Below are 66192 nucleotides of genomic sequence, written 5' to 3'. Positions count from 1 at the left end.
AAGATGCCCCTGAGGAGGAAAAGCCCGATCTGGGTGAGAGTCTGATGGAGGGAGGGGTGGTGTGCCTGTGTGTACCCAAGGTCACGACCCTGCCAGAGCCCAGACATTCCTCAGTAGGGTCAGGGACGGGTGGAGATTGCTCACCCTGTCATTATGCTGCCCACTGACCAGCAGCCACCCTGCTCCGTGGCAGCCACACTGCTGGAGACTGGGGGAGCCCCAGGAATACGCTGGGAGGTCAGGGACATAGGCTCCACATGCCCTGGGAACCTAGTGGTGTTCTGGCTCAGTCTAGGTCCAACCCCCAGCCTCAGGAGAGCTTGGGACCCCTAGCGACCATGTCTCTAGCCTCACCAAGCCTCTGCTTTTGTGGCCCCTCGTGCTCGTTCGGCTGTGACTGAACTTCTCCCAGGACTACCAAGGCCAGTGCTTCATTTTGCTGGCACGGACTGCTTTTGATAGGTTCCACCGTGGTCAGACCACACAACTCCGGATCCATCCATGTCTCCTGTCCCCCCTGCCCAGTTCCTGCCTGCTAAGTCCTGGGTGTTTCCATCTGGGAGGAGCAGGACGAAGGGAAACAGGCGGCCCTCTGCCTCCCCAAGGTCCCTGACTCACACCCAGCTGGGTGGAACTCAGCAGGGGGTGGGGTGGGATGTGGTGGGAAATGTCCAGGGGAGGTCTGTGGCTGTGGGGGGCAGGATGACCTCACCACCCTTCCTTGGTCTCTGTTCCCTCAGGTCTGGAGGCAGGGAGACTGAGGAGGGGCACTGTGCGTGGGACAGAGCAGGACTGCAGACAGAGGATAAGGAAAGAGCCAGGCATGGGAAAGGCCAGGCTTGGAAGGGGAGCCTGTAAAGGAGTAGGGAGGGGCTGTTTCCCACACTCTGCTAAGGAGAAGCTGCCGGTGCACAGGCTGGGCCACTACCTCTGGGGGTTCCGATCATGATTTCGGGGAATGTGGGCCCCCAGGAGGAGTGTGTGCACTTGTAAGCAGAGGAAAGGGCTAGTTCAGGGCAGTAGCCAGCCTTTGTGCAAATTAGCCGGTTCCAAAAAGGCAAACTGATTACAAAGGATGCCCCCAATTAGAAAAATGTGTCCTCTTTTGGATGACAGATGAGGGAAAAGCTCAGCTCCCTTGGCTGATACAGTTCTGAGCCACAGCATATACATATGTGTCAGGCAAAATGGCTGGACTTCAGCCTCCTGAGCCAGGTATCCCAGGGATCCACAGTACTAGGCTTCGTGGGTCCAGGCCCTGCCATGGACCCACAATAGAAGAGGACAGCAGGGCAGGCAGCATCCATGGGTCCTCTGCTCGGGAGCTGGGGCCACCAGAAGCCCACTCTCACCCTTGGTGACTGCCCCAGCAGGGCAGCCCAGTGCAAAGTGAGAGGCCCAAAGAGAACGGCCTACAGAAGGCAGGATTAGGCTGCCCCAGAGGAGGCCAGGCCCCATCTCTCACCTGGAGAACGTGTTCCGGGCATAGTGCATGATACTGTCAAAATCATAGGTCTCCCCTAGGGACTCCACTTCCTGGAGCTCCATCTTCAAGAAGTTATACTCCTGCCCTGCGAAGACCAGGAAAAAGGTGTGGGGGGTGGGAGGGGTGAGTCTGTGTGCCACACAGTGCCACTTTTTCAGGGTGGGGAGTGGGGCCCCTCAGGTACTCGAGAGGTGCCCCCCTACCTGAGGGTCCAGGGAGCAGCCAAGGGAAGTCTGGGGGGGGTAGGGATGGGTCTCTAGAAGAGTCGGTCCAGCAGAGGGGCAGGGTCAACGAGGACTGGCTGGAGGGAAGGCTCAGAGAGTATGGGAAGGAAGCACCCATTTCTAGAACCACAGGGAGATGAAAGCAGGGAAGAGCAGAGGAGGCCTGGGGAGGGAGGAAGGAAGCAGGAAGGGAGGGGAGAGGGGGTAGCCAGGAGAAACAAGAGAAAAAAAAAAAAAAACCCTTAGAGGGGAGAACAGGCAGAGGGCAGAAGACTGGGCAAAAGTGAAGAGAAAGGCTGAGGTGGCATGGGGGATGGGCCAACTCCCCCCCTCCCCCCTCCCCCCAAGGCCAGCTGGGCTCTGGGCTGCTCTGGATGGCCCGCGTGTCCAGGACCAGGACCTCTCCCAGCCCCCCAAACAGCTCCACAACTGATCTTCAGTCTCTGAGCTGCTACTGGCAGGAAGCAGATGCCTCAGGGGCAGGGTCTGGACCAACCTGGGCCCTGGGCAAGGGCTGCCACAACACTGAGCTGACCACAAGCTATGGCTCCAGGAAGCAGCTCCCACCCCTACTAGAGGCCCTGGAGTGGTTGGGGGCGGGGGGGCAGGTGTGGCACACAGCTAGGCACTCAGGCCAAGGTGCGTACCTGGCTGGATGTTTTCACGCACGATAGAGACATGGCGGTCCCGGTCTGGCCGCGTGTGCTCATGCCAGAAGCCAATGACGTGGCCCAGCTCATGGACAACAATGCCGAACTTGTCACAGTTCTTGCCGATGGAGATGGCCTGTGGGCCTCCACCGCGGCGACCCACGTAGGAGCAGCACCTGGAGGGCGGGGCCAGCTCAGGGGGGCGGTCCCGAGCTGGGGGAGTGCATCCACTCAGGGGCCGGGCGAGGCTGCCAGGAGGGTGAGGGAGTGAGGTACAGGGGAGGGGCCTGAGCGTGGGATGCCCAGGCTGTGTTCAGGGGTCATAGCCACACCAGGGGGCAGCTCCTGGGAAGATGCCCGATGGCAGGAGTGGGGACAGATGATGTAGGATCGTGCCCAGATGGGGCAGCAGTAGTGCCCAGAGCAGAATGTGGACTGGGGTGATGGCCGAGGGTGCAGTGCCCAGGGGCCCCTGCTCACCCGCAGGGTCGATAGGTGAATACAATATAGCTGTCCTCATCAGTGCGCTCCAGGAAGGTGACACAGGTATGCTTCTCCCAGTGCCTCATGGCTTGCCGGAAGACTGCCCTCTGACTGCCTGCCAGGATGAAGGGGGCCAGGCTGCCACAGTGTCCAGGTGGGTCAACCTCAACCCACTGCCAGAATGTCAGCCTCTTGTTGGACAGATAGGCAGAGGACACCACTCATACCACTACACATGACAAGGCTGCCCCAAGGCTAGGCCCCGATGCAGGCTGCTCCCTCGGCCCCACAACATCATGCTCACCAGTGAAGTTTCCCCCAATGACAAAGGGGATGACCCCATCAGGCCACACACGCTCTGGTCTGGATGTGGCTGCCCGCCGGCTCCGGGACCTGCCTCTCCATCTCCCACGGTTTCTCCTCTGTGGCTGCCCACTGGTGCTCTGGCAGTTGAGGGTAGAAGAGTTTCCTGGTGTTGGGAGAGGAAGACACTGGTAGCAAGTGAAGGAATAGGAGTACGGGGAAACAAATTATACTCTATCCGCATTTTGGGGGGATTCCATATCTGTCCACTCACTAAAATTTATTTGTAACCCCCAAACCAATAACCTTAGCTCTTTCACGGTCAATCACTGACACGCACAGGACAGTGAAAAACATGAGTCACCCCCATACCCAACAGAGGTTGAACAAGGTGACACTTTGCCTTCTTGATTCAGCTCTCAGAATGTAAATAAGCATCTTTTTCATAGTCTGTTTAGTGCCACATTTGTTTTTGTATGTGGGGACTTTTTATTGGTGGTTTTGCTGTTTAAAATGACCCCCTTCTGCCCTGATAGTACAGAGGCACCAGACCACTGTCCAGCGTTCCTAAGTCCAAAAAGGATCTGATGTGCCCTATGGAGAAAATACACGTGTGTTAAATATGCTTTGTCGAGCCCCTAAGTTACAGTCCTGTTGGCTATAGCTCAAAGTTAATGCATCTACTGTGTGTTAAATAAGGGGTCTTTAAACAGAAACATACGTAAGACAGGGTTACGTACTGATCAGTTGGTGAGAATGTTGTGACAAGAGGCTTGCAGGGACCTAACCCTGTATTTCTCCTAGGAGTGATGACTGACTCAGTATTTGTTAATTCGGTGTTCACAGTGACTTTATAGAACAAGGTTATTCCATAACTCTATTCATAACTACCACAGATAGCAAGAATGGACTAAAACTGAAAAAGAGAACAATGGTGTACTAATTTCCTAGGAACTATAGGGGACTTGAGACCAGGAAATGTTGACTTCTCATCTAATAAAACTTCCTCCTTGTGGAGCATATAGAGCTTGACGTCTTTAAGTGTTCCCAAATATATGTTCTCATTTGACACAGTAGCTCTCTGGGATGCACTGTGCAAGTGTCACTGTGTATTATTTGACAGATAAGGAAACTAAAGCCAAAGATTTGCCCAAAGTCACCTAGTGAGTTAGTGGCAGGCCCACATGCTCCAGTTCCTCCATTTTGCTTGAACCATGTCTGCTGGTCCCCTCTCAGGCCAAGTAAGCCTTGCTAGTCATCAGGCCACTATGTTCCCCTCCAATGCCAGCTCCTCTCTGGGAAGTATGACCTTTACTCCATGGCTGCCCATGCCAAGATCCTCTCTCATGCTGGACAGGACAACCACCAGAGTGTGTGCAGAATGAGCTCTGGATGAGAATCCCTATCCTTTGTCAATGGGAGGGCTCCCTGTGGGCAGCACCATGTTCCTGAGCAGTGACAAAGCTGGACAGAACTAAACCAGCCCAGGCACTCATTCTTCCTATTCTCTTACCCATTCATAAGTGCCAGGTGGGTTGCTAGGTGCTTGGGCCACACCTAGGGATAAGAAGGACCCATCCCTGACCTTGAAGAGCTTTGAGTCCAGCTGGGGAGATAGACATATAAAAAAAATCATTGAAACATGGTTCCATGAGTGAGATACTAATACTGTAAACAGAGAGCAGACAGAGCACAGAAAATGGATGGATAACCATGCCTGGGGGATGATCAGAGAAGATTTCATCAGAGAAGCTCTTGAGATGGGCTTTGAAGGAAGTATAAAAGCTTGCAAAGTGGGAACATGAGGAGAAGCTGGGAGGGATTGGAGTGTTGAGCAAAGAGCATCAGATTTGGAGTGAGAAGGCTTGGGTTCCTGTCCCAGCACTGCCACTGACCAGCTATGTGATCTTGAATGAGTCACGTTATCTCCATGAGTCTTAGTTTCTGGATCTGCAATGCGGGACTTGTCCTACATCTACCTTTGAAGGTGGTTAGGGAAAAGTTAGGTAATGCTGGTGAAAGTACTTTGTAAACTGTAAGCAAAAAGAATGTCAGTTCTTTGCTCCTGGGTATGTCTATACTTGCTGCTCCTCTGGGGAAGGGACAAAGATATCCCAAGGGAAGACAAGCCATTATGCTGGGTTCAAGCTCATAGCCTCTGTCCTGAGAGGGCCTGGTTGGGAAACAGGGAAGTTGCTTGTTTCTCTAATTCTGGAACCCATTTCTGGGACATAGAAGGGCCCGCCTGTACCCAGAGTACCTGTAGTTTTGATGGAAGACCTGTGGGTTGCACGCTGCCTGAGGTCCTCAGCCTGCTGCACCTGGAAGGCCCTCAGGTCCTCCTCATCCAGGGCGATGTCCCCAAGGAAGGCAGCTAGAGAGAAAAGATGAGGCCTGGGAAGTTAATCCTCCTACCCAGCACTGACAGTTCCAACCCCATGGGTACCACCCCTACCCCCATAGCAACATCTGTCTTCAAATGCCTTCTGAGGAAGGGGGTCATAGGGGACTGGATTTGAGGATCCCGGGGGAGACTCGTGCTCACTTCTAAGTTGGGAATTTAGCAAAGCTGATACACGCTCCCTACCAGAGGAAGACATGATCATGTCACTTTTCCCATCGCTCTGTGGCAAATATTTAGTAAGCCAGGTACCACTTGAGTTATTAGCAAGATAGAAGAGGTTCCTGCTTGGAATACCTGGGTGACTCAGTCGGTTAAGCATCTGACTCTTGATTCGGGTCAGGTCGTGACCTCATGATGGTCGTGAGATCGAGCCCCGAACTGACAACAAGGAGCCTGCTTGCGATTCTCTCTTTCTCTCTTTCTGCCCCTCCCCTGCTTGTGTTCTCTCCCTCTCTTCTTCTTCTCTCTCTCTCTTTCTTTCTCTCTCAAAATAAATAAATAAACTTAAAAAAAAAAAGAGGTCTCTGCTCACATAGAGCTAACCTTCAACAATACATAACTAAATAAACACTGAACTCAAGAATTCCAGACAGTGATGAATGCTATGAAGAAAACAGAAGGGGGTGAGATGATAGAGCATCTACTCTGTGGGCCCATAACCTTGGCACTGCTCTGAGCCTATGGTATTCACTCAACAAATGCCGTTTCAATTAAATTGAGGGGAGGCCGTGAACAAAAATTGGAGCAGATAGGCCTATCAGGGAAACCAGGACACTTAATGGGAGCTGCCCAGCTAGAAGGAAAAAGTTTAACGGTTCTCAAGCGATTCCTATTCTGAGTCTCAGGGTCTCCTCTCTGGAGGAAGAAAGGCCTGGGGGAATAGAGCCCCCTGAATAGGCATTTTGATTTCTGGACCTGGGGAGAGATGTTTCTGGAGAGATGAGCTAAACAATCTGCCTGCCTTTCGAGAAGCTGGGAGCAAGAGGAAGCTGAGTACTCTGGAAGGAGCTCAGAGGCGAGCTTCATGCTGAGCTGGGCTGGGGAGGCGGGAGGGTGAGCTGGATGGAGGTGGGGCACAGAGCAGCTTCCCTGAAGCTCCACCCATGGCAACATCTGCTTCTCATCCTGAGTGCTACACAGGCCTGGCGGCAGCATTACACAAATTATTTTAACCTTGAGGCCTTGCACACAGGTTTCTCCTCCCCAGATGGCCCGCTGGGTGGACACACACACACACTTCATCACACAGAGAATCAGCCACATGGGTTAGTGATCCTACAGACATTTGGTGACATCCACAGCCATGCCCTCAAACACAGAGCTATGTGAGTCACAGAGATGCCCCCTCCCCCAGCAGCGCCCACACCACCCTTGTAGGTAGAAGGCACTCCAGAACATTTATTCGAGTGAAGTGTCACATCAGTAGTCTTTAGGCCTGCAAACACATGCCCGTAGATATGTACTCTGATGGGACCTTCACCTGGATCAACAGAACGTGGGAGTCCCTCTAGCAGTTATCTAGGCCAGCCTTCCATTTTACAGATATGAAAACTGAGGCTCAGAAGGGAAATGGTCTCCCACACTGCTAGTCATCGGAGAGGCTGGATTCATAACCCAGGCCTCCTGATTCCTAGTCTGGCATTCATTGCACTCAAGTTCATTACCTCTGTGGAGCCATATACACAAAGATAGACACTCACTCGGACACACACATCCACACACAAAAATACAGTCATAAACCACGTGTTCTAAAAAAACACACACGCACAAGCTCCAACACACACAAACTAACTGCAAGCTCCAAACCCATGAAGCCAGTAATGGTAGCAATAATGACACCTTATGTTAATGTTGAAATCGATGTTGTGCTTCCTAGTTGACAAAGTGCTTTCTCATTAATGGATTCACTTAATCCTGGCCCACTCGGCACGTGCCTGTTAAGCCACACTCCATCTCTGCATTTGCCTGGGCGTGTACAATTACAAATTGCTGGAGAGAGAACTGAGTGGCTAGATTCCAGCCCACCTCCCCGACTTTAGTGATTAGAACACTTGGGCTTAAGAAAGGAAATGAGTTGCCCAAGGTCACCAGCTGGTAACTGGCCCAGAATCTCTTCCACCACACGAGCAATATTCTTTTCTGTAAAATGTCGCCCTTGGTGGCCTTGGCTCAGGAACTGGTGGGACAGCAACAGAAGATATTTCTTAGCTGACATGCAAAGATCATAGGATCAGAGGGACACTCCAAGGAGGCAGTGATGGCTTCCTGCACACCAACATTCAGACAGGTACACTCATGCCACATGAATAACCCCACACCTTTGCACAGACACGAGTACCTCCAAGCTCACGTGCCCGTGGGCATTATCATATACACATGTGGCTGGATATTTAGACTCGTCTCTGCACACAGCAGCAAAAAGCAAAGTCTTTGTAGTTAGACCTGTCTTTGAATCCTAGCTTGGCTAATATTAGCTGACATGTCATATAAGCTCTACTAAACCTCAATTTTCTCCTACATAAAAAGAAGCTAACAATGGAATCTGTCTCCTAGAATTACTGCATGAAATAAGGCATGTAAATAAAGCACCTAGCACAGAGTGTGGAGCACAGTAAGTACCCACTAAATGACTACTGTTAATATTACTCCAATAACAGCCCCATAAGCTCATAATCTGCTCTCTACTTTCCAAGGGCACATTGGTTCACCCACATTGGCCTCCCAGCTGAGGGAAGCCCTGGAGTGCTCAGAAGTAGAACCTCGAATTCCAAGTACAGAGGCCACAGAACTGTGCTGGCCTGTGAAACCAGGACAGTGGGGGAAGGGAGCAGGGAGCAGGGCAAGTGGAAGGCGGGAAGGCCCTAGGCTGGCCGCAGAGCTCTTCTGCAGAGCCGGAGTCCTGTGGTGGGGATGTCATGACTGAAGAATGTGTGGGAACAGAGTGGGGGTGGGGAGACAAAGGGTGGGCAGGAGAGCCTTCTGGCCAGGAGCTGAGCCTGAAGGCCCTGCCCATTTGGGATTCCCTCATGGGGAAGCTAGGGAATCTGGATGCTGGAAAGTCCAGGACACCTCCCCCCTAACCCTTACCAGGAAGGAAGCCCTGAGGTCAGGGTCAGAGTAGTAGTTGTTTTCAACACAGGATCAAAAGTTTGTTTTGTTTTCCGGCTGTAAACCAGCCAGGAGCAATCGTGGCTGCTCCACTGCCAGGCTGGGAGCAGGAGAGGAAAAAGAGTGAGGTGGACTTCATATGCCCATCCTGTAGGTAGGCTTCTTGACTCCAGAGTCTCCTCCCCACAGGGTGTTGCAAGGCATCCCCTTCTGGGGAGAGGGAGAGGACCCTCACTGGTGTGATGGAGCCCCAATGCCATGTGTACCGGGTATACGCATGTCCTATCACATAAATGCAAGCTTCTAGCTGGGGAGAACATACTTAATCACAGCTGTATGCTTAGATACAGGTGAGTATTTGCATGCATCCTTACATGTACTCAGGAGTACCCATATGCACAGTTGAAGAGACTTGCTCATAAAGCAGAGGTGCACCCATAAATGTGCCCAGACACCACCCTTACTACTTTCCTGTGTAAGCCGTAGTGTGTTCAAACATACAAATAATTGCATGTGCACATTCCACAGGCCATACCCCCAAAAGGAGAAGGGTGACCTTAAAAATGGATGGGGGGTGCAGACAGAGAGAAAGAGACAGAGAGATTAACTGATTCCTCTGGATACCCTTAGGAAGTCCTTAGTGGCCTGAGTGACACATTCTACTCTCTCCCTGTCCTCCCCTAATATCTTCTCCCCAGATCTCTAGAGAAACTAAAATTCTTGAGAGCTCCTTCTTCTGGGGAGTCCCATGGTTCCCCTCCATCTGGAGCCCAGGGAGACTGTCTTTTCCTCCTCCCTTGGGGCACCTAAAAGAGAAGGTGACTCAGGGAGCAGGGGCATAGGTGGGTGGGTGACTCATTCAGAGTGTCTGGAGGGGGAATGTGGTCTGGCAAGAGAAGGGATTGCTTCTCAACTTCCGGAGCTTGTGACCTACTCCTCTAAGGCCCCTTGAAGTCCAAATCTGGGCCACAAGGCCCTGGGCTGAGGATAGTGATGAGGGTTGGTAAGCTACCCCCATACCTCACCTCCTAAAAGCAAACCTCTGGGATGCAAGTTGAGGTAAAAGGAAGGTCCTCACTGGTTCAAGGGTAGTCCCCATGTGTTTCTCTGCTTATGGGAGCAACTATGTCCCAATTCCTGCCTCCTGGGTCTCTCCCAGAGTCCTGAGGGTCATGGCCAAGTCTCCTGGGGCACCAAACAGAGCTGGGAATCTCAGGGAAGGACCCCCCCTCCACCTTGATGGTTTGGCATCCTAACATACAAGAAGTCAGGGCTGACTTGCAATCTCCCTGGGCAAGGGGGAGAGAATGAGAGAGACAGAGAGACAGAGTTCATATTTGCATTTGACAGCCTGCACACCAGAGTGCAAGCTTGGTGGGACCAGCAATCAGCACACACATAGACCAATTTGGCTTCCCGCCTATTGTTCTGGTGTTGCCCAGAAGATCCAGGAAACTCTCCAGGGTATCAAGGGTCTTAATTTTTCCTTACTTCCCTCAATTTTGCCCTAAGTCTGACAGTAACTGCAAGAGGTAATCTCAAATGAAGGGGCCTGGTTATCCTGAAAAGATCACAGGTGAGCCAGGGGAGTGAACAGGGCTTTCATTCTTGGTTCTCTGTGTGCGAGGAGAAAAGGAGAGAGATGGAGAGGGTCAAGGGAGAAGAGGGAAGCAGACATATCAGGTGCATCCAAAGGAGGTAAATCCAGGTACACCTACCACCAGAGCTCAGAGAGGGCAAGAGGACACAGCAACATAGAGAAAAGAGCCTAGGGACCTAAGGCTGAGGGTGTCAGTGTGGGGCCTTAGGGAGTCAGGGCAAAGGTACGCAAGGCTGCACTAGTCGCACCCAAGAGGGAAACCTGATCTGACGCTAAATCTTGGCCTTGTCAGGCTTTCGGGCCCTCTCGGCCACCCCCCAGGCCTGGCCCAGCTCCCCACCAGCCTCACTTCACCCTGGTGCAGAGCTTTCTCCAGAGCCCTTGTTTGAAGTTCCAACTCAGCCAGCCCCACCCTAGCATGAAATCCGAGACTGGGGATAGAGCCCTCAGCCTCCTGCTGCCTCTTCCAAAAATCACTCCAATTCCAACCAGGAGTGAAATACATCAGAGTGACTTCCTACCCATTCTTTAAGGCCTTGCCTCCTGCATGAGGACCCCCTCCCCAACCTTCCCAGCCTGCTGTGATCACTGTTTCTCTGCCACCGTCACCACTGGGACTGCAGAGGGACAAGAGGCTCCTTGAGCCTTTAAGTCCTTTCCTTCCAAGGTGGCACATAACGCATTGTGGTTTGTGCTGTTGTTTACACGTCTTATGCGCCTACTGGACTGGAAGCTCACTGAGGGCAAGGGCCATGTCTTACACTTTTCTGTATCTCCCACAACATCAAGCCCAGGGCCAGGCACATATTAGCATTCAGTACATGTAGACCAGTAGAATAAACAAGTAATACAAGGACAGAGACAGGGAGAACACTTCCTTTTCCTGAAAACCAAGCCCATTCCTCAGAAAAAATAATGAAACGAGAGTGTGAGGCACAGAACACAGGGGAGTAGGCAGCAAACATTTATTAAGTGCTTACTGTGTGTTAATCTCTAATAAGTGTTTTATATATGTTCTCATATTTAATCCTTACCACCAACTCTACAGAGAGACGTATTATCAGTTCCATTTTACAGGTGAGAAAAGCCAAGTTCAGAGATGATAATTAACATCCGCCAGCCAGTAGAGCTAATGAGCTGTGGGTCCAGGATTGACAGCTTAGGTCGGCCTGCCTTCAAAGGCCAAGCTCTATCTGCTTAGCCTCATGCCCACCCCAAGCCCAGGGAGAAAGATGATGGCTAATGTCTGGGTCACCCACAATCCAGAGGGGGTGGAGAAGAAGGGCTGAGAGATTTGGCTTCTGCTCCTCCCACTGGAAGAAGGGTCTCCTACTTTGCCGCTTACTGTGATCCATTCACCCAAAGTGGGGAGCCCAGGGTTAGGACTAGAGTGACCCAACCTCTTATGCCACATACAGGCACTCCTAGAACCTTAGGGACTGTGCCACTGCCCCTGGCCCTGGCTATTTGGAGACAGGCTGAAATCAGAGGCAGGAAGTTGAGGACAGGTTCTGACATCTTATGCCCTGTGTGTTCTCTTGTCCCAGGCAGCCTGTTCAGGGTCATCTGATTAGGCAAACGGCCTGTGTGCCTGGCCATCTGGTCACTCCAGGGGCAGGACCCCTCTGGGCCCAGCAGGAGTGAAGGGGTTACTTGGGGTCTTCATGGACAAAGAAAACACACACGCAAACACACACTCCAGGGCCCTGACCTCAGCTAATTAGCCTCCAGTGTCTGTGGACTGAGAGAGCTGATATACAGTATTTGAGTTCTCTGTGTTTTTCTCCTTTCCACCCTAACTTGGCCTTGTTAGGTCTCTCTGGCACATAAGGGCAGAGGTAATTCCCCCTCCCTGGCTGGCTTCTCTAACTTTGACAGCTGTCTCCTCTGTCCCAGAAGGTTGCTGTGTTTGGTGGGGTGACACATGGGATACCCAGGGAGCATGATTTCAGAGGATCCCTTGAAAGACTTTCTTCTTTCTCTTGGCTGGGTGGGGGCCTCAGGAGACTTGCTGCTCAGAGATGCAGGCCTCCCGCACCCCCTGGGCAGACAGATGTGCAGCCTGGGGGCAGCCCAGACTGGCTGGAAAACACCAATGTCCTGAAGCTTGAGATGGGGGAGAAGGGAAAAGTGCACGCGGGCACACACACACACAGACACACACACAGACACACACACACACACACACACACACACACACACACACACACACGGGAGTTTGGCCAGAAAAGTTTCCTGCAGGAGGAAAAGCCTCCTTGGCCGCAGGTTTCTCCCTGGACCCAAAGAGCTTTCCCCAGGAATCCTCTGGGAAGAGGAGGCAGCGGCAGCAGCTTCCACAAATAGCAGCAAAACTTCAGTCCTAAAAGTCCCCCAAACTTCCCCCTCCCTCTCTCCCTCTTTCTTTTGTTCCCCACTGCATTGCCAACCAGGCAGCTCCCGGCTTCCCACACTGGACTGTCCTCCCCCAACCCCAAACCCTAAGCAGCCCGCGCCTCCCCGCCGGGCCTGCTCGCTCCCCGGCCCCGGCGCCCCTGCGGGTCGGCGGGGTGGGGGGCGCCTACCCGCCTTGCAGGGGTCTTTGTAGTTGACGGGCTCCGAGTCCTCCTCCTCCCCCAGGTCATAGGTGTAGTCGGCCAAGTCCAGTGGCCCGCCCGGGCGCGCGAGCAGCAGCAGCCAGAGCAGCAGCGGCAGCGGCAGGCGGGCCACGCCGGGCATGCTGGAGGGCGCGGCGGCGGCGGTGGCGGCGGGTGCGGTGGCGGCGGCGGGTCGCGCCCGGACGCGGGAGCCGGCGAGAGGGGAAGCGGAGGACTGGCGGCGAGGGGAGGGCGCTCCCCTCCGCTCGCCCGCGCGCTCCCTCCCCGCGCTACCCACCCCCCCCCCCTCGCGCGTCTCTACCTCTCCCCCTTCCCTGTCCTCGCCCCCCTCCTTCCTGTCTCCCGCCCCCTCTCCTGCGGGGCTCCTCGGCTCTCTTCCTGAGCCTCCAGCCTTCTCCGCTCCTTTCCCTTCTTTCCCTCTTTCCTTCTCTCCTCCCTCCCTCCCCCTCCCCCCTTTTTAGGGAAATGAGCTCGCTGGAGGGCGGGTTTTCGCCTGGAGCTCGGCCTCCCTCGGGTCCCGGACAGCGCACTGCCAGATCGGGCCGCGCGCCAGCCGGGGGCGGGGACCGCGGAGAGCCGGCCCGCCCCGGGAGGGGGCTCGGCCGCCCGGGGCGCGGGGCGGCGAGGCCGGGGAGGGGGCGCCGGGCCCCGGGGTGCCCGGCCGACGGCCGCTCCCGCGAGGTGCCCTCTAGTGGCGGCTGGTCCCGTGGGCGCCGGGCCCGAGCCCCGTCCCGGGCAGCGGGACACGCTGTCAGGTCTCTCCCGGGCTTCAGCTCGCCTCTGCCCCCTCGGTCTCTGACTGCGTTTCTCCGCCCGCCTCTCTTGGTCTCTGCCTTTTTCCGACCCTAGCTCTCTCCCATCGCGGTCCCTGTCTCTCTAGTTCAGTCTTTCGGTGTCTGGCTGTCTCTGTCTCTCTCCCTCCCTCGGGAGACACCACTGGGGGGCGCCTCAAGCCCGTGGATTGCCTAGTCCCCTCGCCACTGCCCCCCGCCCCCGCATCACTCCTGGACGAAGTGGGAAGGGGAAACCCCCATTGCTTCCCCAAGGTCCTACCCTTCCCCTGACCCACCCACCAAGAGCGGGAGCGAGAGGGTGTGGGAGATAGAAAAGGCTCACCCTTCGTTTTTCAATCGGGTTGCTTTATTCTTTCATGGTAGTAGCCCCCTGGCCCCAGGAGCATCTCCGCTGCCCGTTCCCCCCTCTCCCCACAGCTCCCATTTCTCCAGCACCAGTCCCTGTGGTGTGGGCAGGAGCAGCTTCCTGCGTCTCTGCAAAAGACCCTTTGCTCATGGATCTTTCCTGTCCATTTGGGGTGTCCACAGGCCCTGAGAAGCAAAGAAACACTGTTTATTATGAGAGGGAGAGAGACTGGGGGGAGGTATCTATGAACCTTCCCTCCCCTGAGCTCCCTAGATGACCTGACTTCAGTGGATCCTCCCTGTTGCTTGGTCAGCTGACATGGGGAGGTAGCCCAAGCCTTCCTGGGCCACAGCTGCTCAGTGCCCTGGCAGTCACACCTGCTCACCTGAGGGGTTCTAGATGTAGTAGAGGGGCACCTCGCCACACAGGGTGCTCACAGTGGTGCCCAGGAAGTCCAGGTCCACAGAGGATGCTGAGCCAGCATCACGGACCTCCTCCTGGCCCAGCTTAGAGGTAGACACTGCAGGCTTGACCTGGAAAGAGCACCTGATTTTGAGCCTGGGAACTGAGTTTTTGTTCCACCTGTGACCCTTATTGTGGGACCTCAGGCACGTGAGACCATCTCTCTGAGCCTCCTAAAAGCCTTGGTTTCCTTACCAGTAAAGAGGGGGCTGTGCTGGAGTCAGAAGCCCCCAAGTGGTGAGGCTCAGCTGAGGCCAGCAGCTTGGCATCAGGGCGGGGCTGGGGAATAGGAGGGAAGGTGTGACACAGGTGAGTCTGGAGAGGGGCACTCACCTGGCAGCCCACAAGGAGCAGCGCTCTACAGGTGACAAATAGCTGTCATCTCAAATGCTTCTCGGAGCAGCCCTGGGAGGGGGACAACTTATTCCTCCTCACTCACACACCCACCTGGAAGTTCTGGAACTTTCTGGTGAGAGCCTCAAGACTTGGGATGTTCTCTGGAGCCATCTTCATGATGTAGCAACAGGTTCCTGGGGCTGGCTTATAGGCAATCAGGAGCTGAGGACAGAAACCCCAGGGTTCATTCAGAAAGGCCCTGCCTTACTCACTCCCTAACCCTGATCCTGGGCTATCTCCCTCTAGGTTAGGCACCAAAGGCAGTCATATTGGAATCTGGGGATCAGCCTGGGCAAGCAAAAGAGCTAGGGGCTGCGGAGAGATGGATATGCATGAAATGGCACAGCTGGGTGGGTCTAGCAAAGTCTCGTCATTGGCCCCCCGTCCCCAGCATCAGGCGGTCCAGGTATACCCACCCGCTGGTAGTCATACACTACAATGCCAGTGGAGCCGATGGAGAAGGTGGCAGTGGTACCCACACGCTCACTCAGGGCCAGGCGCTGCTGGGCTTCTGGTCCCCCAATGCTCATCTCTAGGACCTGGGGGAGGGCATAGGATGGACTGACATTTCTCTTTCCCCACTCATCCCTTTGGCACCCATGTCCACTCTCAGCCCGCTTTACTCAAATGCAATCCCTTCTTCCCTGATAGCTCAGAGAGCTTGGAAAGAACAGGCTGCCATACCAGCAACAGGCCTGGTGCAAAAACCCAAGCCCCATTTGCCACCAGGTGCTTCTGTCCTTTATTGAGGCACCCTTGCCTCCTCCCCTCTGGTCCCCTTGGACCATTCATTGTCTACCCAGCCCATTCAGCCACTCTGTTTGGCATGTCCTGTGTCCACTGCCCACTCCATCCCAGGCCTGCTCACCATCTCGGTGTGTTTCTGGCTCATGTGAAGACCCATTAGCAGGGCCCCTACAATCACCACGACCACAAGGACTACCACCACGACGATGATGAGGAGGCGTTTGAGGTTCACAGGGCAGCAGGGGATGCTGAACCGGCCCCGGGGAGCTGCTGAGTAGTCCTGACATGGTGAGGCAGGCAGGGAGATAGGTGTGAGATCATGAAGTTGGCCCTTCTTCTCCCTGCACAAGCTGGATACCCTCCCACAGCTGGACACCAATGCTATGGACATGCAGAAGAGGGTGAGATCAGAGAAGGCTTCTTGGAAGAGGTGGCCTGGATTCCAACAGAAATGCTTAGATGTGAAGTCTACCATGAAGAGACCCAAGAGAGTCTGCTTTGCTAGTCTCATCTGCTGTTTCCTCCAGACCCCTGGCACCCCGGCCATGCCCAGTCCCTCTCTGTTCCCCCAAATAATCCACGATCTCTCACACCTCCCTGCCTTTACACATACTACCCCCTTCTTCCTACAATGTCTGCCTCTTCCACCTAGTGAGCTCCTACCTATTTTTCCAGAGCCAGTTCAAATGTCATTTTCTCTACAAAGCTTCCTGTGACTTCCCAAATAGTGGCTGCTTACACAGCACTCTCTATAGCCCTTTCTACTGACCACTGTGGTGGCTCTCAGCCCCTCACATTGGAATTATTGGCTGCCACATCTGTCTCCCCGAAGGACTGTGCCTTGGTGGTTGGTGTCCCTGCCCTAACTTAGCACAGTCATGGGTTAGTTAAATGAATGAATTTGGATGAGGAAACAGTCCCAGAGAGGTTGGATGAAGCAGGGCCCAGCTCACACACACGTATACACACACGGTCACACTCACCGGCGGGCTCTCAATCAAAACCTCCTTGCTGCCCACATCCATCTTGCTGCAGACGCCTTCCCCTCTCATCCCCTAAGTGTGACTAGCATCTTATATGTGCTAGTAGGGAGAGGGGACAGAGGTGAAGGATCCAAGCCCCTTCTGCCAGCCAAGCCCTTGACCTTGAAGCCTGTTTGTTCCTGGCCCTCCAGAACTGATGTCCGGAGAAGCCAGCTGCAAGAGCGCCTAAGGGCTCTTGGCCGTGGCACATGAGTCCTCTTGGCCCCGGCAAGAGCGAAGCTGGGCACACTGAGCAAATTTGCCCTTGGGTAATCTGCGCCTCTCACTGTGGGTGTCTTCCTGGCATTGGCCGCCTTTCTTGCTGGCACCTGCCCCTGCAGTCTTGTGGCTTTCCCTGTTCTTCTGCCAGCTTGAACCTCTCAGGCAGCCAGGGGTCTAACCCAATGGGGAGTCCACCACATTTCCCAAGAGAATTTCTCTCATGCATAGGGATGAACTCCAGGAACAGGAGTGAGGAGGCAGTGCCTATGGACCCAGAAAGGCAATGCTGAAGGCAGGTTGTGCTTTGGCATCCCTTGTGGGGGTCCATATATGGCCATTTCTCTGAGAACCTCACGTTTTCAATTCAAGTATGCCACCTGCCTGGCCCCTTCCAGCACATCTGCTACCTAACCTCAGACTTGCCCCTGGTCATTCTTTTCCTAATTCTGAAAACTCTGTCCCCTCTGGCTATAAATTCATACCCACTAATGTGTGGTTTCTTCCTTCTTTGCTTTGGGCTTGTTTGTAAACTGAAGGCCATCCCCCCCCCCCCCCCCCACCGCTTTTACTTTCATTTCCATTTATTCTATGCTGAATTTATTCCCCGGTCATATACTGTTGTTTCTCCAGTTTCTTCTGGGATATCTTTCTCATCTGTGCAACCTCATCTGGTTTGGCAACAATCTGCTCTGTTTCAGTAAGGATTATCTCAGTGTGGCAAGGAGAGCTCATGCTGGGATTAATCTCACCATGAACCCTGTAAATTTAGTGGCTCATTTTGGGGGCTTTGTTCACCTGGATGTGCTCGATGACCAGAGAATGTACCTCTAAACCCTTAAGTTCAGCATTATTCTCTACATGTTCAAGCAAGTGCAGTAAAAATCCAGCACTCCTTTTAGGCCACTGACCCTGTGCGCAGCCCCACCATTTGGCCTGGACACACCTATCAGCTCCACCATTATGATGATGGAATGGCACACATTGCTTCTATAAAGTGACATCCTTCAGATACTTGGTGGCTTTTCAGATAGATATGCCCTTAATGACCTGGGAAGTTTCATGAGTGTTCTTAAAATGAATGTGAAGATTTGAACCTCTTGATTTGAATGATTTTGTGGGTTTTCTGCATCAAGTGAATAGTAACCATTTTCAGAGATCAAGTTGAGGGCTTTTGATAGCAGATTCCACACCTGACAGTTCTTTCTTATACCTCAGCAGCCTTGCACAGGGATGGGTGTGGTGACTGATGGGGTCCCAATCCCCTCTTCCTTGAATCTCATCTGCTTGGTGCTGCCTATGACCCTATTCCTCTGTGTTCCTCTTTTTATACCCTCGGATCCTAAATTTGCCTTGGGAATGCTACTCATTCCAGTATAATCCACTTTCTGGACCTTCTATTTCTCCCTTCTGTCCCTTTACCTCCTTCCTCAAAGCCACTTCTTTTGCTTTGTTGTACTAAACCAAATCTACTAATGGCTGCATCCTTTCTCTTGGGTTCCCCTCCACTTGCCAGGCCAAGTGGTCTCTATAGTCAGTGCCTTTACCTTGGAACTTCCATAAGTGTGTAAGTCAGAGCCCCACTCTCACTCCTCTAGGCTTAACTCCCTTGTCCTCCTGACACTTTACCTCCAACACTTCACCCCAGTTCCTGTCCCTGCCCTGGGGGCTCCCTCCACACCTTGGCCCTACCATTCAGTCATGAGCTGACCCCCAGCTCTCCAGCACTGGCAGGTTGCCCTTCCCCACAAGGACCCTCTCTCCAGCTGGAGGGCCTTCAGCCTCCAGGTTGCACAACAGCATGGCATCTGAGCTGAGAGTGCCTGAGAAGCTCAGGGAAGGAGAGAGGGAAGGGAAGGGTGTTTGCTCCCACCATCCTCCAATAGCCCCAACTACCCCTTTAAGTATTTGCCAAAACCTCTCACAGCAAATGTCCTAGGAGGAGTGAAGGAGGGAGGGGTCCAGGAAGGAGGGGGAAGCATCCTCCTCTCAACTGTGTGTAGCCTCGGCTGGCTGTGTGCAGGTGCCAGATGTAGGAGACAGCTGCCTGCAGTGCCCACCCCTGCCCGCCCCTGGTTGTCCAGGCAACGCTGGGATTGATTGGCTGACTCACATGCACTGGGCCTAAGCCAGGTGGGCAGGAGGCCAGCAGGAGAGCCAAGGAGGACTGCAAGCATCTCGGGGTCCCTGTGGGCATCTCAGGGGGCCGCATGGTCCAGCTGTGGAGCTTGTTCTGAGCAGGCGCTGTGTGTAGGGCTTGCCGTCATCAGCTGGTGCGGGGAAAGGAATCTCTGTTGGAAAGAAGCCTCTGCTCTCTCAGGTCCTCAGTCTCCCCTGCAGGCTGCCCTTGGGCTGTAATTCTCACAAGCTTTATGGTCCCCCCCACACACACACACACACACTTGTTTTTGCCTGTTCAGCAATTGGGGAAAGAACGTTGCCCTCAAATTTCATAAGGGGAGTCCAGATGCTAGCACTGAGACTTCTGGAACTGACCCAGTAGAGGTCTTGCGGTCCTCGTCTTCCTTCTCAGGAAGCGAGGAGGGACCTTTAGCTGAGCACGCATAGCTATCACCTCAGCCCCAACAAGAGCCCTCTGTTGTAGACTTCTCATGTCTTGGTCTTTACTGAGGCCATTTTTCTCCCCTGGAAATCCCACCCTTGATGCCTCTCCACCTCTCTGAGAGCCACCCACCCTAAAAGGCCAGACAAGAGCCAATCGCACCTGCTCTGTGACCACACCACTCCAGGCAGTGTCCCATCCCTCCTCCAAAATCTCCCAGTCTCCTGCTGCTCTTTAACCTGCCACTTAGCATCCACTGCTGTGCTCCTCAGCTATGTGGGTGCTTATTGTTGCCCTATGTTCCCTGGGACTGGCCCTGAGACCATGCTCCCCCGAGGATTCTGTGTACCTGTTGCAGGGCAAGGAGCATGCACACAGCCAACATGGAATTATATTCAGTGGTATAGCCAAACACCAAGTGGCTCTTAGCCAACAGTCGATAGTTTGTTCCTTCAGTATGTGGACATTGCAATGCTTCATTGACAGCTCTGGGACCCTGAAAGAGTCATTCTGCCTTTCTAGGCTTTAGTGTGGACAACTGTGAAATGGGACCAGTCTGCCCATTCTGTCTCCCTCTCCAAGCTCTTGTGAGGATCCAATGACATCATCAAGCTGATCATCATGATTATCATCATCTACTTCGCTGACCCACCCCCCCAAGACATCTCTTCTCATTAGCTGACAGTAGGACCCAGACTCCCTCTTTTTGTCTGTCTCCAGGTTAAACCCCTCTGGGAGAACCTTGGGTGATGTAAGCCCTGTGGTAGCCACTCCTTTTATGTGTGCCTCCTCTTTTCTTCCTTCCAGCTCTTCAGCTGCAGGGGTTAGGACAAGATTCACTCTGCCCTTTGTGTGCTGGGCAGAGCAGTGCCAGGGACCAGTGGGGACGGTTGCCCAGCTGCCCCAGCCACGTTCCCCACCCCCCATTGCTTGTATTCCCACAAGCTGGCATGGAAGGGCAGCACGGGCAGCTGGATGGGCATTGGCAAGTGAGCATCAAAGGGAAGGGACATCCCTGGTTGAGAGAATATGGACATAAGCTCCTACCAGAGAGGCCCCCACTGGCAGAGGCTGGGGACAGCTGGGGACACATCTTAAACCCAGTGATCTTGATCTCAGTTTCCTGGCTTGATGTGGAAAGAATACCAGACTGAGAGCCCAGTCAACCTGACCAAGTCTCCCCTTGTCCTGTACCTGTGAACTTTTGGTACAGTCAGTCCCCATGAGGACCCCCAGGGAGGTATAGAGCAGCGGTTCTCAAACATTTTGAGAACATCCTTCTTTTTCTTCTTTTTTTTAAAGTTTATTTGATTTTTGAGAGAGAGAGAGAGAGAGTGAAAGCGTGTGTGTGAGCTGGGGAGGGGCAGAGAGAGAGGGAGACAGAATCCTAAGCAAGATCCTGACAGTGCAGAGCCCTATGCAGATCATGACCTGAGTTGCAATCAAAAGTCAGACACTTAACCAACTGAGCCACCTAGATGCCCTGGACCCCTTAAAATTCTTAAAAAATACTGAGGGCCCCAAAGAGCTTTTGTTTATGTTATTTTTAAATGTTAGTTAATTAATGAAAATTGCGATAAACTCATTCTATGTTTTAACATAAATAACATAATTTTTAAATAAATTTATTTTACAAAGCAAAAGAAATTAGTAGCAAGAATGTCGTTGCCTTGGATTTCTGTAAATCTCTTTATTTTTTTTTAATGTTTATTTATCTTTGAGACAGAGAGAGAGAGAGAGCATGAACAGGGGAGGGTCAGAGAAAGAGGGAGACACAGAATCTGAAACAGGCTCCAGGCTCTGAGCTGTCAGCACAGAGCCAACGCGGGGCTCGAACCCACAGACCACGAGATCATGACCTGAGCTGAAGTCAGACGCTTAACCGACTGAGCCACCCAGGCGCCCCTCTGTAAATCTCTTTAATTTCTGGCTTAAAAAAATTTTTTTAGTGTTTATTATTTTTGAACGAGAGTGAGACAGAGAACAAGCAGGGGCGGGGCAGAGAGAGAGGGAAACACAGAATCTGAAACAGATTCCAGGCTCTGAGCTGTCAGCACAGAGCCCAACATGGGACTCAAACTCATGAGATGTGAGATAATGACCTGAGCTAAAGTTGGATGCTCAATCGACTGAGCCACCCAGGCACCCCTAATTTCTGGCTTAATAGAAGATATATTGTGTAGCCTTTGGAAAATTCCAGGATACTTTTGTGAAAGCATGAAAGTGAAAAGGTAAAATTATGTTCTAACATTATTAGGACAATTGTTTTGACCTCAGCGACTCCCTGGAAGGTTCTCAAGGCCCCCTGGACTCCCTGGACCACACTTTGAAGACTCCTGGTGTAGAAGTATGACTGTGAACTTTGGCATTGGGCACTGTGGGTTGAAATCCTGGTTCTGTCGCTTTCTTCAGGTACTATCAGCCTCACTCCTCTTATCTGTAAAAGGGGGCTTACTATCATCCTCAAAAGGTTGGAAGGATTACATGCCTAGAGGGCACACCACACAGTGGATGTGACATCTACTGTGGAAAGCTTGGCTGCTTTCCTCCAAGTTTGGGCCTCAGTTTCCTCATTTGTGACAAAGAGATGGACTAGAAAACATCCAAAGCTCTTCCCAGCTTCAACAGTCTGTGGTTGGGTAGTGAGATATGTTCCAGAATTCCACACACTCCCAGTCCAACTCAGTGACAAACATTTCCCTTTTCCCACAGAGACACACAGGCACATTCTGTTCACTGGCTCTTGGAAACAAAAGAACACAGATGCACATACATGGCGCTTATGACACACCCATGAACTCTTGTTTAGAGGATGTGTCCCCGAGGATGTGTCCCCTAAGGGCCAGGACAGATATACAGGCACACAGAGCACGTGGACCCACAATGCAGAAATGCCCGCAGCAGGGAGTTTGTGCCCGTTCCCGTGCAGAGGCAGGTGTGTACGCGTGCACAGTCATGCCATCATAGGATGCACATGTATACCTCGCACACCTGCGCTCACGACAGACCCTCTGGGTGCCAGACACACAAGCAGATGGCCCCAGAGACCGCTGGTAGTGCATACAGCGGCCAGAGCTGCAACCACTTCTTTCTTTGGCTACTCCCACCCCGGGACTCCCCGCGCCGTCCCCCCACCCCCCCACCCCCGCTCCCCGCCCCCCTCGGCCTTGCGCGCGCCCCCGCCGCAGTCCGCGCCCGCCCCCGCCGGTCAGCCCTCGCTCGGCTCCGGGCCCGCGCAGCTCTCCCAGCCGGCTCGCGAGAACGAGCAGGGGAGGGGACGGAGCCCGCGGCCGAGGGCTGGAGGACTCGGCTCTCCGCAGCGGGCAGCCGGGCCCCTAGCTGCGGCAGCGGCTGCTGGCGGCGGTGGCCGGGAGGTGCCAGCCCGCGCTGGGTGGCGGAGAGCCGCGGGGCGGGGGCTGCGGCCGGTGACCCGAGGGAGAGCTTGCTTGCAGTCAGCATGGCGGGGCTGCGGGCCAGGCGGGGCTCCGGGCTCCGGCTGCTGGCGCTGTCCACGCTCGGCTTCTGCCTGATGCTGCAAGTCAGTGCCAAGAGGCCCCCCAAGACGCCCCCCTGCCCGCCTAGCTGCTCCTGCACCAGGGACACCGCCTTCTGCGTGGACTCCAAGGCAGTGCCCAGGAACCTGCCCTCCGAGGTCATCTCTCTGTGAGTGCCCTGGCTTCTGAGGTGGGGGAGCGGAGAGAGGGAGGAAGGCAAGAGCTTCTCTGGGAGTGGATGGGAAAACCCTTGCTCCCAGTCTACAAAGCGTGGGGAGCAGGAATACCCCAGGGGTCCTCAGGACTGGAGATTCAAGGCATCCTCCAGGTAGGGAGTTCTGTAGTCATGCAGGCTCAGCAGCCATGGCTGGGGAAAACAGGAGTTTATGGCCAAGAATGAATCATCACCACCGGCAGCATCAATGAGACCTACTGTGTGCAGGGCTCTGAACATGGGGGAGGGGTTGTTTACAAGAGCATGTGGGCTCCTGCCTGTGATGTCACACCAAGGGCAGAAAGGCTTTTTGTGGAGGGAGGGAGGGTGGAATCAGGGGGAGGGATAGAAGTGGGATATACCCACACAGTGCCCTGTCTGGGGACAGACGCCTGCCACTGGTCTCCCATCCACTCTGGCACTGGGCCAGCCAGCCCGTCACTTGCAGTTAAGTGGCCTCAGGGACTAGATGAGCTGTGTGGTCCTTGAAAGCAGGGTGCTAATCCCCACCGCCATCCCAGTGCCCCATCCCTCCACAGCACCCAGCACACTGTGGGTGTTTGGATCATCTTGAGGGTGTGGGTGATGGAACCTTCTTTTGGCTGAAGGGGAAGCTGAGCCTGGGGCCACTGGTGCTGAGGGAGGCAGTAGGGGAGGATAGTGAGACCGAAGGCAATGAGTTTATGAGGAGAAGAGAAAGATAGCCCTAGGTGGGTGGCCCAGGCTGGTGAAATGAGTGGTTTCCAGGGCAAGTGTGCACAGAACAATTGCCCTGTTCACCTTGTGAACCCCGCCCCTCCCACCCCCACCCCCCCAGTCCCTGCAAAGTCCCCACAGTACTGACTCAGGTGTCCCCTGCAGGACGCTGGTGAATGCTGCCTTCTCGGAGATCCAGGATGGAGCGTTTTCCCACCTGCCACTGCTGCAGTTCCTGTATGGACAGGGCCTTGAGGAAGGGCTGGTAGGGGGTGGGGCAGTGGAAGGGGGCAGACCCTGGACTGGGGGGAGGAGAGCAAATGAAGATAGCCATTGGAGATTAAGATGCAGGTGTCCCTTACTTTTACTGGATGGGATAGCCACAAAAGGTGCAGCAGCATAGAGTCAGGAAGGGTGAAGGGAGCCGCAGTGGGGAGAAAGAAGGTGGGGGTTGCATGCAAAAGCCAAGAGTGGATATTTAGGGCCCAATTAGGAATGGACTTGCCTCCTCTGGAGACCCAAAAGAACTGGGGTCAGTAACTTGGGCTGGTGCCATAGGATGGACACTGCAGGGAGAAGGGTCATCATAGAGACCGCTGACACCAGGATTTGAAGGAAGAGTTGGGGGTTGAAAGGGAGGGAGGAGAGGGTGTGGAATTGTAATAGGGAATGTTTCTGTTTGGAGAGTCAATTGCAGGAAAGGGTGCTTATGAGTTACCCCAACTCCTTTTCACTGTGGGTTATCCTCAAACTCACCACCAGTCTGAAAGGGACAGAGTGAGCTGGGGTGAGGGTAGGAGGCAGAGAGTGGTGATGGAGACAGGAATGATGCAGTGGGGAAGGACCCAGCTTGACCGGAGAGATCTGCCCCTGGCTGTTTCTACCCTTGAAGAAGATTCTGGGACTAGAACAGGCTCCTGGCTAGTCTTGCTGCTGGGCTTCTCTGGGGCTCCCGGCTGGGGCTGGGGTCCCAAGGTGGGGTGGCAGGACAGCCAGTCTGTGAGGAATCCCCAGGGTGAGGCAACAGGCTGGGGGCTGGCACAGCGGGCACAGGCTTGGAAGCTCTAATTCTCCCTCTGTCTCTCCAGGTTACTCAACTCCAACAAGTTTACTCTGATTGGAGACAATGCCTTCACAGGACTGTCGCACCTGCAGTACCTGTGTGTGGCAAGGAACTGGGAAATGGAAACTAGAAGGGAGGAGGGAGCTGGGACCTGGGTGGACTGAGAGGGGAGGGTAAATGAGGAAGGCCGGGGGAAGATGGAGGGAGTGGAGAGCCCTTGGATCCTCTGACCGCAGGACCCGAGCAGAGGGTCATTTCATCCATCCCTCTGCCTAAACCATCCTGCCTGGATGCCCTGTCACCACAGGCTTAATGTCTCCAGAATCAGAATGGAAGCCTGGCTTAGGACCATGGGCAGGAATCTAGATGGAGCAGAGGGAAATAGCTGGTTGGGGGTCTGGGATGCTGAGTGGCATCTAAGACAAGTTCTCATTTTCTCCAGCTTCATTGAGAACAATGACATCTGGGCACTATCCAAGTTTACCTTCAGAGGACTCAAGTCTTTGACACACCTGTGAGTACATCATGTACATAAGCACACCAGACCAAAGCCCTTCATCTCCTGTGGCCTATGGCCTTAGCCACAATCTTCAGGTGACTCAGGGTCTCTCTTGCAGATCGCTGGCCAACAATAATCTGCAGACACTGCCTAGAGACATCTTTCGGCCCTTGGACATCCTGAGTGACTTGTAAGGCTGAGCCCTACTTCTTTTCACAATGCCACAGAGGGGCGCATCCCTGGAGGGAGCGGTGTGGGAGCCAGAATTGGGAAGATCATAAGGTCTTGAGAGGCTGGGAGGGCTTGGGTTTGGAGATGCCTCCCGGAAGGCTGTGTTCATGCACACGAGACACCATGTGTATATGTTCTTTTTTTAAGTTTATTTATTTATTTTGAGGGGGGGAGGGGCAGAGAGAGAGGGAGAGAGAAAATCCCAAGTAGGTTCCATGATGTCAGTGGGTCTCAATCCCATGAACCATGAGACCACGACCTGAGCCGAAACCAAGAGTCAGGTGCTTAACCCACTGAGCCATCCACGTGCCCCCAAACACGTGCTTTTTAAATCTATGTTTGATTTGAACCTTCACTGAAGTCCTAGAGCATAGCCACAATCAATCAGTACTTACACAAGAAGAAAACCAACCCAGGATTGTGGAAGGTCTGGAGGAACTGAGATGTAACATAATTGTGCAGGTTCTACACTGCAAAAGGCCCCTGACCTAGGAGGCAAGTAGGGACTAAAACTCAGCTCCCACTCCACTGGCCAAGCATGTCTCCACAGGGGTGTACCTACCCCCAGGGGAACCTTTCTCTAATCTGTGCAAAGATGCCATGTGAAAAGCCAGCAGTGGCCTTGATTATACCTACTTCTAAAAACCTAGAGAGCCTGGGTGGGCAGGACAGCTGGGAGCCTGTTCCTTTCTATATTCCCTCTGTCACCCTCATGATCCAGGGACCTGCGGGGCAACTCACTCAACTGTGACTGCAAAGTGAAGTGGTTGGTGGAGTGGCTGGTGCATACCAACACCACGGTGGCTCCCATCTATTGCGCCAGCCCGCCCCGCTTCCAAGAGCACAAGGTGCAGGATTTGCCGCTGCGGGAGTTCGACTGCATCACCACAGGTAGGAGATGCCCCCAGCAGACCTCCCCAGGGCAGCCCCACAGGCACTGCCAGAACCACCCCCAACATTGGCCTTGCAATCCAGCAACCTTATCACCCAACAAGCTCTTACCCTTCTTCACCCCACCCCTCACTTCTTGACCCTGCAGATTTTGTGCTCTACCAGACCCTGCCCTTCCCAGCAGTATCAGCCGAGCCCTTCCTTTACTCCAGTGACCTCTATTTGGCTCTGGCCCAGCCAGGTGCCAGCGCTTGCACCGTCCTCAAGTGGGACTATGTTGAACGGCAGCTTCGAGATTATGATAGAATACCAGGTACCTGCCCCAGTCTGGCTGTGCTGGCCCCACTTTAAGGGGTTGGGGTGGGGATGGGCTTCATTGTTCCTCTCCAGTGGGTTCCTATAGGTAGAGAGATAGATGAGACATGGTCTCTGCCCATAATAACTTTCCAGTCTTTGGGGGAGAGGCCAACGTATACACAGATAACATTCATGTAATAGATGGGTGTGAGGAGGGAGATATGTACATGATGCTCTGGGACCGCAAAGGAGAGCTGTACCCTGGACAGTCAAGGAAGGCTTCCTAGTGGAGCAGACACCTGAGCTGAGTCTTGAAGGTGAGGGTGAAGGACAAGTCAGAGGTGATGCCTAAGAGCCTGGCTTAAGTAACTGGGTGGGGCCTGTAAACCAAGGAGGAGATGGGAGTGGCTAGTGAGCTCAGTTTGGGATCCACTGAATTTGAGCTGAATCTAGAAGGCTGAGGGATACCTAGCTCAGAGAAAAAATGCAGAAAGTATATTCTGGCAGAGAGAACAACATGAGCAAATTCAAGAAGGAGTGCAACAGCTTAGTGTATGAATGTGTACATGTGTAAACCATAAGCAGCTCATTTGACTGCACCATATGGTTCAAAGTGGAGAGAGGCAGATGAAACCCAAAAGACATGAGGACCAGGTCATGGACAGGTTTTGAGCAGAGTGTGTGAACCAATCCAACCTGTATTTTAGAACACTCTCTCTGTATGCGGCATGGAGAGTGGCTTGGCATGGGCCAAGTCATGTGGGCACACTATTAGAGGGATCTGCTGGAACCTGGACTGGGGCAATAGTAGTGGGGTGGAGAGATAGATTTAGAAAGGAGGAGCGAACTGACACAAGATGAAACAGAAAATTTAAATTGCCCTGTATCTCTAAAAGAACTTAAAGTCCTTATTAAAACAAAAGCAAAACAAAACAAAAACTTCCCCGAAAAGGAGACTCCAGGGCCAGATGGTCTCCCTGATAAATTCTATAACACATTTATGGAAAGAAAATAACAGCAATCCTACACAAACTATATTAGAAAGCAGAAGGGAGGATTGACAGGACTCAGGACTAATTAGTTGTGGGTGAGTGAGAGACAGGGAGGTGTTGGGGATAGCTTTAGGTTTCTGGTGGGGGGGACTGGGTGAAGCCACAAACTGAAGCTGAGAACACAGAGGGAGAAGAGGACCAGGTTTGGGGGCACATATCTGCTCAGTAATGGCCAGCTAGAGTTTGAGGTGCTTTTGGGTGTGTGGGCAGGGAGGGTCTGAGATGCAGCTTGGGTCCTGGGGGAATCATCAGTATCTACACAGGTGCACCAAGGCTGTGGAAGGGATTCGGGGGTGACTGCCAGAGCCTGGGGCTCAGCATGAGCTTTCTTGGGGAGAGAGGAGGGGGGGAGGAGGATGGGTGAAGCAGCACTGGGAAGGAAGAGAGGAGAGGAAAGGAGAAGGGAGGGGAGGGGAGGGGAGAAGGAGAGGGGAGGGGTGGAGAGGAGATGACTGGGGACACCAAGATAGGTAAAGAGTGTGGCCCCATGTGCTTTGGGTGCCTGAGAAGGGGTCAGATCTGTCTGGTTGTTGACAAATACATTTGTGTGGACGTCCTCATACATTAAGGCCCTTTCAAAAGTAGGAGTTCTTAGGAGAATGCATTTTCATACACAACTATCCAAACATCAAGCTGTCATTTTGTATACCTTGGCTCTATCACCAGGCTGTGGATAGGCACAGACTCTTCCTCCTTCCCCTTCCTGGCATCTGGCCAGTCAGGTAGCTTTGGGCAAGTCACTTAGACTCTGAGCCTGCTTCTGGGCAAAATAATAGATTCCACTTCGGAGTGATTAATTGAGGAACTGTGTTCACACTTAGCACAGTGACTTCACACAATAAAAGTTCAATAATGACATTATGGATAAACAACGGGTCAATAGCTAGGGATACCTATTTTGTGCTTAGTGTCAGCTTATATTTAAACTCTGGGAGCAAGGGCGGAGGGAGCATGATGCTGAGACAGATTATTAGCTGTGAAAAGTGGGTGGGCATCAGGGGGAGGGATGCTCTAGGGGAGAGCCTTAGTTCTGGCCCGGGGCTGGAGGGAACTGACCCCCTTTGCCGAGGGCATGGCGTGGGCTGGGGGCCCGCGGCTGCCTGACACTGCCTCCACCCTGCTTCCCTCCACCCTGGCAGCCCCCTCTGCAGTGCACTGCAAGCCAATGGTGGTAGACAGCCAGCTGTATGTGGTTGTGGCCCAGCTGTTCGGTGGATCTTACATTTACCACTGGGACCCCAACACCACACGCTTCACCAAGCTGCAGGATATCGACCCACAGCGTGTGCGCAAGCCCAACGACCTGGAGGCTTTCCGCATTGACGGCGACTGGTACTTTGCCGTGGCCGACAGCTCCAAGGCGGGTGCCACCAGCCTCTACCGCTGGCACCAGAATGGCTTCTACTCCCACCAGGCCCTGCATGCCTGGCACCGTGACACTGACCTGGAGTTTGTAGATGGCGAGGGCAAGCCACGGTTGATTGTGTCTAGTAGCTCCCAGGCACCTGTCATCTATCAGTGGAGCCGCACCCAGAAGCAGTTTGTGGCCCAGGGTGAGGTGACCCAGGTGCCTGATGCCCAGGCTGTGAAACACTTCCGTGCTGGGCGCGACAGCTACCTGTGTCTCAGCCGCTACATCGGTGACTCCAAGATCCTGCGCTGGGAGGGCACCCGTTTCTCTGAAGTGCAGGCCCTGCCCTCCAGGGGCTCGCTGGCCATGCAGCCCTTCCTCGTGGGTGGCCGCCGCTACCTGGCGCTGGGCAGCGACTTCTCCTTCACGCAGATCTACCAGTGGGATGAGGGGCGCCAAAAGTTTGTGCGGTTCCAGGAGCTGGCTGTGCAGGCCCCTCGGGCCTTCTGCTACATGCCTGCTGGGGATGCTCAGCTGCTCCTGGCCCCTAGCTTCAAGGGACAGACGCTCGTGTACCGACACATAGTGGTGGATCTCAGTGCCTAGAGGGGTGCCGAGGCCTCTGTGTTCCTCGGGCAGCCACTCGAGGCTGAACAGAAGTCTCTGTGTGAGCAGCATGTGTGCCCATGTGAAGACACATGTAGCCAACCTGTGTACATGCCCTCACATACACCCTCCGCACCCCCCATGAGCATGGGCCACACTGTGGACTGGCCCAGGAGAGCCACTTGTCATAGTTGTAATCAGCATGAAGACTTGTATATGCACCAGGCAACCCAGCAACCCTGTGCCCTCTCATATGTGGACACTTGTCTGCCCCACACCCTACCTGAAGGCCCCCCCTTGGTCTGCTGCTTTCCCCGTGCTCCGGCCCCAGGGAAGGAGTACGGGAAGGAAGGGCAGGGCCACCCCTCTTGTTTTTCAGCTTATTCTTCCTACTCCCCAGTTTCTCCTGTTGGTGCTCCAGGTGTCTGTTTACCTACTTGTGCTCTGCCCTGCAGCCCACAGCCACATCCTTCACACTGCTGGGCTCACTCACCCATGCTGTACTTCTGCATGCACACGTGGACACACACACACACACCTGCTGACACTCCCATTTCTGTGTGCACACATGCAGGTTCAGTGCTGCCTAAAGAGGCTCTCTTTCATCACCTTGCCTCTCTTCTTGGAGAAGACACACAGTACCCACCCTCCTCTGCTCATCCCTGGTGTGCCCACCCTGTAGCTGATAAGGATGGAATGGTGGTGCCAGCCTCTGGACACCAGCTTGATCTCCTGGGGGCAAAGCCCCTCTGCCCAAAGCAATAACAACAGCAGACCCTGACTTCTTTTTTTTTTTTTTTAAACGTTTATTTATTTTTGAGACAGAGAGAGGCAGAGCATGAACGGGGGAGGGGCTGAGAGAGAGGGAGACACAGAATCGGAAGCAGGTTCCAGGCTCTGAGCCGTCAGCCCAGAGCCCGACGCGGGGCTCGAACTCACGGACCGCGAGATCGTGACCTGAGTTGAAGTCGGACGCTTAACCGACTGAGCCACCCAGGCGCCCCAGACCCCGACTTCTTCTTAGGGCTCTCTGTTCTTACTGGAGTTTCCTGCTCTGATCCTGAATGCTGCTCACCTGTGGACAGGAGACCACCCAGATAAAAGCCTTCCAGCTTTTCTTTACTATAGCTGCCGAAGCCTCAGACCACCCTGTCGTTCAGCCCCACCTTTGGGACTGGACCTTGAGCTGTGTAGGCTCCTTTAGGTGGGTCCAAGAGCTGGCCGAGCCAGGGACTCTGCAAACATGAGCCAACTGGGTGGGTGCCAAGAGTAGAGCAGGGATAGAGAGCATCTTGGGGGATCCTGGGACCTCTCTAGTCCACAGAGACAGGCCCCAGGTGCATTGCCTTCTAAAGCAAGCTGAGTGGTGGAGGGGGTGAGGGTCCTGTGGGAGTAGCACCTGGGAGTCAAGCTTCTGCTGCCCTCTGCTGTATGCTGGGAATAGGTAGTTCTGAGCTGGAGGCCAGTGGAGAAGGCACAGGGTGGGGAAACCTCCCTGTGCCCAAGCTGTGTGAGGGCGTACTGGTGGCAAGATGCCCAGGGGCACTTGGGGGCAATGTTACGACTCACTGCTGCAAATAAAAATTTCCTACCCCATTGCTGGCTCTCAGGTGTCCAGTGGCTTTGGTGGTAGCTGTTTCACTGAGAACAGAGCCAGGGCTGTGCTCTCTGTCCCTGCTATTCACGGAGGTGGGGGGGGGGGCAGCATTAGCGTTCAGACTCCCTTCTTCCATGTTCTCTTTCCTCAGAGGAGCGAGTGGGCACCCCAAGGTCAGCTGGTCCTGGAGTCAGGAGTTCATGGTGATGATACTCAGGTGCAGAGAAAGTGTAACTAGTCTCTACCACCTGTGGGTGACTCATGACCCAGCTGTTTCTTCCTGGAGATCACAGTCTTGGGGCCCACTGAGATTGGAGTCTGTCCCTCTGTTAGGTCAACTCCAACCAACATAGCCAAAGACAAGCTCAGCAGTCCCTCTCCTCTCCTCTCCCCTTCCCCCATTGCTGCCAGCCCTTGCCCTATGTGTGAGATTTCAAGCAAGTTGACTGATTTCCCTGGCCTTTGGTTTCTCCTTCTGTAAAGTAGATAATAAAACGTACACTGTCAGTTCTTGATTCTGCCACTTACTAGCAGGGGTGGCCTCAACCCTGTTACTTAGCCTATTTGTATCTCAGTTTTCTCATCTATGAAAGGTGGATAATCGAGATACATACCTGACAGGGTTAGTGTGAAATGTAAATGCATTAAATATACAATACATTAATATATGAAAGACCCTTGGAATAGTGTGTCTGTCACAGAATTATGATTTGTATTGGTCTTTAGGACCATATGAGATACAGAAGTGGCTCAGAGAAGAGTGCTTGGTGGGAGAGAAGGTTGATCTTTGGGGAGAACTGCCGTCTGTGGCTGAGGGTTCCTTAGCCGTCAGTCTCAGAGCCCCTGTGCCTTATGTCTCACCTGTAGCCTCAGATGCCCAGCCAAGCCTGCCCCTGAAGAGTCCTCAAAGTGGAGTCTCATAGGTGACATGTCTGGGTTTCCACCTCTTCAAACCACATTCATGTGTTCTTGGCTTAGCAGGTGCCCCTCAGGCCCCACAGCCATACTGTCCTGGGAATTCCTGTTCTGCTTTTTCAAATGGGCAATGGACCCTCATATTGTGCCAGGGAGAAGTTGCCAGGGAAAGTGGGTTGAGTCTCTCAGACACGTTGGCACTCTGTTGCCCAGTAGGAAGATAAACATCATTCTGTCACTTCCCCCCAGGACTCCTTCTAGGGGTGGGAGACACTTCTCTCCCCGAATGCCCAGCTTTCTTCTCTCCCCGAATGCCTGCCTGGTCACCTGCCCTGGGGGTTCATCTGTGTGTCCAGAGAGTTGCTCAGCAACCCAGTGTAGCTGGGTGACTGTGTCAACATCTCATGACCAAAGGCCGTGAGAGGCAGAGTCCACTCACTCTGCCAAAGCCAAGAAGGATGATACCTCTCAGCTGCCAGCCACACGCCCCTCCATGCTGAGTCCTGCTCTCAGGAGCAAACCTCTGATGTCCCTTAGATTTCCTAAGCACAGTCATCAGGACCAGGAGTCTCCATGTGAGAGATCTTCCCAGCTGGGTAGCCTTCAAATAGGTACAGGGGAGGTCTTTGCCAGCAAGTAGGGGTAGATGCTGAGGTCAGGTCAGGTGACTCTGGAAGGCAGCTGGGAAGGAGGTGGTTCTGTAGCAGGTACCAAAGGACCCAAGGCACACATGCACACAGTCAGCCTAGTACCCTTTCCTCCAGAGGAATGGGTGTCCCTTCCCTCTTCCGCAACCTCCTTGTTCCTTCTAAGCTGGCCCCCTATTAAGTCAGTCACATCCTTCTGCTCCAAGGACACAAGGATGTGTCTCCTTGATGAACCTCAACTTTCACCTCGATCACAATGTCTGTGCCTAGAGATAGATGGTGGGATCCTAGCCTGTGGTGTCTCTTATTCTTCCAACATAGGGTGGGAGCAAGGCCCAAGGTGAGGGGGTGGTTAGATGGGAAGAGCAGGCCTCAGGGGAGTTTCTCCTGTGGGTCAGTTTCACTGCTAGCTCTCACACCCAGCAACACCAATAAAATTGATGATAGTAATTAAAAGAACATAATTACCACGAGTTTATTTATTCCCAGGAAGCCTCCTTTCCCTGGTCCCAGTCATTACCTATTCCATCCTTTCCATAGGTGGTGGGTGTTAACTATAGTTCCAATAAAAAGTAATAACTGCCAAAGTTGCCCACCTCCATGGATCTGGGGAACTCTGCTGTCTCCTTCACATCAGCCCTATGAAGCAGAGGGGAGGTGGCACAGGGTCTAGGTGGGGGAGGCAAGGTCCCCATTGCCCGAGGGAGGAATGGAGTGCTAGGCAAAAGAGGTACAAGGAGTGCAATCCAATATACAAAGTTCTAGAGGCAACAACTTTTGCCTTCTCTTTTGAGCTCCCACCTTCTTCCCCATATGCACCTCCCCCCAGAGGAACTTCTGAGTTCCCTCTCCCCTTCCAGGTTGGAGCTCAGAAGACTTGATAAGCCAAGCATTATCATCCAGCAATAAATACCACCAGGTGAAGTTACTTTTCATCCCAGAGGGAATGTATTTCCTAAATGGTAAAAAAGGGATCTTTGTAAAGGTCAAGACCCTGCAAACAAAAACTTGCTACAAAGTGGCAATTGTTGATATGATTAAGCTCTTAGGGATATTTGTGTTCTTGACTCCCAGGAATAGGTGGAATTTCAAATTTCTGGTGAAGAAGGCATGGAGAGTACAGCTGCTCAGGGCTCTGCGGAGAATCTCTTAAATCATCATGGTCAGCCCACCCAGATATGTGGGCTCTGGAGAGGTAACTCTGAGAGACATCAACTCCTGAAGCCCACTCTTCAGGGTGAATCTCATGGGGATGTTGAGCCCCTCAGATCCCCTCTCCCTACTTCCTCCCGCTTTCGCTCTAGGTCAACTCAGCGTCTTTGAGGCACTCACGCATCTCCTGGCCCAGTGGTGCAAGACCTGGATTTGTCCAGGCCTAGCCTCCTTCTGAGTGTGCGTGAGCCTGGAAGCGGGGTCCTGCATCCATCCCATGCCCTTTCTCATTTTACAGAAAGGAAAGACAAGGCAAAAGGAGGAAGCCGGTTTTCTGAGAAAACTCTGGAATCCAAATTTCCTTCTTTTCCTCCTCCCCACCTTTTTGTCGCTGTTTCCCACCCTCTAATCTTTGCAATCAGGGCGGCTACTCAACCTATGGACCCCATCCACAAGTAGGAGGTGCATCGCCCCTTTAAGGGGCAGGCCCCTGGCCTCCCTGACCTCGTCCCGCCCCCTCCGGGGCCGCACTGCGCCTGCGCCGAGCGCCGGAGACCTGGGGTTGGGCAGAACCCAGTTCCGTGCAACTTTCAAGTGAGTTGCAAACTCCGCCCCGAGGCCGGAGCCGGTGGCCCAGCGCACTGAGACCTCGGGGACCCGAACGAACGAAGGCCTTGACCGCAACCCGCTGCCTGGGACGCAGCAGCGCCGCGGGGAGAGTCGAACAGCTGGTTCTCCGCAGCAGGAAGTGCGGGTGGGAGCCGTAACTGCTCCGGCAGCGCGGCGAGGCGGCAGAGCGCGCCCGCCCTTACCGGCTCCCTGGTCGGTTTCTCCGAGCCCCGGCCTCCTCGCCTCAGCCCACGGGTCTCCCCATTCTTCAGGCTCCCCGCACTGCAGATTTAGGGGGCGGCCGGCTCCGCCTCTGCCAAGGGGCAGCCGGAGCGCCCCTCTGGTTCTCGCCCTTCCGCTGATTACCCCATCCCAGCCCTGCGTGAGCGTCCCTCTAGGCATCTTGTAGGGGTTCTCCCTTCGTCCTGAGGCTGCGGGATGGTGTCCTGGATGATCTGTCGCCTGGTGGTGTGAGTATGGCCGCTTTCATACCCCCTCTACCTCCAGGTGCCAGGCCGCCCTTGAGGTGGAAGATGGGAACATCTGGTGGGAAAGGGGCTTTTAGTGCCCGCAAGGGTTAACGGACCTTCGGGCCTACCGCGTGGCATCGGGCACCCGTGCTTGTACTCTACCCCCAAAGTCTTCTTGGCTCATGGCGACCGCCCTCTCCCCCGCCCCCCCGCAGTCACATACACTGCAGACAGGAGTGTGGGACAGAGGACCTCACACCAGCCTGCAGCCCCTGTCAAACAAGGTGTTGTGGCACGTTGTGGGCGGAGATTTCAGGTGCCTGCTTCCTTTCTGAGCAGTCACATGACTCACCACCCTGGCCTCAGCCTCCCCACTCTGTCCTACCTTTCAGTACTCCAGCACCTGGCTCCAAGATCCCTGTCTGCGGCCTGGCAGTGCCAGGTCTGGTGGCCCTGATTGCGTGTCCATGGGAGGGGACAGCCTGGCCCTCTCACCAGCTGAGAAGCCTGCTTCCCACCTACCTGCTGTGTGTGCTCCCGCTCAATAATGCATTCATAGGCCACTGGTGCAGGCTTGGGCAGGCTTGGACTGTTTGTAAACAGCAGGGTGGGGAGGTGGCCTCCAGGGCACTGACTCAGGCACAGGTTGTGCAAGCCAAGCAAGAAGAACAGGGTAGGCCCTTGCTACTTCACACCTTTCAGGGAAGTGGCCACCTGGTGGGGGGGGGGGGCATGATGCCCCTCATACTCCCCCTCTGTTTTCTAGGCTGGTGTTTGGGATGCTGTACCCAGCTTATGCTTCCTACAAGGCTGTGAAGACCAAGAACATACGTGAATATGTGAGTGTGGCTGTGGGCAGGAGAGCTTGGTTCAGGTTGGATGGGATGACAGTCAACCTTGGGGGATATGGTAGGCCTTGGCAAGGTGGGGACGGTCTGACCTCGCCTCCCCTTCCTCCAGGAGCATAAGCAGGTGCGTGTAGAGTGGGTGTGGTTGGAGGGCAGGCTATGGGGGTGCCTGTGCAGAATCTTGTGGGTGAAGCTTCTTGGGGGTGGGTACAGGAATGAGTGGCAGTTTCTCAGAGGCACCTCTCTAGGGCCAGCCAGGTGCCAGGAGAATGCAGTAGGACAGGCTCTCTGGAATCTCTGGGTCAGCCTGGGACAGGGGAGTTGGCTCTGCAGGCTCAGCTGTTGGCCTCTGACACCCACCCCCCCCCCACCCCCAGGTGCGGTGGATGATGTACTGGATAGTCTTTGCACTGTTCATGGCAGTGGAAACCTTCACAGACATCTTTATTTCCTGGTATGCATGCAGGGGGTCTGTGGGCTGTGGGGAGATGATGGCCCACTCTTGGCCCAGCTCCCTGGCTGACCTTACTCCCACTGTGCTCTGACAGGTTCCCTTTCTACTATGAGATCAAGATGGCCTTTGTGCTATGGCTGCTCTCACCTTACACCAAAGGGGCCAGCCTGCTTTACCGAAAGTTTGTCCACCCATCCTTATCCCGTCATGAGAAGGTACCTTGGGGGGAGCCAGGGAGGGAAACATAGGGGTGGGTGTGAAGGAAAGAGCCTTGGACTCGGGGTTCAGGACGCTGGGTGAAACCTGGGTTCTAATCTGAGTCCTGCTGCCCTTCAGTTGTGGGACCTTGATAGAACCTAGCCTTCTTCCTCTTCTGTGATAATCAAATGGGGGCACAAGTGAATGAGCATTTGAAGGTGTGAAACACCAGCTGGAAGTTGTGTTGGGGATGGTGGGAGGAGGCTGAGCATGGTCATTCACTGAAGCATGGGAATGTCTGCTCTTGGTGTGGTTGCTAGTGCACTGTAGGCAGGGGTGGGCAGGGAGGCATGGCACGCACTAGCTTCTCTGGGGCTGCAGAGGAGGAGTGACTTCAGTCTTCAGGTGTCCACCTGAGCTCTCTCCCCTTCCCGGCCCCTACAGGAGATTGACACCTGCATCGTGCAGGCCAAGGAGCGCAGCTATGAGACGATGCTCAGCTTTGGGAAACGGGGCCTCAACATTGCTGCTTCAGCTGCTGTACAGGCTGCCACCAAGGTACCTTGGGCCCCAGCCCTCCAGCAGTCCTCCCAACCTCGTGCCTTTTGGGCGAGTCCAGCTCTCTATCAGGGAGCTGAGAGAGAGCAGCTGACCATGCCAGGGAACAGGATGAGAGGTGACAGGTGGGGTGTTGGCAGGAGTGTGGAGCGGGAAGTTGACTTCCTTGGCTGGGACAGTGACTGAGTGGTTGCTCCTGCTCTCTGGGCCTGTTTCCTGTTGGTGCCACAAAGGCACGGGGCTAGAAGGTCACTGGGTTGCTTTTAGTTCTGAGGCCTATGCCCCAGTGATTACCCACCAGTCAGCCCTTGATTTTCCTGAGTAGCTGCCCCGACTCAGACCCCTTCCTACTAGGATCCCCTGCCCCATTCCTCCAGGTGATACAGTGGTTCCCATCATTTGCAGAGTCAGGGTGCACTGGCTGGAAGGCTGCGGAGCTTCTCCATGCAGGACCTGCGCTCCATCCCTGATGCCCCTGCCCCTGCCTACCAGGATCCCCTCTACCTGGAGGACCAGGTACCTCGCCGCAGGCCGCCCATCGGTAAGTGGACAGAGAGATCCAGAGCTGTTCCGGAAGGAATGCCTCTTCCATGCAAACTGTGGCTTCCCTAAGGGTTAGAAGAAGGTCTATCTTGGCCCTGGGCCTTCAGACTATGGAAATGCCCAGCTTTGCCTCCCTGGCCTCCCTCTCCTCTACACAGGGTATAGGGCAGGGGGCCTGCAGGACAGCGACACTGAGGATGAGTGTTGGTCAGATACAGAGGCAGTCTCCCAGCCACCTGCCCGGCCCCGAGAGAAGCCCCTGAGCCGCAGCCAGAGCCTGCGTGTGGTCAAGAGGAAGCCACCCATGCGGGAGGTCAGTGGCAAGGAAGGCACAAGGGAGGTGGGCTGTCCAGGTACTTAGCCTACACCTCTCAGGTTGTGCCTGCCCTCTCCCCGCAGGGCACCTCGCGCTCACTGAAGGTTCGGACAAGGAAAAAGACCATTTCCTCAGACATGAACAGCTAGGGTCTTCAGAGCCTGGCTCAGTTTTACCTCTTGCCTTGTGGAGCACCAGGTGCTATTTGGAGGGGACCTCTGGCTGCATGTCTGACCTACCTGCACCAGCTGCTCAGGCTCTGCCCCCTTGGCTCCTGCTGCTGGCTAAGGGCTGGGTGCTGCCCAGGCCATGCACAGGACTATACCTGTAATGTACCAAAGCAGGCTGGGCCCAGGATTCTATTTATTATCTTTCTCATCCTTCTACCTTCCCGGTGTGTGGGACCAGCGCCCTTCTCAAACCTCTGCAAATGAAACCAAAAGTCCACCCAGCTGTGTTCATTCCTTTCTATCCTTCAAAGTACTTGACAGTCTCCTCCAAGGCCTGTGTGTGTGTGTGTGTGTGTGTGTGTGTGTGTCCTGGTTGTATGTTTTATGTTGGTGAATGAGGTCAGGTTTATGCAAGTTTTGGTAAATAAATACATAAAAGTGGTCTGTTTGTCCTGGTTTGTACTCCTGGTCCTCATAGCACATATTATTAAACAGCCTTCTACAGGCCAGTCCAGGCCTAGGATGGAGGCTCAAGGGACAGACAGACTGCCAGAGGGGCCCAGTCTAATGGGGGAGGTAGCCATTGACATATAGTTGTAATGGGTCAAGTACTGTCACAGGAAATTCTTGGAGACCTCTGAGAACATAGATGGGGGACAGAGGGAGTAGGTGAACAGCCCTAAGAGGGGTCAGAGTCTAAGAAGACTGCAATCAGGAGATGGGGTTAGATCTTGATGGGAAGTAGAAGCCAGTGGGAACAGAGGTGTGGAGGGAGCTTGGGCAGCACAATAATCCCATGGGGACTAGCTGGAGCTGTAAACAGACAAGGCCAGGGGAGGCCAACTTCCTCCATGGGCCTGAGGTGGTCTCTAGGCAGCTCTGGGGACATTGAGTTCCTGTAAACACCCAGGATAATGCAGAGAACATTGCACCTCTTTGGAGTGGCCGTGAGAGGGCAGCAGTTGCCAAGGTCTGGGCTGCCCCTAGCTTCCAGGTCAAGGAGGGCGGGGTTGGGAGGCTGGCCAGAGCCCTGCCCTACAGGGGCCTGGCCGCTGGCTGGCTGGCTGGCTAGCTGGCTGGAGAGACGATGCAGAATTCTGGCCTGGCCTCCAATGGCTCTTTTTGCTGTTCCTTCCTGTTGTTTGTGGTCATTGGTCCTGTCTGCCCCCTTCACGGAGTCTCCCCTGTCCTGAGACCCAGGCTTTTTGCCAGAGCTCGCTCTACTCCATCCCCTCCTCTAATCCCTGGGGCAGTCAGTGCTGGCTTTGCCCTCTCTTGCTCCTGCTCCTAGGTACTGGTCTCACTGCGGTGTCCCAGGGCTGCTCCCCTTGCCCACCCCATGCCTGTTCTTCCTTCCCACTTTTGATTAAGCAAAGAGGTGGGTGGGAAGAAGGGAAATGGTGTGGTAACCCGGAGTGACCTGAGGAGTGTGGATTAACTCTTGGTGTGGGGATTATCCAGGTTTTATTTGGGGAAGGCACTTAATCGGTCGGGGTGGTTTAGCTCCTCACGTATTGGTGTTCAATGACTTCCTATGTAGGCATTCCCTTGCATCATGGTGTTGCCTCATTTCTTCATTTCTTCATTCAGAAAGTCTGTTGAGCATCTATCGGGTACCAGGCGTGTTTCCAAATACTCAGAATGCAGTCTAGGAATGGCTAGCACCTAGAATGTGACTCCCCAGCAGGTGCTGCTCTAAGCCCCTAACACATTCACTTGATCTTCATGACAATCTCCTGAGGTAGGTACTATTATTATGACATCCATTTTACAAATAGGAAAACAAGGCACTGAGAGGGCAAGTGATTTGCCTGAGGTTACACAGCTAATAAGTGGCAGAATTAGGCTTTGAACCAGGCAGTCTGGCTCCAGAGTCAGTCCGCTTAACCACTGTGCAGGACTAAAGTAAATGAGGCAAGAAGAAGGAGGTAAGTGTGTAGCAAACATGTAGCTGTGTGTGTAGTTGTGTGCCTGTCCTTGTGCTGGCCATTTTATAGGGATGATCTCCTTGAATCCTCCTGACGAGCCTGAAGGGAGGGGTTAGATCCATTTCACAGATGAAAAAACAGAGACTTGGAGAAGTGAAGCAACTTGTCCCCAGTCATGGCTGCCTGTGGGTGGTGTCCCTGTTTCCTGAGGCACGCTTGCCCAGAAGTTGCTGTGGTAGACGTGGAATGGCAGGATCCACACTCCCGAACTGGGGGAAGCAAACAGGAATGTGTGGTGAACCGGCAAATGACACAAAAACTCCGAGGAAGGGGAAGGCCTGAAGTTAAAGGGTGTTGAGGGAGCTTTCATGAGAGCTGGAGCTTCACCTGCCCTCATTCCTAGAATGCGCTTTGAGTGGGGAGCAGGGTCTTTTGGGCCCCTAGGCTGAAATGGTGACACTTTCTCAGGCCCAAGATCTCCACCTCCACCCCCCTCCCCGCCAGCCTCTTTGCTAGCCTGGCTGCTCTGCAGCTCCTGCCTTTTCTGACTCCAGAGCACTCAAGTTCATCTGTGCATCCACATCAGCCTCCAGGCCTTTGCTCCAGCTGTATGACTCTCCTGCCATCTGAACAGTCTTTCTTTCCTGGCCCCCCATAGCCTTCCTTAGAGACCTGCTTTCTCCCAGAAGCCTTCCCTGACTTGCCAACTCCTCTTCAAGCTACTAAAGCTCCTGATCTCTGGCTGGCTCACCAGTCTTGGGCTCACAGTGGGCTGCGTGGGTGTGCCAGTCCCCAGCTGGCCTCCCTTAAACCTGATTTGCTTTGTAATCCCCACCTCATCCAACCGGACTGCCTCATACCTCCATGCTGTTCCCCCTGACATGATCTTCCCCCTCTACTCAACTCTCTGTCCTCCTCCTATGTGCCCTGTGAACCTCACTCAGACACCACCTATCCCAGGAAGCCCTCTGTGAGCACGCCCCCCTGCCTCCTTAGAGTTGATTGGCCATCCAGACCACACCATAGCTATTCTTACACGAACCTCTCTGTTTTTGCCTTGAGCACATCCTATTTTCTCCCCCAATTCATTGTGACTTCATAAAGAACAGACTTGCAACTTATTCACTTTTGTATCCAGCCTGGAATAAGTGGTGGTTAAGCCAAAGTGAAATGTCGTCGTATGTGTGTGGCTCAGTGAAGGCCCACTTATTCTCTGACTTGTGAGCTCCAGCATCACTTCCTCCGTGAAGCTTCCCCCCACTTCCCCAGGGTGGGACTAAGAGCACCTCGTACTCATTTGTTAATATGCCGACTCCAACAGTCACCCCACAGTGCCCAGCACAGGGCCTGACATGTAAGAGGCCCCAGTGAATGTTTGCTGGTAAAAGAACAAAGGCACTAAGTGAGTATAAGCTCCTTGAGGGCAGGGATGGCCTATGCTTTCATCTTTGTGCACTGTACCTCCTTGTGCCCATCACAGAACCTTGAAAATGCCAGGGTCTCTACAACACACACATTTGCCAAATCGCTGCTGCTGCAGTTATACGGGTTCCAAGACATCCTGAGGCCAGAGGGGAAGGGGTAAAGAGAATTCCAAGTTCTGGGGCATTTCTGGCCAAGCATACATGTGATCCTGAGACTAGAGCCTTGGGTGTGGGCTGAGCTTCCCTCAGAGCCTGACCTGTCCCTCTGACAATCACTGAGACGTCTGCCTTCTTCAACACTGCCTCCCTCTGCATGGGGGGCCTGGCCCTAGGGCCCCCTAAGCTCTGGCCTGCCCATAGCCCTCAACCTCCTATTATCCACTAGTATGCCCAGGTAGGATCAAGGCTGGACTTCTGCTGCAATTGACTTAGGGCACAGATGTGCTGGGCTCCATGCTGGGCACCCAGTAGGGAGATGAGACAACCTAGGCCAGCCCCCTTGCAAGAACATACCTCTGCTTGGCCCCGGTACTAGTCCCACTCGGTTTGTGCCCAGGGCTTACTCTCCGGCTTCTCAGTCCACCTTGCCTGCTCGAGGGTCTCCTCCATTGCCTCCCAGTTGCCAGGTGCGTGTGGTCCTGAATTCCTGGCCTCCTCTTTCCTGCCTCTGCACTGCCCCACCTTCTTTTGGACCTTAGACGGCTCCCCCTCTCCCTGCCTCTTCAGCCCCTCTCAGCCTGTGGCCCTTTCATGTCCTGGTCCCCCTTCCTGCCTCTGGCCTCCAGGTGCACTTGGCCCCCCTGCTGTAGTCTTACCGCCACTCTTGGGCTGCAGATAGTTAACCTCTTGTTTCAACACGGCCCTGGCCCAAGCTGAGTTGGGGAGTCTGGGCTGGCACTGCCCCACCCATAAGGGGGTTGACAAGAGCACCCAGGCTCTTGCCCCTTGTCCCTGATAAACATCAGGGATAATGGCTGGGTAGGGGGCAGAAATGCCGGCAGGAGGATGATGCCTGCTGCTCAGGAAACCCTGGGGGCCAGAGCCTGGTTGCTAGGCAGAAGGTCTTGAGCCTGGGGCAGAATGAGGTAGCTTTCTCTACTAGGGTGGTTAGATGCAGGGAGGGGAGGGTGGGGGAGGGAGGATGGGGCACTGGGGAGGTGTGGGCTGAGAAGAGGAATTAGGTCAGGGATGTGGGTGGGTGGGCATGAGGGGAGGGGGCATCTACTGTAGAGCTTCCTCCTGGCTCCAAAAGCATTTCCACACTTCCCTTCCTCTCTCCCCCTCACCCCAGGTCCTGGGAGAATTCTCCCCGGTATTCCCCCTCCCCCATGCCCCCCGGTCCAGGCTTTGCCACAAGGGTGGGGGGCAGAGTGGGGGGAGGCCAGCCTCAGCTGTCTGAAGGATGGAGGGGCTGGGGAAGTAGGGCTAGGTGCCCAGACGGCCGCGTGTGTGGGAGGGGATGTCCTCAGATGCCCTCCACCCGGCAGTCCCCGCTCTGACGTGGGTGCCCCCCCCTCTCCCCGCCCGGATTAGTGGCAGCTTGGCCTGACTCTCCGGGGCTCCTTCCCCCGCCCCCGCCTGCTGCCCTCCCCTGGGCAGGGGGCTGTTCCACCCGAGGGGCACTGTGCTTGCCCAGGTAAGGGGCTCTGGGGACAGCGTGAGGGCAGCTGGCTCGTGAGTGCTGCTGTGCTTGTCAGCATGAATGTGTGTATCAGAGTGTGTGTGTGTATGTGTGTGTGTGCTCTTGAGGGCTCTATGTGAGCCTGGGGTGGGCCAGTACGCATCTGGGGGTGCTGGTCAGCTTGCCTTTGTCCACGAATTCAGCATTGTGTCCCCGCGTGTGTGGCTTTCCTTCTGTGTTTGTGTCTTTTGTGTGTCTCCTTAGATCTGCTCCGTCCTCAGGCACAGAATAGCCGGCTATAAGGGCTCTGTGGGCCGGTGGCATGGGCTGTGAAGCAAGATGGGGAGCTGGGTGAGGGTGGAAAGGGCCTTCTCCCCGCACCTCCCTATAACCCCCTCGGCATTTCAGGAACCTATTCTGAGAGTCCTGTTCTAGTCCAGAGACTGTGACCTAACAAGGCAGACAAGGCAACTGGGGGTGAGGTGGGGGGAGTTGTCTGTCATACTCCCCTGGGATAGTCCCCATCTCCTTTGGGATGACAGTGACAGGCCCTCAGCACCCAGGACAACCCAGAGTCCCACCCTGCCCTTCCCAGCCTCTTCTAGGCCCTAAGCTGAAGGGCCCAGACTTCTCCCCCCTAGACTCTCTGACAAGCTTTGGCTGCCAGAGGACACAGATGGGGGACCACAGGCACACCCCAGCCCCCCATCTGCATCATGGAGCCAGCCTGGGGGAGGGTCTGGGGCTTGGGATCTTGGCATTGCAGTCTGCATTAGACCCTCCATGATCATATTCCTGGGCACACTCAGGTCCAGGCCACCCCTCAGGGGAGCTGGGGGAGGAAGGGAGTGTTAATAACTTAGTCATGTAAACAACCCCTACCAGCCTGCCCTGCCACAGAAGCGGCCTCTGGGGGGAGGTGGAGGGGCTGAGTGAATCTATGCCAACATGACCCAAGTCCTGCCCAGTGCCTCTTCAGGACTCCTCTTCTTAGGCCCCCTCCTCTTCTCCCCATCTGGGAAAAGGATTCCTGCCTTTGTCTCTTGGGAGGAAGGCTTGCTCCCAGCTCTTCATGGCTCCCCTCTCCAGGGATGTTAGTGTGACTTCGAACCAGGCTAGAGGCATCTGAGAGCTCATCCCTTGGTTGGGATGGGGGTGGGTGGGGTGGTGCTGCCTCTGTCCTAGGCCGGGTGAAGGCAGGCCAAGGACGGCTTCCATAGGGTGGCAGGGGAGCTGTGGGGTGAGAGGTGGGGGGGCCTGAGGGGAAGGGAAGCGCCCGTTGGGTGTGTGGGTTTCTATGTGTGTCTGAATCTGTCCGTGTGTGTTTGAATCTGTCTGTTTGTGTCTGTGCTCTGGAACCACCCCCGCAGAGGAGCCGGGATGCTTCCTCGGGTGGAGGGTGCCCTGCTTTCCCATTTCCTCTCCTCCTCTCTGCTCCCTCCCAGGAGCCACTCCCATGGGCTGCTCTCCAGTGCTGGGCCTGGAAGCACTAGGAACTGGGATAGGGCAGACCCCCGAACACCAGGCTGGAGCAGGTGTTGGGGCTCATGTGGTCCCACCTCCTCTCTGGACACTTGGTGAAACCTAGGCCCATAGAGCAGGGACAGACCAGAGCCTAGGTCTCCCGGAACTGCTAAGGCAGGACACGGGGCCTGCTACTGGGACTTGGAAGGGGGCTTTAGTCAAGAATGGTGAAGAGCAGCTTGGCCAGGTGAGGATGAGGTAGGGCAGACCTGGGCCGCGGGGGGTGTACCCATGTGCCAGAGCTGAAGGACCACAAGCAAGTGGTCCAGCAGGCACAGGGTCGGCTGGCGTGGGTCAGGAGCCCATCACTGACCCGTGAGAACCCGACTGCCCCTGCCAGCTCTGGCACTGCCCCCTCCCAGCCGCCCCGCCCTAGCACCCCGGGGGGCACCCCGCCCCACCATGGCCTGGTCCGGCCCCTCCCGCCCTTTGCTCCAGTTCCCGGGCTTGGCACCTATAGTGGGGGTGCTGCCCGCCTGCCAGGCTCCGGGGCCGGGCCCACGGGAGGGTGGGGCGGCTGGGAAGCTGGCACGCTGCCCCGGGGGAGCCTCTCTCGGCAGGCGCCCGGGTGCCGCGGGGGGGAGGGGGGAACAAAGGGCTCATTCTCCCCGTGCGCAGCCGGTGGCATCGCCGGGGCGTTGGCGGAAGCCCCCAGGGCCCGGGAGGGGGCAGGCCCAGGCGGGGCCGCCGAATCACGGGCTCCTGTTTCCCGCAGGGTGCTGGAGGAGGAAACCGGCGGAGCAGCTTCCCCACTCTCAGTTGCGCGTCTGGCGATGGCGATGAGAGGTCTTGCTGCGCTGTCCGCCGCGCTCTCCCTCCATTAGCCGCGCTGCGCCGTGCTGCGCCCTCTCTGGTGCCTCTCTCCTGGGACCCGGGATCGGGCCCCCCTTCCAGGCACGACCCCCTCCCCCGGCCCTTCGGCCTTTCCCCTGACTCGGCCGTTTCCGACCCGGGGCGCACGTTCCCCCCGGCCCGGCTCCCACTCTCCCTCCGGGGGCACCCGCTCCCTAGCCCCGGCCCGGCCCTCCCCGCGGCGCAGCACGGAGTCTCGGCGTCCCATGGCGCAACCCACGGCCTCGGCCCAGAAGCTGGTGCGGCCAATCCGCGCCGTGTGCCGCATCCTGCAAATCCCGGAATCCGACCCCTCTAACCTGCGGCCCTAGAGCGCCCCCGCCGCCCCGGGGGAAAGAGAACGCGAGCGCGCTGAGCAGAGAGCGGGAGAACGCGTCCTCGCTCGCCAGCCGGGAGGCCCCGGAGCCGGCCCATGGGGAGCGGGCGCCCGGCGCCGGCCACGACGACCGCCGCCGCCGCCCGCGCCGCGCCCGGCCTGCGAAGCCCAGGTAAGGGCCGAGAGGGGGCGCCAGGGGCGGGCCTTCAGGGGATACTCGTAGCGGGGCATTTCTGAGGCAAGCTTGGGCTGCACGCAGCGAGTGAGTTCCCTGTGCTTCTCCAGTGTGCTTCTCCGGGCTAGGCCACAGATCTAAAAGTTAGGATGCCAGACAGGGCTGGACTGCGACGGAGCGGTGGCCCCAGAAAACCCGAGCGACCTCTGCCAAGGCTCTCTGGGCTCCCTCACCTTTCTCCTGGGGGTTCATCCAGCCGGCAGAGGGGGCCGTGCTGGGAGAGCGCTGCGGCTCTGGTGCCACCTGTCATCCTGGTCCTTTGCATGCACGTTCAATTTTCCCTCCTTTGCCTCTCTCTGGGGCCCAGCCCGCTTTCCCCGCCTCCTTCCCTCCCCCTGCCAGGCTGCAGTTACCAGCGGCCGCCAGCGGCCCTGGCACTGCCTGCTGGACTGGAGCGGCTTGACCCATCCCAGCTGAGTCCTCTTAATCCCCCTCTTCAGTGCTGGCTCACTCCTTCCCTTGGGGGCGGTGGTGAAGATCCCAGCCCCCAGCAGTTGCCCGGGGACTCTGCTTCAGAAGCCAAGAAACTGTACAGAGCTGGGAAGAGACACACTAGGGGCTACCCAAGTGTAGGGAAAGATACCAGCCAGCAGCCCTGCCTGACAGCTCTCCCCAGTGACTCTGGCCTGCCCTGCCTTCACTTCCCACCCCTATAGGCTTGAGTAGGGCTGAGGGGTGGGTAAGCAAACAGTACCCCCAGATCCACAGACTGCAATGTGGGAAGAAGCCTCTGAGACTCCCAATTTCCAAGCCCTATTTTGCACAAGGGCACACTGACGTCCAGAGGAGTGATATGACTTGCCCAAGGTCATGCAGCAGGTGCTGAGTCAGGGGGCCAGGATCTTCTTGTCCCCTTGTGCAGCACCTCCCACCGAGCTCATCTTTTGGGTTCTTCCCCCTTGCCCTTCCCAATGGCTCGTGACCAGGGTCCAGGCTCAGCAATGCAAGGACATGTTATCTTAGAAATGGCAGTCTTTGCTGAGGGGCTCTGGCCCAGGTGGGTTGTCAAGTCCCAGGTATTTGGGCAAAGGGGTGACCTCCCCACACTTGAGCATCCCACCCAGGCAGGTCCTTTGAGTAGCATGTGGGCAGGCAGTGTGGAGTCTAGCTGTGGGTTGGCACTTGCCTTACTGGTTTGAGCTGCCTTGGTGCTGCCAGGGCGGTGCCTGCTCTGTAGCAGGTGGTAGGGTGCTTGGGGCACGTGCCTGAGAAACTCATGCTTTGTCGGTTATGCTCCAGGGATCCCCTCTTGGAGAGCCCCATGAGGGCTGGAGAGTAATGGAGAGTACGCCCAGCTTCCTGAAGGACGCCCCAGCCTGGGAGAAGATAGCCCCTGAGAATGGCATTGTGGGACAGGAGTCGGATACCCTGCCTCGAGATGGCCTGCGTCGTGGGGCACTGTGCCTGGGAGAGTCTGCCCCCTTCTGGAGGGGTGTCCTAAGCACCCCAGACTCTTGGCGTCCCCCTGGCTTTCCCCAGAGCCCCAAGGACACGCTCCCACTGGTGGAGGGAGAAGACCCCCGCAATGGGGAGAGGAAGGCCAGCTGGCTGGGCAGCAAAGAGGGTCTGCACTGGAAGGAGGCAATGCTTAACCACCCACTGGCACTCTGTGGCTCCGCGTGCCCGCCTCGCTATGGCCCCCTGATTCCTGAGCATAATGGTGGCCATCCCAAGAGTGACCCTGTGGCCTTCCGGCCCTTGCACTGCCCCTTCCTGCTGGAGACCAAGATCCTGGAGCAAGCTCCCTTCTGGATGCCCACCTGCTTGCCACCCTACCTAGTGTCCAGCCTGCCCCCAGAGCGTCCGTGTGACTGGCCCCTGGCCCCACACCCCTGGGTGTACTCAGGGGGACAGCCCAAAGTGCCCTCTGCCTTTGGCTTAGGCAGCAAGGTGAGTGATGGAGCAGAGAAGGTACCTGAGGCTCAGGCCACACGAGGTAGCTCAGTGATCCTTGAGCAGCCCTGCCAGGGCCACACAACTCTGCTCTTCCATTCTGATGACAAGATAAGACAGCACCCAAGTAGTCAGCTCAGAGTCAACCCCAAGCAATTCTTCTTCTGAGCAATTCCATCTCACAAAGCCTTCCTTGCCTTTGGGCCATTTCAGGGTTGACTCACCCATTGTCCACCCAGAACAAATCCCTGGGAACTGGGATCTCAGAATGTGTGGTCTCATCCTGGGGTTGTGGGGCAGACGAGGCTGTCTGTCTGGGAGTGGGACATGAGGGTGCCCCATGGCCTGTGTCTACGGCACCTCCCCCTGCCCCAGGCAACCCACCCACATGCCTAGGAATAAGATTTAAAATATTTTAAGACCAGCATGGTACTGGTCATCAAACAATCTCAATAGATTCTGGAGGCCCTTTGGGGGTGGCAAGCACTAACTTTTAGTTGCTGGATTTGTGCGGAGGTCTGAGAAATCCTGGGGGAAGGATCTGGGGTGGCCAGGGCAGTGGGGAGGCACTTAGGGAGCAGTGCCTATAAACCAGGCTTGAGTTCTTCAGTGTTTTCACAACCCTTGAGGCCACACAGGCGCACACCTGCTGGTTGTCGGTTCTGCTCGTCCTTTGAAGCACTGGGGATCAAAGTCAGCACTAGCTCCATCCCTTCTCCTCTCTTTAGGGCTTTTACCACAAGGATCCAAGTGTTCTCAGGCTGGCAAAGGAGCCATTGGCAACTGTGGAACCTGGGTTGCTGGGCTTAGCCCCTGGTGGGCGTCTCCAGAGAACTGGGGAAGTGGAACGTCCTTCATTCCATCAGAGAGACGGAGAGGCAGGAGTCAGCAGGCATCAGAATCTTTGCCCATTTCTCCTGGGACATCCAGATGCTGTTCCCCGGAACCCCTGGCCCACTTGTCCCCCAGGCCTGGTTCATACTCTTGGCAACGTCTGGGCTGTACCAGGGGGTGGGAGCCTTGGGTGCCAGCTGGGGCCATCAGCCACGCTGAGGTGCCCCTCTCCTGGGCTTCCTACCACACAGGTGGGCTGTTGTTCGTCTCACCCACCTGCTAGAGATAGAGATCTTGGCCCTTGTGGGAAGTGCCAGGAGGGCCTGGAGGGGGGCACCATTGGGCCCAGTGAATCCAACGAGGAAGCAAACAAGACCTCTGGTCCCAGGGCCTGCCCACCCAGCCATCATACCAAGCTGAAGAAGACATGGCTCACACGACACTCAGAGCAGTTCAGGTGTCCAGGTGGCTGCCCTGGCGATGAGGAGAACCCATCTGCCCACCTGCAGGCCCTCAAGAGGGCAAGCAGCCCTGAGGTCCAGGGGGCAGGTGGCAGCCCAGCTGCCAAGCGCCCACCCAACCCTTTCCCAGGCAGTGCGGGGCAGGGGGCCAGAGATTGGCAGATGCTCAACTCATCCTTTGGGAACAAAGTGGAGGCAGAACAGCATGATGACCACAGAGGTAAGTGTGCACGGGGCCCTGCTTGGGAGGGGGCAGCTGGGACTGGGGCTTTGTGGGGAAGTGGGGTCATTAGAGGTGTTTATGAGTGGATTGCACAAGTTGTCTGGTTTCCCACCGAAATGTGATAGTTCCCTGGGAGTTCATTAGCATCTACAGGCCAGAGCCTTCTAGAAAGTGGCTTCTTCTTCCCATCTGCCTCCTCCCAAGCTATGATGTGTTGGTGGCAATATAACAACATGGTTCAGAGCATGGGCTCTGGAGTCAGAGTGCCTGGGTCCTGACTTTGCTGACTGGTGCTATGTGACCTTGGGCTAGTTACTGCACCTCTCTGGGCCTCAGTTTGTTCATCTATAAGGTGGGGATAAAGACGGCATCTACCTCATAAAGGCTGCTGCAAAGATGAAATGATATCATTCACATAAAGGGCTTTGAAGAATTCCTGGCACTTTATTGAGTAAGGACTCAGTAAACATTTGTCCTCGTTTTTGTTTTTTTTTTAATTATTTTTTTAATGTTTATTTTGAAAAGAGAGAGAGACAGAGTGTGAACCAGGGAAGGGCAGAGAGAGAGGGAGACACAGAATCCAAAGCAGGCTTCAGGCCCTGAGCTGTCAGCACAGAGCCCAATGCAAGGCTCGAACTCACAAGCCGAAGATCATGGCCTGAGCTTAAGTTGGAGGCTTAACCGACTGAGCCACCCAGGCGCCCTGCTAAACATTTGTCTTTGTGATTACTTGTGCCACTTAACCCTGTCTGGCAGATTATCCCTCCTGAAGGACCCCTTGTCCTGCCCCAGGAATAAACAACTACTCCCTTGGGCAATGGGATCATGGAAACTCAATTTGGACTCTGCCAGTATTAGGACTTTGGGCACATCCTGAACCCCTCTGTCATGCTGTGCTCTTCATGGAGGGAGCCGGCACTGATGGCCCATCACCTCAGTCTTGACCTCCAGGACTGCCGGACCTGGATCCCAACTCTCAATGGCCTTGCCTAAGCACCCCTGCACCTGGCGTGGGTCTGTCCACACTCTTGCAGGCCTCTGCCTGGGCTGGGAAGCAGTTGGCCCCCTCTCCCTTCTTGGGTTACTGCACCTGTGGCCTATGTTGAAACCCTCAGGCCTTCTCACCTTCCGGCGCCCTCCGTCCCATGCCAGGATTGTCTCCTCAGGCTGACACGACGCCAGAGGTATTGCTAAGCCCACGGCGCAGCAATCCAAAAGTCTACACTGACTGAGGGACTCCTGGCTGGCTCAGTCGGTAAAGCACGTGGCTCTTGATCTCAGGGTTGTGAGTTCAAGCCCCACACTGGGGCAGAGCTTACTTTAAAAAAAAAAAGATATAACAAAGTCCACACTGACTGGATCTTGAACTTGGGGCAGGATAATCATCTCACCTGCTCCAACCTTGGGCCCAGCACAGTAGACCCCTCCTCTCAGCCATCTGCCCGTGTCATTCTCAGACTCCCTGCCCAGCCTTTTTTTGTGAAGTTTCTGGCTGCCTGGTTCACTTTCACTAGCTCCAAATCAGGCTTAGTAGACTAGGGCCTAGGGGCTGGGCTGGCTCTGTATGTGGGTGGGCTGAGTGCTAAGGCACGGCCCAGGGTTCACATAAGCCCAGCAAGTCCCTGACCAGCTTCATTGTCTCCTCAGGACCCCAAGATGGTAGGGCCAGCAGCCTCCAGGACCCAGGGCTTCAGGATACACCTTGTTCGGCTCCTCTGGCATGCGTGGCTCAGTGCCAAAGCTGTACCCATGCAGCTGGAGAGGTGGGAGGGCCGGCCTGCCACTCCCGGCAAGTGCTGAGGTGAGCCTGTTGCCCCGGTGTGCCCCCAGCATCTTCCCAGTGGGGGCTCCCTCCTTACCTTCCTGTGCCCTGTCTTCAGATTGCCTCCGGAAGGGGAGCAGCATCAGGAGGAAGACTTAGCAGTCAGCTCTGAGGGAGGAGGGTCTGGCCCTGAGGCCCAGCTCAGCAAGGGCCTTGCCAAGCATCTGCTAAGTGGTTTGGGGGATCGACTATGCCGTCTGCTGCGGAGGGAGCGTGAAGCCCTGGCCTGGGCGCAGCGGGAAGGTGAGCAGGACCCGTGGGGCAGCCAGAAGCCCGAGAGGGCTGGATCCTGCGGTCACTGTGCTTTTACAAGGAGCAGGAGGTCTGCAGAGTGTGGGCCCCTTCCTCCCCTTAATGCTGTCTGTCCTGATAACGGCTCAAGGAGAGCTCCTGCACTGCTTTGCCCTTATTCTTAGCTTAGGCTTCTAGTTAACATGAGTTCTGAAGTTTCTGGCCTGGGTGAGGGATGTTGGGAGGGTGTGAAACCCGGTCCAGTCCAGCTGCCTAAGAGCTTCTGGGTTTGTTAGGGGAACAAGACTGAGAGCCAGGTATATGTATGAACTCTGGAAGGTGAGGGCCCTCCCTGCGTTTCGAGGCTAATGGGCCCTAAGAAAGCTAGTAGGGTCTGGGCTGATGTGAAGAGACCGGTGGGGAGCCAGACATTCCGTGGGTCCCCCTGGCTTCAGGCTCTCCCTCCTGCTCCCTCTCACAACACTGCATGTGCATTTGAAAATGTGTGCACACACCTGCAGCAAGGTCACAAGCTGGCTCCCTCCTGTCCCAGAAAGTTCAGCTCCCTCCCCCTTTCCTCAGCCCATCTAGCCTGCCACTCCCTCAGCCTGGATTCCCAGCACTCCACATCAGCCAGCAGCCTGTCCTCCTCGGCTCACCCCAGCTTGCCCAGCCCCTCAGGCCTTGGCACTTTCTGTTCCTTCTGTCTGGAATGGCCTTCTCCTCCCTTTCTCCCTGATGAATGAACACTTACTCATCACTCTAGGGGCGCATTTTGTGAAGCTGCCCCCACCATCCCTACCCTCGTCTTTCTATCCCTTTCTCCTACTCCAGCGCCCACCCCGTGGTGCCGTGGTCATTGCCCCGTCTATGGGCCCATCTCCCCTCTTGGAATGTGAGCTCTAGGAGGGCATCTCTGAGCCCTGACCAGCTCTGAGTCCCCAGCGCTCAGCCCCACACAGGACAAGGTGTCTGTTGCATGAGTAAATGAGCGTGTGCTCACTGGCGTCCTTCCACCTACTGCGGAGGGCTTAGTCAGAAACCCCAGGCCAGGGAAGGAGTGGCCGCCTAAGGTTTCCTCTTCTGGTGTACAGAGTCTCCTGCAAGAACGCCACGTCCGGAGGGAGGGAGGTGGGTGAAGGAATGTGTTGGAAATGATGTGGATTGGTAATTCAGGACTGATGGGGGAATCCTTGGGGCAGGAATTGGGGAGGTGAGGCCTGCACTCTCCCTGGGAGGGTTTTCTGGAGACGTGCTGTGGGGAATTTCTTTACAGAGGCTGTCGAGTAGGTGGGGTTGTCTGCAAGGGGCCTGTCTCCCTTCCAGGGTGGCCCCACAGTGGAAGCTGCTCCTGCTCTTCTCCATCCCTGCCTGGAGGTCCTCAAAAGGGACCTATGGCTTGAGCCTCCTCTGACCCTGTTCTCTCCCGTGGTAAGCAGGCCAGGGGCCAACCAGGACAGAGGACAACCCAGGCATTCCACTCTGCTGCAGCAGCTGCCATCGTGGACTCTTCAACACCCACTGGAAATGCCCCCACTGCAGCCACCGGCTGTGTGTGGCCTGTGGTCGCATGGCAGGTGCTAGGAGGGCCAGGGACAAAGCAGGTAGGAAAGGAGCTGGGGGCTGAGGGTGGGAGGGCAGAGACGGGGGCCTCCAAGGGCTGCTCTAAGGTGTGTGGCCATTTCTTGGCTGCCTCTCCTCAAGAAAGCCTCCCTCCCCAGCCCCAGCCTCAGCCACCATGGCTCAATGCCCCTTAGAGCAGACTTTTCCCTCTCCCCAGATCAGAGGGCCACGCCTGTGTCCTTGCCCACCCTTAAGAGAAGTCGAGTGCCTACTCTATGCCTCCCAATTTGCTCAGCTTGCATCTTTTTAAACCTTACAACATTGTGAGGTGGGTATTATTGCCTCAACTTTCCAGATAAGAAAAACTCAGAGAGGTTAAGTGACTTGTTCAAGGTCACACAGCTAGTAAGTGTTAGGTCCAGGATGCAGACTCACGTCTTCTAATCCCAAGTCTTACTCTTTTCATGGTTCTCAGCTTTTTCTCCCTTGGCTCCACTCAGTCACCTGAGGACTTAAAATTTCCCAGTGTTCCAATAGAGATAGCCAAAAGGAGGTGCAGGGTCAGAAATGTTTCAGAACACCGTATTCTATGTGATCATCTTGGAGTCTGGCAATGCATATCAGCATTTTAAAGGCTCTGCATTCTGCAAGCAAAGGATCCTATGTCACTCTTGAACCCAAGTTTCCTAGAAAGCCCATGTTTTATGGATTGTCAAGCCCCTTGATTTAGATATCATGCCCTTGTCCTTCTTCCCTGTCTTTAAGCTGTGGTTACTTTGGTTTCCTGACCTGCACCTTCTCTCTTCCTACCCACAGGCTCTCAGGAGCAGTCCACAGAGGAGTGTCCTCAAGAGGCTGGGCACAGTGCCAGTTCCCTGATGCTCACCCAGTTCATCTCCAGCCAAGGTAAGCCATCTTGGAGAAATGGGGTGTGCAGAGGGCGGGTCCTGGGGAGAGCAGCTTTCTGTGTGGATGTGCCTCAGCCTAATCCCATGCCCTCTTGCTTGGTGAGGCCAAGCAGGACAGGGACAGCCTCCTGTCCACACTCACCACCAAACTCTATCTCCCTTCCCCACTCACAGCTCTGGCAGAATTGAGCACCGCCATGCACCAGGTTTGGGTCAAGTTTGACATCCGGGGACACTGCCCCTGCCAAGCTGATGCCCGGGTGTGGGCCGCTGGGGATGAGGGCCAGCAGGTAAGAAGCAGGGCATGGGACAGGTGCCAGCACTAGCTGGTTGGTCCCAGGATTGGGCAGTGTGTTTGGAAGTTACTGACCTTGGCAGGGTTTGGCCCGTATCTTTTGATGGGACTGAAGGATATGGAAGCTGGGTAAAATCAAGCTACTTCTCACCTTCCTCTGGGGATTGGGATCCATGGATTGAGCTCTAGCACCTGTCCCACCTCCCTCGCTCCTGCTCAGAGCTCCTATCCACCTTGTGCGTGTTACAGCTTAGCGTTTGCTGGCGGGTCCTGTCTCTCCACTCAGCAGGCATGGACTCCTGAAGGTGGAGTTTGGACCTACTTTCCCTGTGTGCCTTGCGCTTAACACATAGCAGGCACTCAGTATGCATTTTACAAAATTTTATAAAGTTCATGCTTTTATTATAAAAATCATTCATTCAAGAAATGGCTTATTGAATGCATTTCGTGTGCCAGACAGTGTTACATACCCATGATGAAAACTACAAGCAAGTAATAGGAAGAAAACAACAGTAGCCCTATAATGCCACCCTTATCATTGTGACATATTTCTTTCCAGGCACTTGCCTGTATATTCAGTCTGTTTTTGTGTATCTTAGATCAGACTGTGTGTGGCATTCCGTAAGCAACTGTTTCCCACCTAATGTTATATCACATAATACTTTGCTCCTTGTAAACACAGTTTTAGGATTTATAAGAGTCTGTTGTTAATACTTGTGGGTTGGGTTGGACTGAGCTGTGTTTGCCATTTTTAAATCTCTGGTTGGATTGGGGGGGTTGGTGGATGGGTTTAACAGAAGGAGCCGACAGAGAAAACTCCCCCAATTCCACAATCTTCTTGCAACGGGGATACTGACAGGACCAAGGACATCAAGGAAGGTGAGCAGCCCCCCTGGCCCTCGCTCACACTGTGCATGGGGAGGCTGGGCCAGGGCTGGCATCCCCAGGACAGATCGGAATTGCTTTAGCCAGCGCACCCCTCCCCCCCGCCCTGCCCCCAATAATCTTCCTCACTTTTCTCAAGTCATTCCAGATGAAATAAATCTAAATACAATCTAGGACAAGTCTCCCCACCCCTGTCCAGTCAGAACCCCACTGTGAGCCCCTCCTTTGGAGAGGCAGCGGGAGACAGACTTGGCCAAGAGATGAGGGCAGACCCTATGGGCAGTGGAGCCTCGAAGGGAAGGGGAAGCCTCTCACCATTTTCCTCCCTGCCAGAGACCCCCGACTCCACGGAGACCCCAGCAGAGGACCGTGCCAGCCGAGGGCCCCTGCCTTGTCCCTCTCTCTGTGAACTGCTGGCTTCCACTGCTGTCAAACTCTGCCTGGGGCACGAGAGGATACACATGGCCTTTGCCCCAGTCACTCCTGCCCTGCCCAGCGTGAGCGAGGGCACAGAGGGAGGCCTGGGGGCCCGGGGACAGAGGCTGGGCTGGCCCTCCCTGTGGGGTAAGGCAGGTCCTGAGCTGTTCTGCTCCTCCATCCCTCCCTTCACACAGGACGACCGCATCACCAACATCCTGGACAGCATCATCGCACAGGTGGTAGAACGGAAGATCCAGGAGAAAGCCCTGGGGCCGGGGCTGCGGGCTGGGCCAGGCCTGCGCAAAGGCCTGGGCCTACCCCTCTCGCCAGTGCGGCCACGGCTGCCTCCTCCCGGACCTTTGCTGTGGCTGCAGGAGCCCAGACCTCAGCGAGGCTTCCACCTCTTCCAGGAGCACTGGAGGCAGGGCCAGGTGAGGCTCCTCACCTCCCAGATCCCCATTCTCATGGCCTTGGTCACCCTCAGGGCCTCAGGGTCACCATCAGGTAGACCTGGTCCATCACACAGAAGGGGCAGCGGGGTTGGTCCCCACACTGGTCTGGTATCCCTCACAACATGCTCTGGCCTGGCCAAGTTGGGTGCCTGTCCATTCTCCCTACATCCCTCTTCCTTTCCTCCCTACAGCCCGTGTTGGTGTCAGGGATTCAGAGGACACTGCAAGGCAACCTGTGGGAGACGGAAGCTCTTGGAGCACTTGGAGGCCAAGTGCAGGCACTGACCCCCCTTGGACCTCCCCAGCCCATAAGCCTCCACAGTGCAACGTTCTGGGAGGGATTCTCCAGGCCTGAAAGTAAGTGTCCCTGATGTGGGGTATGGGGAGCTGGGAGACTGAGCCAGGGGGCAGCGAAGTCCCATGGTGACCCTGGGGGGCAGCTGGAAGCAGAGCCCAGGGCAGAAACTAGACTGTCTTGCTGCCAGGGGGCCGGGGTCCTCTGGACAAGGAGGTTCCTCCCCCGGCAAATGGCATGTCTCCTCCTCTAGTTCGCCCAAAGTCAGATGAGGGCTCCGTCCTCCTGCTGCACAGAGCTCTGGGGGACGAGGACACCAGCAGGTGTGTATAGTACCAAGGGCTGGCCCCACTTGCCGAGGCTCTGCCCAGCCCCTTGCTGTCACTTCTCCTTCTTCACCCCCCACCTCAGTGTTCCCTGCTTGCCTCTGGGAGTGACCCCACTAGTGGTGGGCTTTGAGGGGATCTGGGTGCCTGGGTTGAACCTGCTGGGTATGACCCTGCCCCCTTCAGGATGGAGAACCTGGCTGCCAGCCTGCCACTCCCAGAGTACTGTGCCCACCATGGGAAACTCAACCTGGCTTCCTACCTCCCACCTGGTCCTGCCCTGCGTCCACTGGAGCCCCAGCTGTGGGCAGCATATGGTGAGTGCTACTCCACCCTGCCCAGCCCCTGAGCCCATTCCTGTTACCTCTGGGCCCATGTGTGTCTGTGCCAAAGTCCTGGAGCCCGTGCCCAGCTGTCCCTTTTCTGCCTCCATCAGGTGTGAGCCCACACCGTGGGCACCTGGGAACCAAGAACCTCTGTGTGGAGGTGGCTGACCTGGTCAGTGTCCTGGTACGTGCTGAGGCCCCACTGCCTACCTGGCACCGGGCACAGAAAGGTGGGTCCTGGGCCAGAAGCAGGGGTGGGGACAATCTGCAGATTTCAGCGTGCTGTTTCTGCCTACCCTGGGCCCTCCTGAGCTGTTTTTCTTCCACAGACTTCCTCTCAGGCCTGGACGGGGAGGGGCTCTGGTCTCCAGGCAGCCAGGTCAGCACCGTGTGGCACGTGTTCCGGGCACAGGATGCCCAACGCATCCGCCGCTTTCTCCAGATGGTGAGGAAGGAGCTGGGAGCCCTCCTCTTCCCCTGCGCTGCCCTCATGCTCCCTGGGAGTGGGGGTTCCCAGCCCAGGAAGCCCTCCCTGTTGTGTGTGTCCCATGTGCTCACTCTCCCTGCCCCCTAGGTGAGCTGGACAGCCTTGACTCCCCCAGACAGGTACAGAGAAGGCAAACTGGGACCTTATGAGTTGTGTGCTGGGGCACGCAGAGAGCAGGGGCTGAGGAAGGACCTTATGATGAAATGAGAGCAGGAGCCATCACAGGCTAGGCACTGTGTAAGAGCCTTGGGTACATTATCTCGGTTAGTCGTCATAACCACTCTGTGTGGCAGGCACTGCTGCTTTCCCATTTTGCAGATGAGGAAACTGAGGCTGAGTGGTAGAGTAGAGACCTGAGCTTATGGCTATTCCCACCTCAGGTCACTACACTGCTCCTCCTGGGAGCAGGCAGCATCCCCTGCATAGGCTGGGGGTGGAGGGGAGCCTGGCAGAGGGCAAAGGGAAGCCCATCTGAGATGTCCTCCTGCTTCTCCCCTGTCCATTATCTACACCTTATGAGGAGGTGCTCTTTGGGGTGCTAGCACTTGAAGGCTGAGGGAGACAGCATGGTAGGTAGAGGGACAGACTGGACAGGATGAGGAGCAGTGAAGGAGAAAATGAGCAGGGGGCAGGAAGCTCCAGGGGGTGGAAGGCGGTGGAAGGCTAGTGTTAAGGGTAGGACAGGCACAGCAGTTCCAAAGGCCAGCTGAACTCTGATTGTCCTGGGAAAAAGACGTCCACCAAGTGTCACCCCTGCTAAGGCACACACATACTTATACACAGACATGCAGGTGTTAAACTTGCTGTCCACCACCACCCTCCTGCCCACAGGCATATGTATCTGCAGACACATCGACAAACACACACAGATCTGTAGATGTACACACAGATGCTAGAACACACAGAGGGAGCAGACAGAAGCACACCTTCATACATAGACAGCCTCATCTAGTCTGGGTGTGGTGCCTCTAGGCAGTCTCATATGGCCAAACCTGATGATTCATGGAGAAGGTTTGAGGGGCATATTCTCACTGGGTGGCCTGGGAAACACTGATCAAACTCCAGGATGCACTCAGAGGGCAAAAGAGCCTGGGCACCTGCCTGGGGCTACCTAGGGTCCAGCCTAACACACCAGCCTCCCCTTTCCCCATGGCCCAGTCTTGGAAGCCTGAGTCCTAAGTCCAGGGACAATTGCTGAGGTCCTACTGAAGGGGTGGATTTGTCCAGCAGCCAGTTGGGGCACGATGCTGGCATTTACCCCTACGGCTATTCCCTGGGCATCTACTTCTCTGTCCCCCGTGAATCCCTGTTTGCCCAAGGAGTTCCCCACTCTGGTTGGGTTGATGAAGGCCTACCCTCCCCATAGCCATGCCTGCTCCAGAGGCCTCAGCCCAGCAGGCAAGACTGTACTTCCACTGGGCATCAGAACTTCTGTGTGGCCTTTGTTGCATCTAGGATCTTAGAAGAATCTGATAAATGCTTTAGATCATCTCATCTCAAGGATATACAGCTATCTAGTCACCTACAACTTAGCACACAATTCAGGACGTTCACAGGACTCCAAGTCAAGATCTCCTCATGTAGACAGTTTATGAGCTGGGATTATGCAGGGTATCTTTCTGGGTTTTCGAGAAAGGGGCCCAGGACCAGGGACACAGAGGCTACTGAAGGCATCTAGCCCCACGAAAGGTGGGGGTTTAGACTCCCAGCCTCAGAGCCTTAAACCTTTCCTCTAAGCTGTTTCCAGCCAAATCTCTGTTCTGCCAACCTAAGCAGCCCTAGCTTCTCACCACCCAGCCCCTTCTCTCACTCCTATGACCTCCCCTCCTTGCCCCGCAAGACTTGACCCCTTCAGCTCTTGGCCTTTGCGCCCTGACCTTTGGGAAGTCTGTGCCCCATCTGGCAGCCCTGTCCTTGTTTCCCCACCTTCCTCATTCTGCCTTCTCTTTGAGGTGTGCCCGGCCGGAGCAGGCAACCTGGAGCCTGGCACCCCAGGCAGCTGCTACCTGGACGCAGGCCTGCGGCGGCGCCTACGGGAGGAGTGGGGCGTGAGCTGCTGGACCCTGCTGCAGGCCCCTGGAGAGGCCGTGCTGGTGCCTGCGGGGGCTCCCCACCAGGTGCTTCCCCAGCAAGCCAGGGGCTCTGCAGAGAGCTCACACTATGCGAAGCGCCAAGAGCAGACACCACAGTGATACAGCGTTCCCCGGCCTGCTCTGTCTTTGCCCCTCCCGATGCCCTGAGAGCTAGGCAGGGCAGAAAGTCACGCCCCATTGTAAGGAAGAGGAGAAGCTGAGTGGTCTTGAAGTCATCTAGCCCAACTGAGCTTCTTGTCCTCGGTTCCCCACCCTGCCTGTGCCACCTCTGGCATCCCCTGGGCATGGTTTTGGCCTTGCCCTTTGAGGTGCCTGGTGCTGAATCCAGGGCTTCTGCTCTCTGAGAGCTGGGTGGGGGTCATTATGGGAAGTAGACCTCAGGGACAAGAGGAGCAAGGGGAGGATGTGTGACCCCGAGTCTCCACTGACCCTCTGCCTACCTCCTGTCTGGCACAGGTACAGGGCCTAGTAAGCACAGTGAGTGTCACTCAGCACTTCCTGTCCCCGGAGACCTCTGCCCTCTCTGCTCAGCTCTGCCACCAGGGACCCAGCCTGCCCCCTGATCACCGCCTGCTTTATGCCCAGGTGAGTGTGACACTGGCCAGGAGGGCAGTTGGGGTGGCATAGCATATCTACTCTGTGCCAAGCAAGCAGCCAGCCTGGGCCTAGGAAGGGCATCCTCAGTGGGAAGAGCCCAGGAATGTGACTGTAAACACCTTGTCCTCTCTTTTTCTCCTAGATGGACTGGGCTGTGTTCCAAGCAGTGAAGGTGGCTGTGGGAACATTACAGGAGGCTAAATAGGGGTATCCCCAGTGTCTGGGGTAGGTTGGGGGGCAAATACTCAGTCCAGGCACAGCTTCAGCAGATAATGATGCTGGGAGACTTGGGGACTTTTGGTCAATCCCTCAAGCACCACTCTGGGCACAGACAGGGCACCCTGTTCCCCGCTCCAACCTAGGCCCTACAGCCAGCAACCACAGTGCCGTCGAAGCTCACACCTGCCCTTCGCAGGCTGGCACCTGCTGTCCCTGCATCCCTTGCCATGGTACCAGGCCCACACTGGGGGTGAATGACTCCCTTCAACCCTTGCCCCCTGAACCCAGGAGGCAAACAGCCCTTCCCTGGGACACCTCGGGAATCATTCTGGCTTAAGCAACACCTTCTTCTGCTGCCTCATCCCCTGCTGTCCCACCCGTGCCCGTGCTCTGCTTACACCACCTGCATCTTCACTGGGCTCCCGGGTGGCCCTTCACACTGCAGGCATGCTGGACAAGGGGCCACTGAAATCCTGCCCTCTCGCCAGAGAACAGTGAGGTGTGGGGAGAGGGTGGCATCAGGACATTGCCCAGGCTTGGCTGGAGGGAATGATATGGGTGATGCCCTGTTCCTGCTCCCTCTTCTCACCTCCCTCCTTCATGATTTCCATTAAAGTCTGTTGTTCTGTGAATGCTGCTGGAGTGGTTGGCCCTGCTCCTGCAGGCCACATGGACTGGGGAGGGGTGGGGAGATAAGGAAGTGGAGTGGGGCAGGGGTGGGGGTGATGACAGGGACCTCAAACACCCCTGCCTACTCTTCTTCCTGGGGCCTGGATCCTTTTCCCACTGAGGAGCAGATGGAACGTTCCAGGGGTCTGCTCCTGAGGATGCTCCTGACAGCAGACGGTGGGCAAGGCACCCTGGGGTGCAGCAGCATGGCAGCTTTCCTGTGCGCACTGGCTGCAGAGATCTAGAGCCCCAACCCGCGGGCAAACTTCAGGCTACCCCAGCTCTCCTGTCTGCCCTGACCTGGAGCACTGGGAGTGCGGCCCAGGAGAGCCCTTGCCTAGCCGTCTGCCCTCGGTGCCCGCGGCTGGCCCCAGGCCCGCTACCCGGGGACTGGCTTGCTGCCTGAGAGACAGTTGACAGGCCCCTCCCCGCCCCCAGGGCCCTCCGGGGTGGCTCGGCCCGCTCCGCTGCCCTTGTACATCTTAGCGCCAGCATACTCCAGCTCTTGTTATACCTAATTGTTCCTGCGGTGGTTCGGGGAGTGGGTTTTTTTGTTTTTTATGAAATAAAATTTTTTATTATAAATTTAATATACTTTCAGAACATTTAGAAAATAGGAAAAAGTCACTTGTAAGCTCATCTCCACTCACCCCGACCCAACCACTGTTAGCATTATTGGTGTATTTCCTTGTATTTTCTCTAAGGGTTTCATACATGATTGAATTGATGCGTTTTGTACTTGATTTTTCCTTTTAACACTGTGTTGTGGTCACTTTCTGTGTTGCTATGCAACCTTCATTTTAAATAGCTGCTTATATTCCCTTATGTGGCTTTGCTGTGGTTTACATAACCATCCTGCACCTAAAAAATTAGGTTTCTTCATTGTTTGCAAAGCAAGGTTATTTTCATTTTATCATGGGATAGAGAGAAAAGAAAAAATGGAAGCAATCCTACACTTTACTCTGCCACTGTTTTCATTTAATTGATCTCATTTAATCCCTTATCATGGTTTTGAGGTAGATATTATTTATTTATATTTTACAGAAGAGGAAAGAGGCAGGCTGGGGTTGAGTCACCCAAGGTCACGCAGCAATTTTAGTGGCAGGATTGGGATTTGAACCAAGCTTCCGGACTTGAGCCTCGTTTACATTAGTCTCGGCCCTTAATGGACTTTGCAGATGAGCTTGCTGTTCTGTCCTCCTTCCAACACACACACTTTACAGTTGATCATGTTCCAAGTGGCACTGCACGACCATCCTTACTTACACTTCACCTTATATAGCTGTGTCCTAATGTCACCCTAGAACCCCAAACATGGGGTCCTTCCTGCGGGAAGACAGAGATAGCCTAGTCACCAGGCCTCTCTTTTCTGCACACCTCTCTGCTGCCTCCATCTCATGGCAGGTCACAGCACCCTCGAGGGCATATTGGATCTGACTCTTGCAAACAGCAGGTGGACCAAATGTTCTAGGACTGGCCCTGGGCATGAAGCCAGTCCAGGTGGGTACTGACCCTGAGACGTCTGGGGACACTTGGTGGCACTGTTCCTCATGGAGGCTCAGCTGGCTCACCCCAGTCCAGCACTGCCCTTGGGGTCTCTGCTTCTCCCAGCATCCCCACTGTCCACTGTCTACTCCAGCCCCTCTCACTCGCCCAGATAACACAGAAGCACAACCCTCAGTGCCGGAAGTGACGTCAGCATGTAGATAAGCAGTGCCGCCTTTTTTTTCTTATAAAGTACCTTTTCAGAGTTTTTATTTTGAAATGATTTTAGATTTACACTCAAGTCACAAAGATAGTACAGGAAGTTCCTGATTACCCTGCATCCAGCTTTGTTCCATGTTAACATCTTACACAAACATGGCACAGTGATCAAAACCAAGAAATCATTACTGACACACTAAACATTTTTAAAAATATTTATTTATTTTTGAGAGACAGAGGGAGACAGAGTGTGAGTAGGGATGGGGCAGAGAAGATACAGAGTCCAAAGCAGGCTCCAGGCTCTGAGCTGTCAGCACAGAGCCCAACACGGGGTTTGAACCCACAAACCCTGAGATCATGACCTGAGCTGAAAAATGCTCAACCGACTGAGCCACCCAGGCGCCCCTATTGATACAACACTATTAACTAAGCAACAGACTTTTGGGATTTCACCAGTTTTCCACTAATGTCCTTTTTCTGTTTCAGGATCCACCTATGCCTGCATGATACAGATGGCCTAGAGGGGAGATGTGGCTCTCCCAAGGTCATTCAGCCAGCTAGTGGCAGAGCACAGGCTGAGCCAAACCTCCCCCTCCCTGTATACCTTGGGCTGCTGCCCTCCTCACACTCCTACTTTGCAGAGGGACAGCATTTGTTGCTCTGTAAAGGCCTCCAGAATCACAGACACCCTTGCCCCACCCTGCCTGCCCATCCCTGGCCCTGTTTCCAAGATTGCCTACACTACCTTCCTGTACATGTGCTCACACGCGCATGTGTGTCCACGTGCTCTGAAATGACTGCCTCAGGCTTTGCTCCCATGGATGCTGGGAGTCCTGTACTCTGTGATCTACCAGTTTGGCCACACTTGTCCATCATGCTGGGCAGCCCCCCCCCCCGTTCCCCCCACCCCACCCCCCACCAGTGCTCTGCTCTCTCTGGGAATGGAGGATACAGAGCAAACTTTAACAAAGAACTTTATTTCTGGTTCTGGAGGCTTCTCCCTCAGCCCCCCTTCCTCCCTCAGCTTTTCTTGTCAGTCTTAGGGCCTCTGCTTAGTCTGGTGTGTTCTGTCTTCCACCCAATGCCTTGAGAAAGTCTACTTTCTGTTGTCCCCCTCTGCACTCCCAGAAGGGCTGGGTACAGTGCCTGGAGAGCCCTCTGCCTGTGCAGCCCTTCTCAGTTTACAAGGGGCTTTCCTGTTGCCTCGTGTGTTCCTCACCACAGGGGTGATTAGGTCCACTTAACAGGGGAGGAGTGTTTTTCCCAGTGATAATGGGGGAGTGGAGCCGTGGTTTCTTGCAGTCTGCTCTTCCAGGCGGCCTGGTGTTTATCTTAGGCTGCCTCTGAGGCTCTCATAGCCCTGCCAGACATGACCTCATTCTCTCTCAAATCATCCCTGGGAGGCAGAAAGGAGTCTGGGACCAATGCAGTCCCCACTTCACAGATGTGAAAACTGACCTGCAGACACACACACACACACAGCAAATACGTTGACAAGTTGCTTTTCAGTCCTAGGGGCCTGACTCAGTCCCGTGAGTTCCGTTGTTTGGGAATGGAGAGATCTTGGATAGGGCTGGGGGCAGCAGTGTTTGCCAAGTACTTCAAAAGACTGTGGGCCTGGCAGGGACATCCCACCTTCAAATGCAGGGCCCTGTCTCCAGGGAACCTGCAGTCAGTTCCCTGGGAGAGAAAGGCCTAACGAGGCCAATCTGGTGTGACTGGAATTCCTGAGGGTATAGTTCTGTGGCGGTCCTGTAGGCATATTTCATGACAGTGGGCCTTTGTGTGGCAGCAACAAGAGCTGTGGCCAGGAGGACCCACCCTGAGGCTGCCTGGTCATGGTGACCCACACTGGACAGTCTATAGAGCTCCTCCCATGACATCTCACCTTCCCAACAACCCTGTGAAAGAAGAGCTACTATGAATCTACTGTTCAGATGAGGAAACTGAGGCCCACAATTTATCCAGGGGCACATAGCCAGCCAGTGAGCATCTGCTTCCAAGTCCAATGCTTTGCTCCACCAAGCTCCCAAAAGGAAAGTGTGCAAAGCCAGCAGGCAGGGAAAGGGGAGACCCAACTGAGGACAAGAAGCCCAAAGTTGGCTGGCTTCACAGTTTCACTCCAGTTGGCCCTGTCCTCCTGTCCTGAGAGTAGGTTAAGGGAAGCTCTGAGGAGGAAAGGTCAGTCTGGGAGAGAAGTAAGAACTCGCCAAAACAACCCACACCCTGCTCTCATTGCGCCAGGCCCCCCGGGGGCGGGGGCGGGGGGGGGGGGGGGGGGGCGACAAAGATGAAGGAGCAGGACCTGGTCCCCACCCTCCACAGGGCTTTCAGTCTGCAGTGGAGAGGGCCCTAAAACTGTGTGGGAAATGCAGTGGGCAGGCCGCCAGGACATCGATGAAGGCTGGACTGGCTGATTCCAGACCTTCTTTCTATCCCGTCCCCTCCTCCCATCTCCAGCCACACCTTGACCATCTCAGCCCTGCTCCCTCCTTCCTCTGAGCACCTGTCACACCTCTTGACCAAGCCAATCATTTGGCACTTGGCTTATAACCCTCAGATGACTTTTTATTATATGTTTATGTCCACCTTCCCAAGGTCAGAATCTCCTCCAAGGCAGGAGCTACTCTTCCTCCTGCGACAGTGACATGAGGTACATATTTAGTGAAGAAAGAAGGTTATTTGGGAAGTGATCAATTTGGGCAATACCATGGTATGTGTATAACCACAGCTGCACAGTATAGGTCCAAGCCACAGCCCCGGGCCTCAGTGATGTCATCGGCTTGCTGTGACGTCATCGTCGCTGGCCACTGTGGCGCTCCTCTGCAGCCTGCAGGCACGATGACGTCACCGTCCGAACTCGCCCAGACAAGTGCTTGCTGGAGGAATTAGCGAAGCTGGCAGCTAGAAATGCCGGAGAGAGGCCGGGGCGGGGCGGGGGGCGGGGGGGGGGGCGGTGGGAGGTAACTGAGAGGCAGAGGTCAGTGCGCTGCGCACACCACTCAGACCTGGCTCCTAGACCCCTTACGGACTGGCCCCGCCCCCTCAGTCACTGACGCGAGCCAGCCAATCCGGGCAGCCCGCGGTGACGCGTAGCCTATCAGCGGACAGGGCTCGCCGGGCGCTTCCGCGTTCGCGAGCGCGCCTGGTCCGAGTCGGCAGGGGGAGGGGGCGAGGGCGACTGACTGGGATCTCACCCGCGTCCCACCTCACCCGGCGCGACCCACCTGCGGGGGCCCGTCCGCTGCCTCCCAGGGGACCCGATGGCCTCGGAGGGTCTGGCCGGGGTGCTGGCGGCGGTGTTGGGGGGCCAGGGG

General features: G+C 55.3%; 7 protein-coding genes across 15 annotated transcripts in view; 5 read left to right on the top strand and 2 right to left on the bottom strand.

Annotated features, from left to right (window-relative positions):
- Positions 1-13865, bottom strand: part of BMP1 (bone morphogenetic protein 1) — a 44637-nt gene extending 30772 nt beyond the window's left edge. For 3 of the 4 annotated variants that reach the window (XM_049631525.1, XM_049631526.1, XM_049631528.1), the window contains exons 1-7: positions 12820-13865; positions 5407-5520; positions 3148-3312; positions 2841-2958; positions 2358-2536; positions 1466-1571; positions 1-9 (exon numbers count right to left, since the gene is read on the bottom strand). The exon at positions 1-9 is cut by the window's left edge and continues 116 nt beyond it. In XM_049631525.1, coding sequence (XP_049487482.1) covers positions 1-9; positions 1466-1571; positions 2358-2536; positions 2841-2958; positions 3148-3312; positions 5407-5520; positions 12820-12973 — 845 coding nt within the window. In that variant the 5' untranslated portion in view covers positions 12974-13865. Of the gene's footprint in view, positions 10-1465; positions 1572-2357; positions 2574-2840; positions 2959-3147; positions 3313-5406; positions 5521-12819 lie in introns of those variants that run through there. The other variant, XM_049631527.1, reaches the window with a different exon arrangement.
- Positions 13866-13970: 105 nt separating this feature from the next.
- Positions 13971-16679, bottom strand: SFTPC (surfactant protein C). 3 transcript variants are annotated; one of them, XM_049631529.1, is made up of 7 exons: positions 16581-16676; positions 15719-15877; positions 15267-15389; positions 14902-15012; positions 14650-14733; positions 14378-14525; positions 13971-14177 (listed from the first exon to the last, which is right to left on the bottom strand). In XM_049631529.1, the coding sequence occupies exons 1-6, from the start codon at positions 16647-16649 to the stop codon at positions 14388-14390; spliced, it is 684 nt and encodes a 227-aa protein (XP_049487486.1). In that variant the 5' UTR covers positions 16650-16676; the 3' UTR covers positions 13971-14177; positions 14378-14387. The 3 variants fall into 3 exon arrangements, with proteins under 3 accessions (XP_049487486.1, XP_049487488.1, XP_049487487.1); XM_049631531.1 differs by lacking the exon at positions 14650-14733 and having other exon boundaries at positions 16581-16674; XM_049631530.1 differs by lacking the exon at positions 13971-14177 and having other exon boundaries at positions 14377-14525; positions 16581-16679.
- A 5483-nt stretch (positions 16680-22162) lies between these two features.
- Positions 22163-32027, top strand: LGI3 (leucine rich repeat LGI family member 3). Its single transcript, XM_049631524.1, has 8 exons — positions 22163-23064; positions 23971-24042; positions 24894-24965; positions 25311-25382; positions 25486-25557; positions 26320-26489; positions 26638-26802; positions 28978-32027. The coding sequence occupies exons 1-8, from the start codon at positions 22370-22372 to the stop codon at positions 29793-29795; spliced, it is 2136 nt and encodes a 711-aa protein (XP_049487481.1). The 5' UTR covers positions 22163-22369; the 3' UTR covers positions 29796-32027.
- A 2571-nt stretch (positions 32028-34598) lies between these two features.
- On the top strand, positions 34599-38714 carry REEP4 (receptor accessory protein 4). 4 transcript variants are annotated; one of them, XM_049631520.1, is made up of 8 exons: positions 34619-35185; positions 35952-36024; positions 36411-36487; positions 36582-36702; positions 37130-37243; positions 37649-37784; positions 37945-38099; positions 38186-38348. In XM_049631520.1, the coding sequence occupies exons 1-8, from the start codon at positions 35154-35156 to the stop codon at positions 38249-38251; spliced, it is 774 nt and encodes a 257-aa protein (XP_049487477.1). In that variant the 5' UTR covers positions 34619-35153; the 3' UTR covers positions 38252-38348. The 4 variants fall into 4 exon arrangements, with proteins under 4 accessions (XP_049487479.1, XP_049487477.1, XP_049487476.1 ...); XM_049631519.1 differs by lacking the exon at positions 37945-38099 and having other exon boundaries at positions 34647-35185; positions 38186-38714; XM_049631522.1 differs by lacking the exons at positions 37649-37784; positions 38186-38348 and having other exon boundaries at positions 34599-35185; positions 37945-38049.
- A 68-nt stretch (positions 38715-38782) lies between these two features.
- On the top strand, positions 38783-46179 carry HRURF (HR upstream open reading frame). Its single transcript, XM_049631523.1, has 2 exons — positions 38783-41602; positions 45485-46179. The coding sequence occupies exon 2, from the start codon at positions 45828-45830 to the stop codon at positions 45930-45932; it is 105 nt and encodes a 34-aa protein (XP_049487480.1). The 5' UTR covers positions 38783-41602; positions 45485-45827; the 3' UTR covers positions 45933-46179.
- Positions 46180-47299: 1120 nt separating this feature from the next.
- Positions 47300-61162, top strand: HR (HR lysine demethylase and nuclear receptor corepressor). The gene is made up of 18 exons (XM_049631518.1): positions 47300-48062; positions 48794-49580; positions 51231-51384; positions 51464-51648; positions 53076-53240; positions 54016-54105; positions 54282-54397; positions 55200-55281; positions 55621-55784; positions 55902-56138; positions 56351-56516; positions 56708-56777; positions 56967-57097; positions 57217-57336; positions 57436-57551; positions 59546-59710; positions 60143-60271; positions 60426-61162. Exons 1-18 carry the CDS (start codon positions 47403-47405, stop codon positions 60486-60488), a joined length of 3600 nt encoding a protein of 1199 aa, XP_049487475.1. The 5' UTR covers positions 47300-47402; the 3' UTR covers positions 60489-61162.
- Positions 61163-65975: 4813 nt separating this feature from the next.
- Positions 65976-66192, top strand: part of NUDT18 (nudix hydrolase 18) — a 2711-nt gene continuing 2494 nt past the window's right edge. Inside the window, exon 1 of the mRNA XM_049631517.1 lies at positions 65976-66192. This exon is cut by the window's right edge and continues 108 nt beyond it. Within this exon, the coding sequence (XP_049487474.1) occupies positions 66139-66192 (54 nt within the window). The 5' untranslated portion in view covers positions 65976-66138.

Source organism: Panthera uncia, chromosome B1 (assembly GCF_023721935.1).
Source record: "Panthera uncia isolate 11264 chromosome B1, Puncia_PCG_1.0, whole genome shotgun sequence".
NCBI classification, from domain to species: domain Eukaryota; kingdom Metazoa; phylum Chordata; class Mammalia; order Carnivora; family Felidae; genus Panthera; species Panthera uncia.
The sequence above is the reverse complement of the archived record's forward strand: the minus strand, read 5'-3'. Positions and strand labels throughout refer to the sequence as shown.

Coding starts and splice junctions, on each gene's coding strand:
- LGI3 (XM_049631524.1), top strand. CDS start 22,370: ATGCACATGTATACCTCGCACACCTGCGCTCACGACAGACCCTCTGGG. Junction 24,966..25,310: donor CTGTCGCACCTGCAGTACCT/GTGTGTGGCAAG, acceptor CATTTTCTCCAG/CTTCATTGAGAACAATGACA. Junction 26,490..26,637: donor GTTCGACTGCATCACCACAG/GTAGGAGATGCC, acceptor TTGACCCTGCAG/ATTTTGTGCTCTACCAGACC.
- SFTPC (XM_049631530.1), bottom strand. CDS start 16,649: ATGAGAGGGGAAGGCGTCTGCAGCAAGATGGATGTGGGCAGCAAGGAG. Junction 14,734..14,901: donor GAAAGTTCCAGAACTTCCAG/GTGGGTGTGTGA, acceptor CCTATTCCCCAG/CCCCGCCCTGATGCCAAGCT. Junction 14,526..14,649: donor GCACAGCCCCCTCTTTACTG/GTAAGGAAACCA, acceptor TGCTCTTTCCAG/GTCAAGCCTGCAGTGTCTAC.
- REEP4 (XM_049631519.1), top strand. CDS start 35,154: ATGGTGTCCTGGATGATCTGTCGCCTGGTGGT. Junction 35,186..35,951: donor ATGATCTGTCGCCTGGTGGT/GTGAGTATGGCC, acceptor TCTGTTTTCTAG/GCTGGTGTTTGGGATGCTGT. Junction 36,025..36,410: donor CCAAGAACATACGTGAATAT/GTGAGTGTGGCT, acceptor CCCCACCCCCAG/GTGCGGTGGATGATGTACTG.
- HRURF (XM_049631523.1), top strand. CDS start 45,828: ATGGCGCAACCCACGGCCTCGGCCCAGAAGCTGGTGCGGCCAATCCGC.
- HR (XM_049631518.1), top strand. CDS start 47,403: ATGCTCCAGGGATCCCCTCTTGGAGAGCCCCATGAGGGCTGGAGAGTA. Junction 56,517..56,707: donor GGGATTCTCCAGGCCTGAAA/GTAAGTGTCCCT, acceptor CTCCTCCTCTAG/TTCGCCCAAAGTCAGATGAG. Junction 57,337..57,435: donor CTGGCACCGGGCACAGAAAG/GTGGGTCCTGGG, acceptor TTTCTTCCACAG/ACTTCCTCTCAGGCCTGGAC.